Raw genomic sequence first — 72089 nt, 5'->3', positions numbered from 1 at the left:
CACACCTGACCTATCTGAGTGACAGCGGAGACCAGTGTGGCTGGAGCAGAGTAGGCCAGAGGGAAAGTGGTGGGGGTGAGCTCAGAGAGGTGGCAGGGGCCCGATCACACAGAGTGGGGCTTCTCAGCCTCAGCACTGAGACAGCCGAGTCATTCTTTGCTGTGGGGACTGTCCTGTGCATTGTAGGGTGTTTGGCAGCATCCCTGGCCTCTACCCACTAGATACCAGCAGCACCCCATCCTCCAGTCATGACAACCAAAAATGCCTCCAGACATTGGCAAATGTCCCGAGAGGCAAAATGACCCCTCCCTGCTGAGAACTGAGGCACAAAGAGGTGAAGTCGCTTGCACAAGGTCACTATGCCTCCTACCACTCCATACCATGTTCATCCTTACTGCGGAGTCCTGAAGGTCTGTGTGCAGGGCCTGCTGGACTGGACCACTGCCTTCCACCAAAGCCTGCTCAGACACCAGGTACCCTCACGCTGTCCCTGCTTCTACTGGGCCTGCTCCCCTGAGAATATCCTGACCTCTTGTCCCCCCCACCCTCAGCAAAACTTACTCATCCAGTCTCACTGTGCAAGGCACCTGTTCCCAGGAAACTGCCAGTGGGTAGAACACTGAGGTAGGTCAGCTCCTAGGATCACAGCGATGGATGGGCTTGACCTGCACTTGAACTTGGTTCTGCCCCTTGCTAGCTGTGTGCTCCTGCAAAACGAATATGTTAATACAAGCCCTACTCACATTTGAGAAGCATCTAGCAAGACACCCAGCACATAGTAGGCTCATTATGCTCCCTTTTCTATCTAACACCTCATGGAGGAGGAACCCAGGCCAGGAGGACTCTTTGCCCTGTGCCTCAGTTCTCCTCCCCCAACATGGGAGGCCATCAGATCTTCATTCACACAGTTCTTTGCCACTATTTCTTGCCCTGCAAAGCACATCTTCGTGGTCCCTGAGCCCAAGGAGCAAGAAATATCCTGGAGCTGACCTAGGGCAGGAGAAAGTAGTTTCTTCCCCGGCATTCTCTATTCTGGATTAGCCCAGAGGATCTCTGGGGAGTGCCAGGGTTAGGTGGGACCCCAGGTGGAAGTAGGCCAGGGGGATAGGAGGTAGGGTATAAGGGGGAGGGGCTGCACTTCGCAATCCTCTCCTTGCCAGGACTCAGCGCTAGTTTAAGCCCAGGCCGCGGGTCCAGGTTAAACCTGAGGCCACAGCGCCCCCTGGCGGTCGGCGCGAGCACACACCGGGCTCCCCTGTACTCAGGCAGCCCTGCACGGAGGAGGTGGCTGTAAATGAATTTAGCATCAGCACGGTTATTTAAATTGTTTTAATTAATCACAGATTGAGCAGTAAATGAGCCACTAAGTAGAGAGAGAGAGTGGGAGCGAGCCAGAGAGAGGTGACGGGAGAAAGGCACAAATAGCTTCTGAGGGGGCAGAGGGGAGGGGACTGGAGACGCAGATCACTGAGCTGCCTGCCCCTGCCCCTGACACCCCGGGCGCGACACCTGGAAGTGGCAGGCGTCCCAGCCCAAGTGGGGCCGAAAGGGCGCAGAGCCTCGAGAAAACGACAGAAGGTTGGCTGAGGCGGACATCTAGCTACAGAGAGCAAAAGGGGGAGTAACGTTAAGAACCTAATACTAGCCTTGGCTGCGCTCGCACTTTTACAACCAGTATTGTAACAAAGGAGTCCCTGGCTGGTGCAAATGGTTAATGTGCTAGGCGACTGAAAGTTTAGAGGTTCGAGTCCACCCAGAGGTGCCTCGAAAGAAAGGCCTGGCTATCTACCTACAAAAAGTCAGCCACCGAAAATCCTGTGGAGCACAGTTCTACTTTGACACACATGGAGTCTCCAGGAGTCTGAATCAACTGGAGAGCAACTAGTTTTTTATTGTAACTAAAACGTGCAGTTTAGAAAATCAAGCGTCCAATGCCAACAGCTCACTGTTCAAACTAAGTATGCACAATGCCCCTTGCCAGGTGCCTCCATCTGCAGAATGGAAAGGGGCCAGAAAGAGTTGACGAAACAAATGTGTAAGAGAGCTCCCAGATCTTAGGACTTTTTCTCTTGAATGGAGTCCCTGGGTGGTGCAAACAGTTAATGCACTCAGCTGCTAACCAAAAGGCTAGGGATTTGAGTTCACTGAGAGGTGCCTTGGAAGAAAGGCCTGGCAATCTGCTTTCAAAAAATCAGCCATTGGAAACTCTGTGGAGCACAGCTCTACTCTGACACACATGCGGGCGTTATGAATGAGAGTCAACTCAATGGCAAGAACAACAATTCTAAGTGTTGTTCTAGGCATTGAGGATACACCAGTTAAGGAAATAAACCAAAAAAAAAAAAAAAACCTTTTGTTGGGGATAGACATAGCAAGTAACAGACACAGAATATTAGAAGGTGGTAGGACCTCTGGTGGTGCAGTGGTTAAGAGCTCTGCTGCTAACCAAAAGGTAGGCAGTTCGGATCCACCGGACACTCCTTAGGAACCTTATGGGGCCATTCTACTCCGTCCGATAGGGTCGCTATGAATCAGAATCAACTTGATGGCAACAAATTTGGTTTTTGTTTTGTTTTGTTCTGATGTGTTACGGATTTTTTTTAAAGGCAAGATAAAAGGGATTAGAAGGGCCGTGGAAGAGGGGCAAAGAAGTAATTTTAAATAAGGAATTTGGAATAGGACATTTCAGTGATTCTCTGGGCCTGGCTACTTCATCTGTAAAACAGGTTTTCCACCTTTCATTGAATTTAATAGAGCAGCCTGTGAGCCGGATGTGGCCTGCAGCCTGTTTCGGTACCTCCCACCATCTAAGAATGATTTTTGCATTTTTAAATGGTTGGGAAAATTGAAAGAAGAACATTTCATGATGCACGAATATTATATGAAATTCAAATTCCATAAATAAAGTTTTATTGGAACACAACTACATCAGTTCATTAAGTATTATCTATGGCCACTTGCACTATACAACAGCAGAGTTAAGTAGTGGCAACAAAGACCATATGGCTTGTGAAAACCAACAGATTTACTCTCCAGCCCTTTACAAAAAAAATCTGCCGACCCCTGATTTGCTCATCATTTGTAAGATGCACAGTTTTTACGGACCACTAAGACAGAAAAATGCTTCCAAATTAAACTACAATGTTTTCAAATTACTAAGATTTTTAACTTACATTTATTGAAAGTTATTTTCGACCATTTAAACATAGATTCATATCACAGATCACATTTGTGAATACATAAAAAGGAAAACATATGCAGAATAAATTGATTAAGATATTCCTCAAATGTCTTCATACCCAGAGAGACCCACTCTTCTGAGCCACTTTTAGACTCAGAGTCACTTTTGTCTCTGTTTTACACACAACATCGTCCTGGGTGCCTCCGCATAACGCAGCACTAAAGGATGCCCCACATCACCTTGAAATCTCAGGCTGCTGGCACCTGTTCTGGAAGTTTTAATTCCAACATACAGGAATGACAGTGACATCATGACTGCTGCCTGGCCGGGGGGGATTGTAAGAAACATCCAGTTTCACAGATGTTGAAATATGAAAGGAAAAAAAAAATGACATGAATAGTATTTTTTAATTGTAATAATTGCCATCTGGCTTGGATACAACAGGGAGCAAAACAGATAAAATCCCTCTCCTCAAGGAGCCTGCAGTTAGAAAGACAATAGGCAAATAAGCATGGATTGGGCCAGTTGGTGATGAGGGCTTTGAAACAAAATAAGCTGGCTGGGGGTGGAATGAGAAGGAGAAGCAGCAGGAGGTAGAGGAGGAGTACATGATGGGAAGGTGCTGTCTGTCCACCCGTCTGTCAGTCGGCCATACCGTGGTGGCTTGCATGTCAGTCGGCCATACCGTGGTGGCTTGCATGTTGCCGTGATGCTAGAAGCTATGTCACCAGTATTTCAAATACCAACAGGGTCGCCCATGATGGACAGGTTTCAGCAGAGCTTCCAGACTAAGGCAGAGTAGGAAGAAAGACCTGGCAATCCACTGCCAAAAACTGGCCAATGAAAACCCTATGGATCACAACAAAATATTGTCCGATATAGTGCTGGAAGATGAGCCCCTTGGGTTGGAAGACACCCATAACACACAGTGGCTGCAGCAATGGACTCAAGCATACCAAAGATCATGAAGGTGGCACAGGACCAGGCCGTTTTGTTCTGTTGTACGTGGGGTGCCATGAGTGAGAGTAGACTCGACAGCAGCTAACAACAAGAGCAACAATCATCAGGGAAGGTCTCTCTGAGGAGGTGTTATTTGAGCAGAGACCTGAGCGAGTGAGGGAGTGAGCCACGGAGGCGTGTGGGGAAAAGTATCCCTGGCAAAGGAAGAGCAGGTACGACGCTGGCTGGAGGGCAGCCAGGTGGAGGAAGAGAGGTGGAAGAGGAAGTCAGAGAAGAGATCTCGAGCCAGATCAAGCATGGAAGATTCTAGATTTTATTTCAAAGCCGATAGAAAGCCACTGGGGGGTTCTGAGCAGAGGAAAGACCTGATCTGACTCGTGTTTTTAGAGGATTGCTCTGGCTTTGCTGGTGTGTACAGAAGTTGAGGAAGAGTAAAACTAGGGAGACCAGGCCTAACATGAGACAAGAAGGCGACTTTTCCGCCACCCCAAAGAGAAGTTCAGTGCCTGTTAAGCAATAACTCCCCATTTCTCCCTCTTCCTAGCCCCTGGTAATCATTAGTCAATATTGACCTTGAGGCATTTGCCTATTCTTGATATTTCTTTTAAATGAGATCATACAATATTTGTCCTTTAGTGTCTGGCTTATTCACTTGGTGTAATGTTTTCAAGTTTCATCCCTGCCGTGGCATGTGTCAGAATTTCATTTCTTTGTGGCGAATATCCCATTGAATTACGTACCGTATTTGTTTATCCGCTGATATGTTGATGGACACAGGTTGTTTTCACCTTTTGGCTGTTGTGAATAATGCTGCAATGAACACAGGCGTACCAGTTTCTGTTGGTGTGCCTGCTTCCAAGGCTTTGGGGTGCATACCTAAGAGCGGAATTGCTGGACCATACAGTAATTCTATGTTTACCGTTTTGAGGAACCACCAAACAGCAGCTGCACCACTTTACAATCCCACCAACAGTGGATATGTGTTCCCATTTCTCTACATTCTTGCCAGCACTGGTTATTTTCCGTTTGTTTGGTAATAGCCACCTTAGACAGTGTGAAGTTTTCTATTCTATTTAAATTCCTTTTCTTAATGCTTGTTACATGTTGCCAAAAACCAAACCTGCTGCAGTCAAGTTGATTTTGACTCATAGTTGGAAACCACTGAATGGGTTTCTTGACCCACTAGTGAATCTCGCCCTGCAGCTTGGAGAGCACCGGCCTAGGGAACCCAGTGGGCTTGCAGACGCGGCGAGGCTCACTTAGTAGTCATCCATGTAAAGGAAGACCTGGGTCCAGGGTAGAGTAGAGAGCTGGATTTAACAAGGGTCGGGCTGCCAAGTGGGTACCGCGCAGCAAGAGGGGGGAGATGAGAATGTACACATTGGAGGGATTACGATAATGGGTATGGGGTCTAAGGAGGGAGTTGAGGGGCAGAGAATGATGGAGTATGGCAAGAATGGAGGTCTCGGTTGTCAGAGACTCACTGGAGACGGGGAGCTAAAGGGAGTAATTTGGAAAGACAGGTGATGGTGGTCAGAGCCCAAACTGGGGAAGGGCTGAGAGGGTGGAGTGTCGTCAGATATTGATAAAAACAAGGTCTGGGGTATAATTATGGGAGTAACTGGCTGAGGGAGGGGTGCGGACAAGTTCTTTCACTGGAGGAGAGGAATCCAAGGAACCAAGAGGCTGGGCAATTGGGGGATCCTCTCTGCAGATACTAAAATCTCCCCCCAAGTTAGAACAGCTGGCGGCACGTTGGAGACAGCAGCAGTTAGCCAGGGTCTAAAAGCCTCAGCGCTCAGAAGAGATGACTATGGCGGGAGGAAGGGGGAACAGCAGGAAAAGTTTGCATCTACTAGTCTGTGGCTTGCCCTGAACAGCAGGACCGGCAAGGAGTCCCTGTGGTATGCCAAGTGTGGGAGAGAGAAAAAAATGTATCTACTTCTTGAAAAGCTGCAAAGAACACTGTGTCATCAGGGGAGAGCGAGGTGTCCTACAGAGCTAGAAAGAGAAGGGAGTGCATGGGGAGGGGGCTGGGAATATGGAGAGTCTTGCTGACAGGGCGCTACATCCTAGAGGGCACAGGGGAGGGTTTGGGCAGCGGGGTACCAAAGGGGATGGGGAGGTGGGGCTGTCTGTTCCAGAAACAAGGAGTATTTTATCACTGACGTTTAGAATTGTGGGTGCATGGTGATGGCAAAAAGCAGACTGACGTTTAGTTGGTCTTATTCTTATGTTTAAATTCTCTGCAGATAATGCATTGCTCTCTCTCCTGAGGAGTCCCTGGGTGGTGGAAGCCCTTAAGCTCGCAGCTGCTGACTGAAAGGCTCGGGGTTCAAGTCCACCCAGATGTGACTTGGAAGAAAGGCCTGGCAAAATGATTTCCCAAAAATCAGCCAATGAAAACCCTACTGTGACACACACAGGGTCACCATGAGTCAGAGTTGACTCAATGGCAACTTGTTACTGGTTACTGATTCTTAGCTGAACCCAGGACAGACCACTCCTGTTCCTCCCCTTGGTAAGCCACTGGTTTAGGGAGTTGGGGAGACAGGTGAAATTGTGTTGGGTTAGGGATGCACCAAGAGCAGTGGGGGGTGAGGTCTTGTGGGGTCAGGATAGTGAACCCAATACCATTTGTACCATTATCTTCTAAGGGTACACTTAGCAACTCATGTGATCCTCACAACCAATGTATAAGCTGGACTCTGTAATTAGCCCCATGTTACAGAAGATGAAACTGAGGTACCAAGAGGTAAGTGACATGCCTGAGTGTTCACGGCTTGCAAGTGGCAGAGACAGACTTCCTGCTGTGCTCTGGACCACTGTGTCCCCTGTCTCGAAGTGGACTTCACTGTCATGGCCCAGGGTCATGGCTTCTCATGGTGACTGCTATGCACGGGGCTGTGAGCATGTAGGGTTTCTCCTGGCAGCCTCTCGGGCTGTGAGGGTTGAGGAGAGTGGTGTTTCTTATAGCACCTGGAGCTCGGTGTCCCCCTCCTTAGTCACTTCAATGGCTGTGTCAAGGCACCAGAGGGCTGATCCTTTGGGCCCAAATGTGCAGCCTCAGCAGTATCTCTCTGTTTAATGAGGGTGAAGATGGACAAGTTCCCAGGATGCAGCAAGTGACCGCCAGAGACAGGGTAGACGCAGGACTCCATGCTTGTTACCAGAGATATTGAAGTCCCTTGTTTGAGGCAAGTTCATCTGGGTTTTTTCTTACTTGCAGTCAAAAGTGCCCTAACTGATTCAGGGAGGGTCTGCTGGACACAGGTCCAGTGCAGAACACCCTGGAGTCAAGATGTGGGAGTTGGGCTAAGAATGGCCTGACAGCCAGACTCTACCCACCAGAAAGACTTTCCTAGTCCCTAAATTGGTACAGGGTTGGGAACCCAATAAAAGTAGGGCAGGCTCCTTTGTCATGAGACCAGAAGAACTGGAAGGTGCCTGGCTACCATTACTGAGCATTTTGATCAAAGATTCTCTAGAAGAATCTTTGATCAAAAGGGGGAATATGTACAGCAGAATTTCCAATTCTCACAGACTCCGGACTTTCTGGAGCCACAGAGGCTAGATGAACCCCTGAGACTATTTCCTCGGGAAAATCTTTAAACCTTAAACCAAAAATATCCCCTGAAGTCTTCTTAAAACCAAACAATAGTTTAGCTTAACTAGTAAAGGTTGTCTGTCTTGAGCATTGTGCTCTTTCAAGAGCTATCTATATGGGATCAAACTGACAACAGCAATTGGAAAGATTAGATAGGAAACTTAGGGGGCAGTGAGTTTATGTTCATGGTCGAGGAACAATTCAGAAAAGGAGGGTGAGAACAGCTGCACAACTTGAAGAATGTAATCAATGTCACTGAATTGTATATGTAGAAACTATTGAATTGGTATATGTTTTGTTGTCTATATTCTCAACAGCAACAACAAAATTAATTAATTTAAAAAAAATACACACACAAAGCAATCAGGGCCCCAGGTGGAGAGCTGTACATACAGCAAGGACTGTCAGGCCATTTCCTCACGTGCAACATGGCGGAAGAGTTAAGTGAGTAACAGCCAGAGAGTGGAACAGCCCATAAGTGAGCCTGAGCTCCACCGCTGTGAGGTGTGCTCCCTTAGACAAATCACAAGCCTCTCTGTATGTCAGTACCCTTCTCTGCTTCATGAGGATGGTAAAAGTACCTGCCTCCTAGGGCTGCCAGGCGAACAGATGAGTTCATCCTGCCAGGTGCTTAGCATGATGCCCGGCAATGTTCAGTAAGTGAGAGCTATGAATCTTATTCAGCCTTCTCTGTTCCCCTATACTTGCTGCTTGGAAGCCACTCCCCTCCCACATTCCAGCCTCCCCCATCCCTACTTCCCTGACTTGTGAGCATCCTCTAAGACACAAACTTAGGCATCATCTCCTCCAGGAAGCCTTCCCTGCTTTCCTCCTACTCCAGATCTGGGTAGGTGTTTTCTCTGGACTTCTCTCCATTGTGCTTGTGAAATCTGCCTCTCCAGCACCTACTGCAGCACGTGGCACATTGTAGGTATTCAATGCTTGTTGAATGAATGAGAGTATGAATGAATAAGCTGAGCTAGTGGGGACTGGCTTTCAGGAGCAAGGCAGAGGCTTGGGGACCAAGGGATAAGTGGTGGGAGGGACCAAGAGCTGAATTCCCTGATGCCTTTCCCTCCACACTCACTCCAGGTCCTATTGGTCCCAGAGCCTTTTTCATTCATGCAACAAGCATTACTGAGCTCCTACTATGTTCCACGCCCTGTTCTTGGCACTAAAGATATAGCAGGAAACAAAACCAGACCTGCTGCTATCAAGTCAATTTCAACTCATAGTGACCCTATAGGACAGACCAGAACTACCCCATAGAGTCTCCAAGGCTGTAAATCTTTATGGAAGCAGACTGCCACATCTTTCTTCTGCGGAGCCGCTGGTGAGTTCAAACCAGCAACCTTTTAGTTAGCAGCCCAGCACTTTAACACTGCACCACCAGGGCTCCTTCAGCAGTAAACAAGATATTCATAATTCCTGATCGCTTATGTTCTAGTGGGAGAAACAGAGACACAAAGAAATACAAGATAATTTCAGATCAAAGTAAGTGTTACCAAGAAGATGAGAGAGACGACAGGAGTCTCCTTTGAATAGGGTGATCACGGAAGACTGCTTGGAGGAGGTGATGCTTGAACAGAGACCAGAACGAACGATAAGAAGGAGGACGTCAGGCCAAGACCTGAGAAAGGACTTTCCTCTCAGAGGGAAGAAGCAGCAAGTGCAAGGGTCCTGAGGCAGGGCCAAGCTTGGGGTATTGACAGAACTGAAAAAAACCAGTGCGGTGGCACTTAGAGAGCAAGGTGAGAACATGGTAAGTGGTGAGATCAGAGAAGCAGAGGCCAGATTGTGAAGGGACATGTAGGCCAAGGCATTCCAAGTGCAGCGGGGAGCCTTCAGAAGGTTTTAAGCTGGTGTTAAGCATGGTCTACGTGCCTGGGTGGGGCAAACTCTTTGCATTCGACTACTAACCTCAGTGTCGGCAGTTCGAACCCACTTGATGACACCACAGAAGAAAAGCCTGGAAGTCTGCTTCAGTAAAGATTACAGCCAAGAAAACCCTATGGAGCAGTTCTATTCTCTAACACATGAGGTCGCCATGAGTCGGAAGTGATTCAACAGCAAGTTTGGATTTTTTTAGTTTAAGCATAATCTAATCTCTGTCTTTAAAAGGACCAATGCGGCTGCTGAGATAAGAACTGATTGCCGGGTGGGAGATGTGAGGGGCAAAGGGAGAATCGGGGGGACAGTGAGGGTGCTGTCACAGTTGTCCCAGTGAGTGACAATGGTGGCTTGGACAAGAACCATGGCAGTAAAAGTGGAGAGAAGTGGTGAATCAGGATATATTTTGGAAATAGAACCAACAGGGCTTTGTGAGCATGCAATAACCTAGGTGCTCCAACCATGAGGTCCACAGGCTCTTCCGAGCTTTGCCTGGGTTGGCTCTGCCTGAGCTACCCACTCTCTGAGCCCTGACCGGGTACGTCTGCCACTCATCCAATAGCTGGCCAGCGACTGTAGATGGACGATTCCTGCCGTGGCGGTTTTCCTTCCACCTCCCGTAGCTAATACCTGCTTGTGGGTTATTCATGATCACCATTCCAGTTCCCCCTAAAGATTTCTGTGACTTCTGCCTCCATCTGAAGGCACCTGCCATTAATACAAATAAAGAAAACAAAATACCAAGAGCAAACCACTCTTCTGCTCGGTGTTTTATCATTTGCAACGGGATCTCGTGCACTTTTTCTCCTTTGTGCCTCAGAAGTAATAAAAATGGCTAATCTGTATTTATTGAACACTTTGAGGCGCCTGGGCTGAGTTCAGTCTCTACTCACACAATGCACTTCATTGTCCTGACAACCCTGGGCGATGGGCGCTCTCGTCATCTCCGTTCTACCAGTGGAAGAAACTGAGTCGCAGAGTTGAGTAACCACCTGGGGTTGCACAGGTGGGATTTGAACACACACAATCAAGTTATCTGCACATTATCACAGCGCTGTGCCTCCCCTTCTGCTCACACATTAACGCACTCCCTCCTCAGAACAACCACCAAAAAACCAAACCAGTTGCAGTCAAGTAGCCAGCGTTACACAGCTTGAGAGACCTAAGGATGAGATGCTCTTCCCTCTAAACCATAGCGACTGCCCATGCCAGTCAAGGTTCAGTCAGGAGACCAAACAGGGAAAACTTGCCATGAAGAATTATCAACTGGTAATTTTTTTTTTAACAGGAGGGAGGTTGTGTCAGAATCCACTCGACGGCAATGGGTTTTGGATTTGGTAACAGGGGATTGAGGAGTCCTGGTTGGAAACCCTGGTAGTGTAGTAGTTAAGTGGTACGACTGCTAACCAAAAGGTTGGCAGTTCAAATCCACCAGGAGCTCCTTGGAAACTCTATGGGGTAGTTCTACTCTGTCTTATGGGGTCTCTGTGAGTAGGAATCGACTCCATGGCAACAGGTTTGGTTTTTGTTTTTGGGTGGTGCAGTGGTTAAGGGCTTGGCTGCTAACCTAAAGGTCAGCGGTTGGAACCCACCAGTGGCTATGCAAGAGAAAGATGTGGCAGTCTGCTTCTGTTAAGATTATGGCCTTGGAAACCCTGAGGGGCAGTTCTACTCTCTTTTACAGGGTCGCTATGAGTCAGAGATGACACCAATGGGTTTGGGTTTTTGTTTTGGGGTTGGTTGGTTGGTTGGTTGGTTGGTTGGTTGGTTGGTTGGTTGGTTGGTTGGTTGGTTGGTTGAACAGGGAATTATCTACTAAGAGGAATAAAGAGAATTCTAAAGGATACAGGAATAACAGATATAAGGAGCAAGTGGTCTGCACCTCCAGAGCAGAGGCAGGCCACCTAATGGACATATGTATTAAAAAGAAATCCCTACCCCTCCCTAACAATGAGATTCAGATTTTGTTGGAGAGGGTGTGGCTGAGGCATACTGGGTGCTGGAAAAGTTTGCTAGGATGCCACACTAAAAAAAACCAAACCCGTTGCCATTGAGTTGATTCTGACTCATAGCGACTCTATAGGACACAGTGGAACTGCCCTGTGAGGTTTCCAAGGAGCAGCTGGTGGATTCAAACTGCTGACCTTTTGGTAAGCAGCCAAGCTCTTAAACACTGCACCACCAGAGCCCCCAGGATGCCACATGCCAGAGCTAATGGACAGGAAACCACCCACTGGGGTGTCAACAAATCTTGCTGGAGAACGTGCACAATTGGGTCTCCCACACATCACTGGCAGGAAAGCGACCTGAAACAAAAGCATGGCAGCCTCTTCCTCCTCCAATGAGCCTCCAGAGCCCTCTACTGGCAAGGCTTAACATTGCACTAGCTGATAAAGGAGAAACGTTTACAGGGTCAAGCTCCACTATCACAAAGCAGAGCAAAGATGGATGAATTTGGAGCTGAAAGGCAATAAATTGACAACTGGCACACACCCCCAATAAAAGAGACTAGATAATTCCTCAGTGAGGTATTGAAAACTCTCCACAGCTTAGCCCTTTCTTGCCTCTTCTGTCCCATCTCGCCACACCCTTCCTTACACTGCATGTTCCGTGAACAAATTGCAGTTCCCCCAACAAGACACACTGCTGACTACTTTCCCTACTCCAGCTGCTGCCACTGCCTAGACTGCGTGCCCCCTTCTTCCCAGTGGGCCCCCATCATATATAAAGGCACATTTTGAGTACCTACTATGTGCCAATTGCTATATTAAATTCTCTTCAAATATAATCATTTCATCTTTTATGGTAACTCTGTCAAGGAAGTACAAATAGCTCCATTTCACAGGCAAAGAAACTGAGGTTCAGAGGGGTCAGGTAAGCCGAACAAGGTCACTCAGCAAGTAAAGAGTAGATTCAAACATCCTAAGTGCACTCCCATCCCAGGAACTCTGCCCTCCCACTGCAGGGCTACCTTCCTGTGACATGACAGAATCCCGATCCCCAGCCCTCCCCAGGAGCCTGACCACCTTCTGTTCCTCTGCTCCCTGAGTCCCACCTCCTCTTTTATCCTCCAGGGCCCTGTGCTTGTCTGTGATTGTACAAGTTGTGCCCTGCACAAGACTACCAGCTGAGAGGGACAGCTAAAGCCCAGCTCTCACTCTGCTTACCAGGCTCTGCAAGCCCTCAGAGCTACATCTGCCCCAAGGAAAGCCTTCCCCTGTTTAGCCAAAGGCCCTGTAAGACCAGCAAGCTGTTCTGGAACTGCAAGAGAGCCAATGGTACAGAAAGTCCCACCTTGCATTTCTTTTCCAAAGACACTACACAATGGACCTAGACCAAAAGGATGATGTCGACCCCTAACCACTTAGGGAAGCAGAAGGGAGAGAAAGAGGATCTCCCGGCCTATGCAGGCTGACTGTGAAATGTGTATGGCCCCCTTTCAAATGCTGCCTGAATGTGCTGGAAATACTATCCACTTGTTCAGCCTCCAAGGGGCCTGGTCAGGAGGAGGTAGCCAGCCAGAGCTGAGCAATCCCGAGACCTGTGTAGGCTCAGGTACGGACAGACGCTCCCTGGTTTATTTCCTATTAGCCTTGTAATGTAATACACTGTTCATAATTGGTCCATGAATCAAGAGACACACTTGCTTTATGTTCCATGAGGCTCTGTTGGAAGCCTCCCTGCGTCCCTCTGCCTCCCTCTGGCACTTCTCCATCTGGTCAACCTGACATTTTTGAAGCTGGCAGAAAAGATACATGGTTGTACCCCCTAAATTGGGGAGTAACATATTCTCGGACTTTTTATATGTGGCAGCGATAAAATCACCATAGGGCCATCCTCTCTTCTTGTTCCTGGAAAACGTGTCTGTTTCCAAATATAAGGAATTGGAGAGCCCAGGGAGCAGCCAACGGGAGCAGATGTTGGAAAATCAGCCCAGCTGTGTTTATCCTGGGCTATTCCTGTACGCCCAGCTTCTAACTTCCACTGCCACCACCACCCTGGCTGCCTCCCTAAACTTAGCCTCCCAACACAACGCCGCTAACCTAAAGGTTGCCGGTTCAAACCCACCCAGTGATTCTGTGGAAGAAAGACCTGATGACCTGTTTCCATGAAGATTATAGCCAAGACCTGCTGGGGCTGAGGACTGGGGATCATAGTTTTGGGGGACATGTAGGTCCATTGGCATAACATGTTTCATAAAGAAAATGTTCTACATCCTACTTTGGTAAGTAGCTTATGGGGTCTTAAAAACTTGCGAGCAGCCATCTAAGACACATCTGTTGGCCCCATCTCATCCAGAGCAAAGGAGAATGAAGAAAACCAAAGACACAAGGAAAATATTAGCCCAAAGAGCTAAAGGACCACATGAACCACAGCTACAACCAGCCTGAGCACAGAAGACCTAGGTGGTACCTGGCTACCACCACTGACCACTCTGACAAGGATCACAACAGAGAAATCTGACAGATCAGGAGGAAAATGTAGAACAAAATTCAAACTCAAAAAAGAGACGAGATTTATTGTTCTGACAGAGACTGGAGGGATGCCCGAGACTATGGCCCCTAGACACTCTGCTAACTTGGAACTGAAAGCACTCTCAAAGCCCACCTTTCAGACAAAGATTAGACAGGCCTATAAAACAAATAATAACACAGCTGAGGACATACTTCTGTGTTCAATCAAATAAACAAGATCAAATGGAAAACTACTGCCCAAAAGCAAGATGAGAAGTCAGGAAGGGACAGGAACTTGATGAAGGGACACAAGGAACCCAGGGTGGCAAGTGGGAGAATGCTGTCCCATTGTAGGGATTGCAACCAATGTTACAAAACAATATGTATATAAAGTTCTGAATAGAAAAAAAACTTGAACTGTAAATTTCACCTAAAGCACAAAGTTGTTGTTGCTGTTAGGTGACGTCGAGTTAGTTCCGACATGCAGCAACCCTATGTACAACAGGACGAAACACTGCCTGGTCCTGCATCATCCTCACAATCATTGCTATGCTGGAGCCCATTGTTGCAGCTACTGTGTCAATCTATCTCAATGAGGGTCTTCCTCAATAAAGAATAATAAAATTAATAGAAAGATTAAAGCCAAGAATATTCTATGGAGAACTTCTACTCTCACATACGGAGCCACATGAGCTCGACGGTAAAAAATAACTATGACTGAAAAGTGTCGCTGTCTTTTTTAGGTGCCGTCTAGTCAGTCCCGACTCATAGTGACCCTATGTACAGCAGAACAAAACACTGCCCGGCCCTACATCAGCCTCACAATCATTGTTATGCTTGAGCCCATTGTTGTAGCTACTGCGTCAATCCACCTGGTTGAGGATCTTCTTTTTCACTGACACTCTTCTTTGCCAAGCATGATGTCCTTCTCCAGGGACTGGTCCTTCCTAATAATATGCTCAAAATATGTGAGTCCAAGGCTCACCATTCTTGCTTCTAAGGAGCATCCTGGCTGTACTCGTTCTGAAACAGATTTGTTCATTCTCCTTGCAGTCCGAGGTATACATACAATATTCTTCGCCAACATCACAGTTCAAAGGTGTCAATTCCTCTTTGGTCTTCCTTATTCATTGTCCAGCTTTTGCATGCATATGAGGCAATTGAAAATACCATGGCTTGGTTCAGGCACACCTTAGTCCCCAAAGTGATATCTTTGCTTTTTTAACACTTTAAAAAGTTATTTTGCAGCAGATATGCCCAATGCAATACATCATTTGGTTTCTGGACTGCCACTTCCATGGGCATTGATTGTGGATCCAAGTAAAATGAAATCCTTGATAACTTCAATCTTTTCTCCATTTATCATGATGTTGCTTATTCATCCAGTTTGTGAGGGTTTTTGTTTTCTTTATGTTGAGGCGTAATCCATACTGTAGTCTTTGGTCTTTATGAGTAAGTACTTCAAATCCTTTTCACTTCCAGCAAGATTGTGTCATCTGCACATCACAGGTTGTTAATGAGTCTTCCTCCAATCCTGATGCCCCGTACTTCTTCATATAGTCCAAATTCTCACATTATTTGCTCAGCATACAGATTAAATAAGTATGATGAAAGAATAAAACCCTAACACACACCTTTCTTCACTTTGAACCACACAGTATCCCCTTGTTCTTTTTGAACAACTGTCTCTTGGTCTATATACAGATTCGACATGAGCACAATTAAGTGTTCTGGAATTCCTGTTCTTTGCAAGATTATCTATAATTTATTATGATCCACACAGTTGAATGCCTTTGCATAGTCAATAAAACACAGGTAAACATCTTCCTGGTATTCTCTGCTTTCAGCCAAGATCAGTCTGTCAGCAATGATATCCCTCGTTCCACATCCTCTTCTGAATCTGGCTTGAACTTCTGGTAGTTCCCTGCCGAGGTACTGATGCAACCACTTTTGAATGATCTTCAGCAAAATTTTATTTGCATGTAACATTAATGATATCGTTCGATAATTTCTGCATTCTGTTGGACCACCTTTCTTTGGAATGGGCACAAGTATGGATCTCTTCTAGTCAATTGGCCAGGAAACCGTCTTCCAAAGTTCCTGACGTGGATAAGTGAGCACATCCAGTGTTGCATCTGTTTGTTGAAACATCTCAATTGTTATTCCATCAGTTCCTGGAGCCTTGTTTTTCACAATTCCCTGCAGTGTAGCTTGGACTACCTCCTTCAGCACCATTGGTCTTGATCGTCGTATGCTATCTCCTGAAATGGTTGAATACCGACCAATTCTTTTTGATATAGTGAGTGACTCCATGTATTCTTCACATCTTCTTTTATTGGTTTCTTCATCATTCAATGTTTTGTCTATAAAAAAAAAAAAACCCAGTGCCTATAGAATCCTTCAAATTGCAACTCGAGGCTTGTATTTTTTCTTCAGTTCCTTCAGCTTGAAAAATGCCAAGTACATTCTTCCCTTTTGGTTTTCTATCTCTGGATCTTCGCACCATTTATTTTAATACTTTATTTTATCTTCTCATGATGCCCTTTGAAATCTTCTGTTCAGGTCTTTTACTTCATCAATTCTTCTGTTTGCTTTAGCTACTCAACATTCAAGAGCAATTTTCAGAATCTCTTCTGACATCCATTTTGTTCTTTTCTTTCTCTCCCTTCTTTTCAATGATCTCTTGCTTTCTTCATGTATGATGTCCTAGATGTCATTCCACAACTCGTCCGGTCTTTGGTCATCAGTGTTCAATGCATCAAATCTACTCTTGAGATGGTCTCTAAATTCAGGTGAGATATACTCAAGGTCATATTTTAGCTCTCGTGGACTTGCTCTAATTTTCTTCAGCTTCAATTTGAACTTGCATATGAGCAATTGATGGTCTGTTCCCCTGGCCTTGTTCTGATGGATGATATTGAGCTTTTCCATCATCTCTTTCCACAGATGTAGTCGAATTGATTCCTTCGTATTCCATCCAACATACATAGGTGAGGTCCTATGTATGTTTATGTTTTTGGGAAAAAGTATTTTCAGTGAAGAAGTCTTTGGTCTAGCAAAACTTTATCATGCAATCGCCGTCGTTGTTTTCAATCGCAAAGGCAATTATTTTCCAACTACTTATCCTTTTTCTGTTTCCAACTTTCTAATGTCAACCAGTCTTATCAATGCATCTTGATTACATGTTTGATCAATTTTGGACTGCCGAAGTTGGTAAAAATCTTCAGTTTCCTCATCTTTGGCATTAGTGGTTGGTGTGTAAATTTGCAAAATCATTGAATTAACTCATCTTCGTTGTAGGTGTATGGATATTAGCCTATCACTGACAGCCTTGCACTTCATAAGAGATCTTGAAAAAAAAATTTTTTTTGACAATGAATGCAACACCATTCCTCTTCAATTTGTCATTCCCTGCATAGCAGACCACATGATTGTCTGATTCAAAGTAGTCAATAGCAGTCCATTTCAGCTCACTAATACCTAGGAAATTGATCTTTATGTATGCAGTCCATTTCATTTTTGATGACTTCCGATTTTCCTAGATTCGTACTTCATACATTCCACATTCTGGTTATTAATGGATGTTTGTAGCTGTTTCTTCTCATTTTGAATCATGCCACCTCAGCAAATGAAGTTCCCAAAAGCTTGACTCCATCCATGTCATTAAAGTTGACTCTACTTTGAGGAGGCAGCTCTTCCCGAGTCATATTTTGAGTGCCTTCCAACCTGAGGGGCTCATCTTTTGGCACTATACAAGACAATGCTCCACTGTCATTCTTGAGGTTTTCACTGGCCAATTTTTTCAGAAGTAGACCACCAAGATCTTCTTCTTAGTCTGACTTAGACTGGAAGTTTTGCTAAAACCTATCCACTGTGGGTGAACGTGTTGGTACTCGAAATACCAGTGGCATAGCTTTCAACATCACAGCAGCATGCAAGTTACCACAGTACAACAAACTGAGAGATGCATAGGGAAAAGTGTAGGGCATTGGGAAAAGCCTGGGTCTGAGAGACCCACCAACCCAAATTTCACCACCTCAAACTTCTGTTTCTTCATCTGTAAAATGGGCATGATAATACCTTTCTCCCTGGCTTATGTTAAACTGAAGACCAAACCCATTGCTGTAGAGTTGATTCCAACTCATAGCTACCCTGTAGGACAAAGTAGAACTGTCCCATAACGTTTCCAAGGATATAATCTTTATAGAAGCCGATAGTCACATCTTTCTTCCCCAGAGCAGCTGGTGGGTTCTAACTACTGACTTTTCAGTTAGCTACCAAGGGCTTAACCACTGTACCACCAGGGCTCTTTGGTTTATTGTAAAGATCAATTAAATCTCCCATAAAAAAAAAAAAAAAAAAAAACCAGCTGTGGATTTCCTTACCCCTAAAGCAATGAAAAAGAAAGACGAAAGAATAACTGATGCATTCAAATTGGGGTGTTAACTAAGAACATTGAATATACCATGGGCTGCCAAAGGAACAGTCAAGTCAGTCTTAGAAGAAATATGACCAGAAAGCTCCTTAGAAGCAAAAATGGCAAGACTTCAACTCACTTACTTTGGACACATCATCAGGAAAAACCAGTCACTAGAAGAGAATATCATGTTTTGTAACGTAGAGGGTCAGCAAAAGCAAGGGAAATCCTCAATGAGATAGATTGACACAATACCCACAACAATGGGCCCAACATTTTGTTGTTATACATAAGTTTGCCATGAGTCAGAGCTGACTCGACAGCAACTAAGAACAACAGAACAGGTCTCAAGTAATTCCCTCCATACCCAAAGGTAAAAATGATCAATAAACTGGTTGCTTATTAAATGAGCCCTTTCCATTTAACACCAGTGTCTTTCATGACCCGTCACACCATTAGGTGAGACGTCAGTCAATCTCATAGACAGGACCCTGGGATGCTAACATCCTACAATGCTGTGCATATGAGACAAGAATAATTTCATTGGAAAATACAGATCTTACCCACTGAGGCAGAATTTCATGAGATCAATATAGAGTGATGTTAGCTCACAGCTTGAATCACACACTAATGCTTTGACAAATGAGTGGTTAAGCAAGCCATCTCTGCAGTTCAAGTCCCTACTCCTCCACTTACTAGTTGCACAGTGATAATCAAGTTTCTTAACTTCCCCATGCCTCGATTTCCTTATAACACAAGCATAAAATATGACCTACTGCATAGAGTCACAGTAAAAATAAATCCATTAGTGCACATGAAGGCCCTGGCACATGATATGCACTCCAAAATGTTCATTATTAGTACTATATACAAGGGCTAGACCTGTTAATAATTAACAAAGAGAAAATCAATGAGGATAATGAATAAGTACCTCTAAAGAGAATAATTTAAATATCAAAGTACTAAGAGAGGCCCTTAGGAAAACTTACGAGGCCCTCGAGCGTTTTTGCAAAAATGACCCTCTTTTCTAGTTGTGCCGAGAAAATCTAATAAGAAGTGAAGGTTGTCCTAACATACCATTACACCATCTTGTCAGAAAAATTCCACCAAAGAAAAGAAAATGTGATTCATTCTTTGTTCACTCTAAGAGTTAGTGCACAACCTTAATTATAATAAAGTAGCGTTAAACATAAGCTGAAATTAAGGTGCTTTCATTACATCTAGTTCTGAGTTTCAGTGACAGCTTGGTCTCATCCACCAGGGTAAGAGGCACATGAGGCTGACATTTCAGAGACGGAGATGATGTTCAAATGGGTGTTTGAAAGCTGGCCTTTGTACAACATGCTTTTGTGACTGGAGAGGTGGCCCAGGCCAGGAGAAACTTGAAGCCGGGGTCTTTTCTTTCTATCACTAAATATCTATTGAGTACCTACTATGCTCCTGATTTGTCCTAGTTGCTTGGGACACAGCAGTGAAGGAAGGAGACAAAAAGTCCCAACCCTCATGGGGCTAACCATCCAATTGATGGAAGGTGGGGAAGGGTGGTTAAGTTCTAAGTCATAAGCATAACAAATAAGTAAGTTATACAGTATGTAAGAAGGAGATTAAAAAACCAGTTGCCATGGAGTTGACTCCAACTCATGGCCACCCCACGTGTGTCAGAGTAGAACTACGCTCCATAAGGGTTTCAATGGCTGATTTTTGGAAGTAGATCACCAGGCCCTTCTTTTGAGGCATATCTGGCTGGACTCTAACTTCCAACCTTTCTGTTAGCAGCCTAATATGTAAACCATTTGCACCACCCGGGGACTCCAGAAGGGGATTAGTACTATAGAAAAAGAAGATCGAGTATGCCAGAGCAGGGGTGATCAGGGTGAGTCTTGATGGAGAAGGTGGCATCTGAGCAGACTGGAGGAAATGAAAGCATGAACCATGAGACTGTGCAGGGAAAAGCATTCCAGGCAAAGGGAACAGCAAATGCAAAGATGCATGTGGGGCTGGTGTGTTCCAAGGAACAGCCAGGAGGACCATGTGGCTGGAGCAGAAGGAGCCGAGGTTAGAAAGGTGAAGGTGGGGGTTGGGTTTCATAGGGCCTTATCCACCATTGGTTCTCTTCTGGATTCATAGGAAGTCATGGCAGACTTTTGAACATGAGCAGCCAGATATGACAGCTGTATGGAACATAGATTCAAGGGGAAAGGAGAGAAGCAGGGAGACCAGGTAGGAGCCTAGTCAGTTGTCCAGGAGGGACACAACTGGCTCACCTCAGGGGGGCAGCCAGGTGGTGCTGGGAAGTAGCGGGATTCTGGACTTATCTTACAGGTTGAGTCAATAGGACTTGATGATGACGGATTGGATGTGGAATGTGAGGTTAATCTGGGCCCAGACCTGGCCCAGATTAGCCTCATTTTCTGAAACACCTCTGCCCAATAGAGCAAGAGTGCAATGAGTGATGGGAGTCAGTCACAGCATCCACCAAAATCCTACCACCAACCATGTGCAACCTTGGAAATAATAACAGCACACATTTAATGGGGACCTGCTGTGTGCAGGCACTGTGCTAGGCTCCTATGATCTCATTTGACATTCATAAAAGCCTGTGACATAGGCATTATTTGTCTCACTTAAGAGATGAGGGAAACTGAGCCCAGGGAAGTCATTAGACAAAGCTCACACAGCTGGTAAATGGCAGAACTAAGACGTCAGCCTGGTATCATCAGGCCCACAGCCTGTGCCCTTAGGCACTGTGAGACACAGCCTTCATCATGCTCTGCCAGACTGGTCGTTTCCCTTCTCCAACCACCTGTCACATGGGAAAGGTGGCGCCTAGGGCCTCCCAGCTCTGGCATTTTCTAGTGTTGTGAAATCAGGAGTCAAGAGACCCAAGTGCTGATCTTGGCTTTTCCATTAACTGACCAAGTGACCTAGGGAAGGTTGCTTTCCCTCAGTGGGCCACAGTTCCCCAGCTGGGCTTGATGGTCCCTACAGACCTTTTCTGCTCAAAAACCCTCTGTCTGAATGAACACTGCCATTTCCAGAAAGTTCTGACAGGTGCCAATGGACCCTTTCAGAGTGAGTGAAGGATTGTGCTGCACTCTGCACAGAAAGCCTCTCAGGGAAGCCTGTCAAGTGGCCTACCACCCTAGCCTGCTCCTCTGCCAGTGCTGCCACACTGCCTGCCCAGCCCTGCCCAGGTGTGATGGATGAACCCAGCAGCTTGACTGGCTCAGGTCCACGTCCACTCGGAATTGCAGTCACACCCTGCCTCCCTCCTGTGCCCACTTGAGCTCTCTTTCTTCCATTTTCCTTCACTCAAGAGAAGAACTGCTCCAAAGTCAGGGCTTGGTTCTTCAACTACAATGAGGTCGATAAATATAAGTTACTGTTTACTGAGCACCTGTCATCTCATGCCCTTGTCTCATCTAATCCCCTCAACCACTGGGAAGGAGGACTTTATTTCACCCCATTTTCTACCTCTGTTGGATTACAGAAAGTTAGACGTGGGTGCCAGTTTGTCATACTGCAGTGGTTTGTGTGTTGCTAAGATGTTGGAGAGGGGCCCTAGTGGCACAGTGGTTAAGCGCTTGGCTGCTAACCAAAAGCTTAGGGGTTAGAACCCACCCAACCACACGGTGGGGGAAAAGAACTGATGATCTGCTCCTGTAAAGATCACAGCCTAGGAGACCCCTGGGGCAATTGTACTCTGTTACATGGGGTCACTACAAGTCGATTTGTCGGCACCTAACAACAACAAGATGATGCTGGAAGCTATGCCACCACCAGTGAGATTTCAAATACCAACAGGGTCATCCGTGGTGAACAGGTGTCAGCAGAGCTTCTAGACTAAGACAGTCTAGGAAAAATTGCCTGGCGATCTATTTTTGAAAATTACTGCCTACATACCATTGCCGTCAACTCAATTCCTGCTCATAATAACCCTATAGAACAGAGTAGAACTGCCCCATAGGGTTTCCAAGGAGCAGCTGGTAGATTCAAACTGCCTACCTTTTGACTAGCAGCTGAGCTCTTAACCACTATACCACCAAGGCTCTTTTTGAAAATTAGCCAATGAAAACCCTGTGGATCACAACAGATCTGATGGAAGGTAAGCCCCTTAGGCTGGAAGGCACTATACAATAGCCACAACAATGGACTCAAACATTCCAATGATCATGAAGATAGTGCAGGACCCGGCAATGTTTTGGTCACCAACTTACGGCCACCACAAGTCAGAGGCAACTTGTTGGTAATAACAATAGACATAGGTGAGCTCAGAGCACAGCACAGGGGAGCAGGCCAACCCCTACCAGGTTTGGCCCTTACTGTGGCCAGGCCCAGAACCCAGGGTCTTTGGTACAAGCATCCTGATTCCCTTCATTCTGGGCAAACTGACCCCAGCTCTATCTTTTATATATATATCATGGACACTAAAAAAAAAAAGAGGTAAAAAGGAATGAGAATGAACAAATGGATACATCATCCACCCAGGGAAAGCTCTGGAATACAGAAGGGTAGGTAAGGGATGTGAAGTATCTTTAAGCCATAGACCTGTGAACAGATGGAGCCTTCAGGTAGAGAAAAAATTAGGACCGCATCACCGTGGCCACGTAATCCTCCGCCCCTTGACTGCTGCCTCCCTTCAACCTCCAAAGCATGATCCTGAGAGCCATTTGTCCCCTGATGGATGGTGAAGCAGACAGAAATGTCAATTGATCATAATTGGGCCATAAACGGAACCCATAACACAAGTTACCAGTTTAAGTCCCCAGGGATGCATTATTAATATTTCTAATTTATGGGCTCATTTGAGACGTCATCGGGGACAACAAACCTAATAAAAGGACTCCAGACAGCAGCACGTGGGGACCTTCCACACGACGACAATCATAGCAACTGTCACCAGGGAGACGGACTGCAAAAGAGAGTCTGGAGCAGGTGATAGTCACAGTGTGAAGCTGACTGTCTAGGAAGAATGGCATTTCCTGGCCCAGTAGTGGTTTGGAGGAAAAGAAACGTCTACCAATTGTGCATCTACTATGTGCAGGCACTTCCCTTGCACTTCCTTCATTTCAGCCACCTTGCAACAGACCTGTGCAGGGGCAGCTCTCACCCCTATTTTACAGATGAAGCAAGCAAGTCTTAGATTAACTCATTTGCTCAGTTGTAGTTAACAATTGAGCTGGGATTCAAACACACGAAGGACTGGTGATGCAACGGTCCACACCCTTAATTACTGCACCCTTCTGGCCACCTGGTCCAGCACCTTCGTTTCACAGAGGTAGAAACTGAGATCCAATGACCCATCTAGAGACACACCACATTAAAAGCCAGTGCACTGCATAACAACAAAATCTCTTGACTGGCAGAATTGGAAACAGTGGTACCCTGCTCAAAGATGGTGGCCAACCCTGCTACTTTGAATGTGTGTCACTCTCCACAGTCCTGGCAAAATCCAGTCTCCCACAGCAGGCTCCTGAAAAGTCTCACTACACCTCTTCCAAGTCTCCCATTCCAGGGTTTCGGCTCATAATTTTTCCCGTTGCAGTTATTGTTCTGTTTCACCCAAATTTTAAAAATTCAGATGTTTTCCAATTTCACTTCATCAGCCACTAGTGAACTGGTTCGAACTAGTTCAAAGCCCTGTTTAACAAGAACCAGCCTGTGGCACAGACTTTTTTGGTTGCCAGCTAAGGGCAGATCCATGCTCATTAACAATCATTAAAGCAATTGATTGTGCAGACCTCTGCACAGATAGATTAAATGATACCTTTGGGAATGCCTGTGGGGAACTTGTGGAAATAAACTGTGGAGACACCTATGGGGATATCTGTGGGAACACCTGTGAGAATATCTATGGACATACCTATGTAAATGCCTGCAGCAATACCTCAGGGAATGCCTATGGGAAGATGCTTTCTCTGAGAAAACAACCCCAGATCAGCTCTCACTCCAAGAAGCAGTGTCTTAGTCCACCAACCTAAACAATAATAATTTTAGCCTAAAAATTTTCAAAAACACATTTTACGAATCTCCCAAGAAGACCTTAGGAAAATCCTAATTCTATACCCACAAGACACCTAATGTTATGCCATTATAACCTCCCCAAATGGCTTAGTAGGAAAATGTAGCCCCAAGTATCCAAGGCAGTGAATGAAATTCACAGGTTAATGAATAGAAGTCTACACGATGTGGAAGAACACCTGACAAAAATGGTTGGATTGGTTGGAGTAGTTCATCCTGAGTCATTTTTTTTTCTGACAGTAATTCGAGAGCAGGACCATTTATTGAGGACTGGTTCTTGGTTCATTACAATAAAACCATGTCATCTGTGTAGAAAAGACTCTTAACATTCTGTTCCCTGTAGTAAAGGGTAATGTATCCAGCTCATCCAAAAATCTTTCAAGTCATAAAATACCTGCTAAAGAGAGTAGGGGCCAAAGCACATGGTGGCTTGTGCTCTGGTTGAAATTCTTACCTGGTTCCTCAGAACACCATTTCTACCAATCCTGACTCACCCTGGGCTAAGGTGTAAGCTCTATGTAAGTACATGCAGCAGAGGTGGGGATTAATATTAACACCTGTGGTTTAGACCATAATTGGTTTCTCTCTACATAATTAGTTTCTCTCCACCAAGTCAAAGGCCATAATCAGTCGTTGCTATTGTAATTTTTATATTATTCCTGACAAATTTTTCCACAAGTAGTATAAAAAGGTCAAGAGTGTGGAATAAATGTGCCTAAAACCCATGGGCTCCTCATAGAAAATATTAGCTTGAGAAACTTAGATTTGCAATTTATAGGAGAAGAAATTGGCGGAAGGTTTAGTTGAAATGTCAAGTAAAGCAATTGGGTCTATATATCTGGGGAAAATGGAGAATGGCCCTGTTACAAAGTAGCATAATTTACCCTCTGGTCCATCCAGACCAGACCATATGGGTTGCCTTAAGGAGGGTAAACAACTTGACTATTGAACACTGGAAATGTGGCAAGTCCAAACTGAAACGTTGTTGTGTAACAACCTAGCGGCACCTGAACCCAAGGTCAGCGGCAAGTCCAGGAAACCAAAGAAAGACTCCAGAACCAGCGATCATGACGTGTGGCTTATTGGGAAGCTTACTCACCGTTCCTTAGCGTTGGCTACCGGCCCAGTCACACCACTCCAGAATTCATCCCCAGCATACTTCTGGGGAGAGCAAAACTGATTTCATCAGGATGGGATGCATATAGTTCAATGGCATTACCCTACAGAGGTGCTGCAAATGTAAAATACACATCAAATTTCAAACTTAGTGCTAAAAAATGAAAAATATCTCATTAATAATTTTATATTGATTATATGTTGCAATGATAATATTTCAATATATTGAGTTGAAGGAAATATATTATTAAAATTAATGTCATTTTTTAAAACCTGTTTTTAATGTGACTAATAGAAAATGTTAAATTGTAGCATGGCAGTCTGTGGTAGCCACCTCCAAGATGACTCACAATGATCCCCACCTCTTGATACTTACACCTATGTGTAGTCCCCTCCCATATTATATTAGTGTTGGTTTGTGTGGCCAATAGAATATAGAAGTGATGGGATGTTACTTCTGATATTAGGTTATAAAAGGCACTGTAGCTTCTGCCTTGGACTCTTTCTCTCATTTTTGGTCTCACACCGCTCTCTCTCATCATTTATTCTGGGGGAAGATGGTTGCTGTATTGTGAGCAGCCCTATGGAGAGATCCAAATATCTAGGAACTGAGGCCTCCCACCAACAACCATGTAAGTAAGCCACCATTGAAGCAGATCCTCCAGCCCCAGTCCAACCTTCAGATAACTGCAACCCCAGCCAACATCTTCACTACAACCTCACAAGACCCTGAGCCAGAACCACCTGTCTAGGCTGCTTCTATATTCCTGATCCTCAGAAATTTTGTGAAATAATAAATAAACTCGCTTGCTGAAAGTGAAGAGGACTTGAAGCACTTACTGATGAAGATCAAAGACCACAGCCTTCAGTATGGATTACACCTCGATATAAAAAAAAAAAAAAATCCTCACAGCTGGACCAATAAGCAACATCATGATAAAAGGGGAAAAGATTGAAGTTGTGAAGGCTTTCATTTTACTGGGATCCACAATCAACACCCACGGACGCAGCAGTCAAGAAATCGAAAGACCCATTGCATTACGCAAATCTGCTGCAAAAGACCTCTTTAAAGTGTTGAAAAGCAAAGATGTCACCTTGAAGACTAAGGTGTGCCTGACCCAAGCCATGGTGTTTTCAATCACCTCATATGCATGCAAAAGCTGGACAATGAATAAGGGAGACCGAAGAATTGATGCCTTTAAATTGTGACCTTGGTAAAGAATATTGAATACACCATAGACTGCCAAAAGAACAAAAAAAATCTGTCTTGGAAGAAGTACACCCAGAATCTTCGTTAGAAGCAAGGATGGCGAGGCTTCATCTCACATCTTTTGGACATATTATCAGGAGGGATCAGTTCCTGGAGAAGGACATCATGCTTGGCAAAGTAGAGGGTCAGTGAAAAAGGGGAAGAACCTCAGTGAGGTGGATTGACACAGTGGCTACAATGGGCTCAAGCATAGCAACAATTGTGAGGTTGGTGCAGGACTGGGCAGTGTTTTGTTCTGTTGTAGGGTCACTATGAGTCAGAACTGACTCAACGGCACCCAACAACAACAATAAATATTTAGTTTAGGGTAATTTATTACATGGCAATATGTAAGTAATACACATGCATTATATTTCTATTGTATAGCACTGCTCTAAGCTGTAAAATAACGAAAGTCTGTACAGCAGAAGTTCTTAACTCTGGCTGCATGTTAGAATCACCTGAAGAATTTTATAAATTACTGATGCCCTGGCCCCACCTCAAACCAATTAAATCAGAGGCTATCAGGATAGCCCCCCAGTGCTTTTTTTTAAGTTACCCAGTTTTGTTTTTCCAGTGATATTAACATGAAGCCAGGTTTGAGACCACTGCTCTAAGGAAATGCTTCTCAAATATCATGGTGCTTAATTCTATATGTCATCTGGGACTTTGCTACTCAAAGTAATGCCCTAAGACCAACACCATCAGAATCACCTAGGAACTTGTTAGAAATGCTGGGTCTTGGTCTCCAACCCAGCTGTACTGACTCAGAATCTATATTTTAATAACAGCCCAGGAAATTTAGAGGCATATTTAAATTCAAGAAGTACTGGGTTAGGGTATTAATTCAGAACTGGACCTCAGAAATCTCATACACCAGATTCCTGCTTAGGGTACCCATGTCCCAAAATCTGTTTTACCATAAAGATTGACTGCGCTTAAAGTTGTATGTGAGCTCCCTCCCCAAGGGATTCCAACATAATTTGTGTGGGTGGGGCCCAGCCTTCGAGAATTTTGTAGATATTCCCCCCAGGTGATGCTAAACTGCAGCCGAGACTGGAGATGCCACCAGCTGCCTCTCAGTCTACCAATTACTAATTACTGTTGAGTCAGTTCTGACTCATGGCAGCCCCACGAGTGTCAGAGTAGAACTGCACTCCATAGGGCTTTCAATGGCTGTGGTCTTTTGGAAATGGGTCATCAGGCCTTTCTTCCAAGGAGCCTCTGGGTGGATTTGAACCGCCTACCGTTCAGTTAGTAGCCAAGAGCTTAACCATTTGACCATGCAGGGACTCAGTCTCCTTTTATTTTATTACTTATTATTTACTTCATTTTATTTATTTATTATGTATTTATTATTTACTGTCAAGGCTTTCATTTGTCCACTCTCGAGTGGGATTCTAGAGTTTAAAGATACATTCTTTTCCATACATCATGGTCCTTGCAAGCCACCTGCCCCATCTAGGGCTTACCTGAAGAAATGGCAATTTCTTTCAACTCTAGAGGGAAAGCTTGCCGCTTAGGACTCACCCAGAGCCAGTGCTCTTGTCTCAGCAGGTGCTTTCCTAAGGGATTTCCAAGAGAAATTCTGATGACCAGTAATAACCACCAGACTCATGGCCTTGAGAGCTAACTCCCAGCAAGATGCAATGCCGCGGAAGAGCAAGATTTAAATTTTATAGTAACTACTGTGGCCACCTCCAAACTGCTCTTCATACCTCGTCTCACAGCTCTGGCCCCAATTTAAGGATTTTTTTGTTGTTGTTCGTTTGTTTAGCTTTTCTTCCTGACATTCTTTATCAAACCAAGAACTACAATGACAAAATCCACATTTACCCAAATCAAAAAGGGAGAACAAAGCCAGCTTTAATTTGTCGACAAACCCATTGATAATGGGTGAGAAGGTGAGCCTGAAGGCAACTCTTGGCATTTCAAGAGATTCTCAAAAAAGGAATTTCCACCGAATTGCAAATTTCATGGTCCATTTCTGCTTTCTTCACAACCTCATATTTTGAGGGGCAACCGTGAGTTCTAATGGCAATACCAAGGAGTAAGGTGGGAAGAATATTAGCACTTTGTCCCTGGCTGAAAAATCACCATCCTAAATATAATAACAAATATAAGAAAGACTAACAAAATATAATTTACAACACTGTTTCCTTCAAAGTATTTGCCACAATTTGCTGTTATAGTATCACTCATCTGCTTGTTATCATCTATCTTCTCTTTGGTTTATAACCCACATGGGCAGGAACCATATTGGTATTGTTCAGTATCTTCCTCCTGTGTGCCCTGGTATCTGACACATAGTAGGCACCAAGTGAATGTTTGCTGAATGAATGATTGAATGGAAAATTTTTCCAGATTCATACCATGTACCAACACCCAGAAACGCCAGGTTCTTAACAAATCCACTCTCAGCTCAATGCATCTGTCTGTAAGAGAAGATCTACAGAAAAATGATTCTTTAACTCTATGGGTCAAGAAGGACCCTGCAAACCCTACACCAATCCTGACATTCTGTCTCCAGAGATCATTATGACTGACCCTGAATGTGTTGTTAACTATTACACACAACCCAAGGTTGAACCAGACTGCACATGCCCGCCAGAAGCAAGGCAAAACAATGTTGAGCTAGGTGCAGACTCCCTAGGCACAAAATCCCAAAAGGAAACAACTTCATGTTCTGGCATGTTTACTGGGTATTGCCACTCTCCATTTTAGGCACCTCTAGGATTTTCCTGCTCGACTTGGGGTAACAAGTTCTCCTTCCCAACCAAGGGGGCTTTAGGGCCTGGCAGACTATAGGAAGACATTGAATGTTCTCAACAGACATCAGGGTGAAAAAGATTCAGTCAAACAAGAGCTCTGAATCTGTCAAAGCATCTTGGTTCACCCAGGATGCCACGTTAAATGCAGGGTAAATGGTGCAAGGACTGGGGGCCCACTTAAAACTCCTGATCTTCTCACCAAGTCATCCCCATGATAGGCCATCTTCATGGCATTGACCTTTCATGTCATCTTCATCACCTCAGTTCATATGATCTAGCCCTCTTCTGGGCAGAAAGCAGTACCACAGAATCCCGAAGGCAACATGAGATCTTGACCCTGAAAAGTTGCCCTGGTGGGAGATAGTAAAAATTGTAAGCCCCAAAGCACTCAACTCTCTCAATCTTGAACCCACTTGGGCCTCCATACAGACACATCTTTGTAAGCTCCTTCTTTAAACTTAGAATTTAAAAATAATTCAAAGGAGGCCATGTGTTTGGGATTGGCAGTAGATAGATCAGGTTCAAGTTGTGACTCTGCCTCACAGAGTGACTTTGAGTGAGTCATTTCCTCAAGGAGCTTCAGCTCCTTTAACTATGCAACAGGGATATTAACTCCCACTTCCCATGGAGACTGTGAGCATCAAACACAATAATGTTGTAGAGACCTTTGGAAATTGTCAATCTATGAACAAATGTGCAGAGTATTATAGCATTTCCCAAGAAGGGAGATGCTCAAGGAGTGGTTGTTCCCTTCCTTCTTGCCTTCTTGTCTTCTCGCTTTCCACACGCCAAAGGAGGGTAATTAGTCAATGTCCCCTGCTCACTCAGGAAGCACTACTAACCACTATACATAGTTACACACCTCTGCTGACAATATCTTCCCCAACAAACCCCACTTTATCCATCACACACATCTTGAGGCTGTCAAAGAAAAGCCCTGGACAGTAGTCAAAATGGCGGGACAGACTTTATTTGGCTCCTATGGCAGGAAAGAGAAACCAACAAGAGCTGGTCTCAACTCTGATCAGCACAAAGATAGCTAGGACTTTTAAGAGGGAAGGTGAACGTGGGACTAGAAAATTACTGGGGGGAGGAGAGAAGGGGAATGGAAAATTACTTGGGTGGAGGTGTTCTGGTAATGGGTTCACAGATGTTTGTTGGATAGCTGTGCAGCCTTTGCCTAGAACAGTACTTTCTGTGGTTTAGCATTATTGCACTATCTTGGGCAAGAGCTCAACATGGGATCAGGGGTCCACCCAAGGGCATGGCCTACATTAGTGGAAGTCTGCACTAAAGTTTAAACAAGCCTCTGGTGCAAAGTTTAGACAAGTGTGTGGAGCCAAGCAGACATCTCTTATAAGGACTGACAAGGCAGACACTGTTGGTTGTCTCCCCAAGAGAAATTGCCTGCCTTCTTCCTGGCTGATAGACCCCTGATTTTGTCTAGGAACTGAGCAGTAAAGTCATCAGGAAAAATGGCCCACTCTGCAGTCCCAGGGAATAATTAAATCTATCATGGTAATTTCACTCTTTCTGCCATCAGTTGGGTATATGACACAGCTCTGGCTGGCAGGAAATAAAGGGAATCTGCTAGGAGACTTCTGGAAAAGGTTTTCCTCTATAATAAGGAATGGGAAAAGGCAAGCTAGTTCCCTCCAGCCTTTGGGCAGGTTTGCATGAGGCTGTGAGGCCTGGAACGGCAGCAACTACCTGCCACATGTGGACAAGCCTGAAGATGAAGTCAATGCACTGAGGATGGCAAAGAAGAAAGACAGAAAGCACCTGGCCCCTGGGTGGCACATACACTTTGCTCTTGACTACTAACCTAAAGTTGACAGTTCAATCCCACCCAGGAAGAAAGACCCAGCAAGCCGCTTCCATAAAATTTACAGTCAAGAAAATCTTATAGAGCAGTTCTACTCTGTTATACCAGTTCTACTCTGGGGTTGCCATGAGTCAAGAAATCAAAAGACTCATTGCATTGGGCAAATATGCTGCAAAAGACATTTTTAAAGTGTTGAAAAGCAAAGATGTCACCTTGAGGATTAAGGTGCACCTGACCCAAGCCATAGTGTTTTCAATCACCTCAAATGTATGCAAAAGCTGGGCAATGAATAAGCAAGATGAAAGAAGAAGCGATGCCTTTGTATTATGGTGGTGGCAAAGAATATTGAATATACCATGGACCACCAGAAGAACGAACAAATCTGTCTTGGAATAAGTACAGCCAGAATGCTCCTTAGAAGCAAGGATGGCGAGACTTCATCACACTTACTTTGGACACATTATCAGAAGGCATCAGTCCCTGAAGAAGGACATCATGGTTGGCAAAGCAGAGGGTCAGCAAAAAAAAAAGGAAGATCCTCAACAAAATGGATTGACACAGTGGCTGCAACCATGGGCTCAAGCACAGCAATAATTGTGAGGATGGTGCAGGACCGGGCAGCGTTTTGTCCTGTTTTACATAGAACAGGGTCACTATGAGTCAGAACCAATTCCACAGCACCTAACAGCAGGATGACCTTGCCGTTTCCAGGACTCCAGCCCCCAGACCATAAAGGATAGTGGAGCAGGATTCTGTTATGTTCACCAAACTGGTTCACTTTCCTCTGGGCACAGAGGAAAACTCCATTTCCCAGCCCCCTGGCACCGAGCAGGGCCATGTGATGTGTTCTAGACAACAGAAATACAAACAGAAGTGATACACACCACTTCTGCTTCTGACTCATGAAAATTCCCTCCGTCTTGCCCTTCCCTTTCCTGGAAAACTTCAAGCCTGTGATTTGAATATGGTGGTGCCACAGCTTGAAAAGAGCCTGGATCCCTGGATGACTGTGAAGAGCAGGGCCCTCCTGCCCGACTATGGCATGAGAGAACGATGAAGCTCCGGAGATTCTAGGGCTTACTTGGTATCGCGGAAGAGCCCAGCCAGATGCCATTGAGGCAGCTCCGACTCATGGCAACTGCATGTGTGTCAGAGTAGAACTGTGCACCACAGGGTCTTCAATGGCTGATTTTTGGGAGTAGATTGCCAGGCCTTCTTTCTGAGGCACGTCTGGTTAGACTCGAACCTCCAACCTTTCGGTTAGCACCCGAGGACATTAACCATTTACACCATCCAAACTTATTCCCATCGAGTCAATTTCGACTCATAGCGACCCTGTTGGACAGAGTAGAACTGCCCCATAGGGTTTCCAAGGAGCAGCTGGTAGATTTGAACTGCCGACCTTTAGCTTAGCAGCCCAGCTCTTAACCACTCTGCCACCGGGGCTCCTTGTACCTCCCAGGGACTCCAAAACCTAGTTGCAGTTGAGTCAACTCCAACTCATGTCAACCCCATGTTTGTCAGAGTAGAACTGTATTCCACAGGGTTTTCAATGTCTGATTTTTTGGAAGTAGGTCACTGGGACGTTCTTCCAAGGCACCTCTGAGTAGACTCAAACAACAGCAACTGAGGGTGACCCATAAACTCTTGGAGCTGAGTAAACGTATTTTATTGGCCTAGACACACTTCCTGGCCGTTCTGCTCCCACCTGGCCTTCTCCTGCTCCAGCCATTCCCACAGGTAGCAACCGAACATGTTAACCGTTGTACCACCCAGGGCTCCTTCACCAGAGCCTAGCCTCTTCTAATTAAATCAGATAGCCTGACACGCCCGAGGGGACTAGCTCCTGAAACAGGACACATGGTCTTTACCTGTTCCCTGTCTGTGGGTGAGTTTCTCACTCTCTTCACTCACCCACCTCAGGAGGTGGGGCTCCCCCAGTCCCCTCCACCTCCTGCCCTCCACAAGAAAGTCTAGATTCTAGTGCCCAAATTCTCACTCACATCCCTCCTAGGATATCTGTCACTCTCAGGTAAATTGGATCCTCATGGCCAGAGTGGCACCCTGGAGTTCCCAGGCACGTGCTTAGATCAGGCCCTACCATGACATTCACCACACCCCTGGGTCTGGGGCTTAGTTTCCCCACATGGAGTCCTCACCTGCTCTGCTATTTACAAGCTCATGTAAGCACAACGGAGGCGGCCCCCTCATCCAGCCTCCAGCTCTGTGTGACCCATAAACTCTTGGAGCTGAGTAAACATATTTTGTTGGCCTAGACACACTTCCTGGCCATTCTGCTCCCACCTGGCCTCCTCCCGCTCCAGCCTGGCCATTCCCCCAGCAGGCCCCTCCCAGGCCTCTCATGTGGGTCCTTCCCATCCCCTCCACCTCCTGCCCTTTCCTCCCGGACACCTGCCTCTGGGCTTTCCGGGGGGTGGAGAGTTACCCCTCTTATCAGTCCATTTTACTGCCCCCTCCTCCTTGGTTACACAGTCATTTGGAGCAGGACTCCTGGTGAGGACAAATTAACCGCTGTCTGCTCCCAGCGACTATTTATTGAACAGAGAGAGGGGGTCCCTTCAGTGCTGTCACGGGACACAGGTGAGGGGCTACAAGCAGGAAAGAAGCAGAAAGGACCAAAAAGGAAGAGACAGGCACCCGGGGCCAGGAGCCTATAGGCGGACTTGTGAAGCAAGGCCAGGGACAGGAGAAGGAAAGAAAGCCAGGGCCAGACAAGCAAAGCCTGGGATTCTGACACCATAGCTCAGTCCAGACGGGTCACCAAGAGGGAATGGGCTGACACCAACCCAACGGCCCCCTTCCTGCACCTGGAGCACAGCAGAAGCACAGGCTGTCCAGAAGGTCTAGCCTTGCATCTGGAGGCAGCAGAATTGAAAGAAGGCCAGCAACATTTCTGGGAACACACACCAAGCTCCTGTGTAGCCCAGGACTGAGCTGGCTACCTGGGGCCCCGAGGCGGCGCTCCAGCCTTCCAGAGGCCTGGCCAGAGCCAGCAGGAAATCACCTCAACCAAGAACAAGGGCAAAGGTAGGCACACAGCCTCCTGGTCTCCAGCTGGGGGCAGACACCCTCTTCCTTCCAGCCCTTGTGGTCTTGTCCACCGCCCTACCCCCACCCCATGCTCTCCACAGGGCACTGACCTGGGGATCCCAGCCTGGGCTGGAGATTGGGAAAGCAGCTGCCTGCAAGAAGACCCTTTGCTGGAAGATGAACCCCAATGTAGCACTGGAGACTCCCTTGGCATCTAGCCAGTGAGGTCTTTGAGCCTGTGGGCACAGGATAGAGAACATTCTGGCTTCAGGTACCTGACTGGGCTCTTCTGCTGCGATCTGCTGCCTTGATCCAAGGATGTTGTGAAGTAAGCCATGGAAGTCCTTGAGGAGACAGAATCGAGTTTGGACACCCCGACATGAGGCTCCACATTCTCCAATTCTGCTCACGCTCTTGATCCCAGGAGGTTCTGGGGAGCATCCTCCTGGGCACACACAAAGCCCTGCTCCCTCCCTCGTCACCCTTCCTCCCAGCACCCACAGACAGTGCCAAGGTGGGCCCTGCTCTCTGCAGGGGCATGGAGAGGAAGAGCTCGGAGTGCTGTGAGGCCCCCAAGAAGCTGGGCCTGTCCTTCTCCATTGAGGAGATCCTAAAGAAAACCACCAAAAGGGGTGATGTGGTCAGGACTGAAGGGGTAAGGGGAGAGGAAAACAGGCCAGCAGCAGCCACAGCCTCCAGGCTGGAGAGGGCCCGGCAGGACCAGCCCCAGGGTAAGTGCCTTCTGGTCATTTCTTTGTCTGTTTCCTACGCTCAGTGACCCAGCTCTGCTCAGGTAGGGAGACCCTCAGTCAGCGCTTGCCAAGACAGCCATCAAAACCAAACTTGGGCAGCGCCCTGTGGCTCTCACAGCATTTTCACGGCTATTTTTCCCTGTATTCGTCACAATTGTGAGGCAGGGAATATTTAACAAGGACCGGCTGCCATTGAGTAGTTTCCAACTCATGGCAACCCCATGTGTGTCAGAGTAGAATTGTGCTTCATAGGATTTTCAGGGCTGTGATCTTTCAGAATCAGATTGCCAGCCCTTTCTTCTAAGGCACCTCTGGGTATGTTTGAACTGCCAACCTTTCAGTTAGCAGTCAAGTGCTTAACCTTTTGTGCCACCCAGGCTGCCTCAGAGAATATTAACCCCACCTTAGAGAAGACGAAAACTAAAGAGAGAAGCTACATCACTCGCAAAAACTACCTGAGTAGTTAGCACTAGAGTTGAACCTGGGTGGCCAGAGACCACCCACTCTAGATTATTCCTAAACATAGTTTAAATCCATACATTTCCCACTATGCTGAAATCTAGCATTTCTAAAGACTTTGTGAAGGTTGTACTGGTGGTTTTCAATGTGGCTTTGGGGGGCTACTCAAAGATTATTCATGTCAATAATTTTGTAATTACTTCTACGCTAACCTGGTGGCACAGTGGTTAAGTGCTATAGCTGCTAACCAAAAGGTCAGCAGTACGAATCCACCAAGCACTTCTTGGAAACTCAATGGGGCAGTTCTACTCTGTCTTATAGGGTCTCTATGAGTCAGAATTGACTCAACGGAAATGGGTTTAACCTTCTATTGATAAGTGATATGACTTATTCATTTATAGTCATGACATGAAGTTTCCTTTTAAAATAAATTTATTTGAGTAAAACAAATAAGTCTACTTGGGAAAATGCTAAGCAAATAATAAATCAGTTGGGATGGCAACAACGACACACATAAACAGTCTAGAGTGTGAAACACTGCTGGGTGAGGAGGGCAGCAAGCTGGAGTTAGGGACACAGAACCAGAGCTGTCACCAACCCCCAGAGGCCCTCAGAGAAGCTACTTCCCCTCTCTGAGCCTCAGTTTCCCCATCTGTAACAGGAAAAGGCAGAACTAGAGCTTCTTCACAATCTCTTTCAGTTCTGACCAGCCACGACCAATTTAACGACAAGCTAGTCACTAGAGTCCCTGGGTGGTGCAAACCATTAATGTGCTCGATTGCTAATCAACAAGTTGGACGTTCACTGGATGAACCCCTGAAACTATTACCACAAGATAGTCTTTAAAACTGAAACCAAAAATATCCCCTGGAGTTTTCTTAAAACCAAACAATAGTTTAGCTTAACTAGTAAAAAAATGTCTGCTTTGAGCATTATGGTATTTTAAGAACTGTCCATATGGGATCAAATGGACAACAGCAACTGGAAAGATTAGGTAGGAACCTTGGGCAGGCAGTGAATTTATGTTAATGGAGGAGAAACAATTCAGAAAAGGAGGGTGAGAATGATTGCACAACTCAAAGAATGTAATCAATGTCACTGAAACGTACACGTAGAAACTGTTGAATTGGTGCAAGGTTTGCTGTGTATATGCTCAACGGCAGCAACAAACTAAAATTTAAAAAAAGAAAACCCTATGGAGCACAGTCCTACTCGGACACACACGGGGTGGTCATGAGTCAGAGTCGACTTGACACCATCTGGTTTAGTCACTAAAAGACCTTTAAGGGTTCAAGGGCATTCCAGTGGTACAGTGGTTAAGACCTTGGCTGTTAACCAAAAGGCCAGCAGTTCAAATCCACCAGCCAGTCCTTGGAAAACCTATGGGGCAGTTCTACTCTATCCTATAGGGTCACTATGAGTTGGAATCAACTCAATGGCAACAGGTTTGTGATCATTTTGCCTTGCAGGAGGTGGTCACCATGCCAGGCAGGGCAAGAGCAGGGTGGCGAGGAGCCACTCCTCTCAGCAACCTTCACCCCTGCCTGCCCTCACAGGAGCTCATACGCCGGGCCCTTGCTCGTTGCTGACCGCTAACACCAGTGTACAACATAGGACAGGAAATAGAAGACAAGAGGACAGAAATGGTGTGCACAGTCCCCTCCTCTGACCCAACAATAATAACGAATATATAAATTCCTGTTGCCCACCTGCTAACGCTCACCACATTTAAGGGGCTTCATGGAGTGGCTCACAAATATTGGCTCACAAACATTAACTTCCCATTTGAACCCCTTGGGGAGCTTATTAAAATGCAGGTTTCCAGGCTCAGCACTCAAGACTCTGCCTCAGTAGGTCTAGAGTGGTGCCCGTGGTGCCCAGGACTATGCATTCTCACAAGCCCTCCCAAATGATTCTGGTGTAGGTGGTCTAAGGACCACTCTGAGGAGACTGAGGCTCAGAAAGGCAAAGTGGCTTGTTCTAAGTGACAGAGCTAGGAAGTACAAGACCTGGGACCAGGACAGTTATTCAGACTCCCAGGCCAGTGTTACATCTCCTTCCTTGTTTCTCGTGGCAGGTACCAAGTTTTTCCCCACACCTTCCCACTCTCGCAGAGACCTTCGTGGTCTCTAGTTTGGACCCTCCCAGGTCTCTAGCCAATAGCAAAACCTGAGAGGCTCTCCCCACCTGAAAGCATGCTGACCCCAACCACCTACTCACTCCTCATGGGAGAGGAAAGTCCACTGTGGCGTGGACCCTCCAAGGTCAAGGGAGACCCAGTCTAGAGGAAGCCTCTTTATACTGGAGGCTCAGACCTTGTGAGGATAAAGATTGCCCATGCACTTTTCCCAGTTACCTTCTGCAGGGAAAACATGGTCTCTAGGGAGAAAGGGGAGAGGAAGATAGGCAAGAAAGAGACCACCACTGCTGGGTAAGCCAGTATCAGTGAATAAAACCAGGCATAGGGTCTGCCCATCTGGAGTGGGGTAAGGTTGGCAGCAAGGAGAACACATCTCATAGTAGTGCTGACCTCTGTCCACCTTGCCTGGTGGAGCTGGCCAGAGGCATGGTGCAGCTGTTGGAATTTGAGGAACATTCTACAGCAGGGGTTGTCAAAGTTTTTCTGTAAAAAGCCAGATGGTAAATATTTTTGGTTTGCGGGCCATATGGTCTCTGTCACAACTACTCAACTTTACAGTCCTAGCTTGAAAATAGCTATAGACTTGAAAACAATTGTGTGTGGCTGTGTTCCAATAAAACTGAATTTACAAAAATAGGCTGTGGGCCAAATTTGGCCCACTGGCCTTAATTTACAAATTCCTGCCCTATGACATGCACTCATTAGCATGGCATTCCAAGTCTTTCAAACACCAGCCATGTTCATGGACCTAGGGCTTCTCTCCCATCACACCCTCTCTGTCCTTCATGCTCTACGCTCGAAGAGCATGGAGCTATCCTCTGAGTTTCAAGCGTTCCTTGCCCTTTAAGTGCCTCTGTACCTTTGCTCTCTAGAAGCCTCTGCCTCCTCCCCCCTCTCTGTTTCTCCTCTTTCTCTTGCTTTGTCTCCTATTCCTCCTATCTTTTCCTTGTTCCCTTCTTCTTCCTCCTCTCCTCCTCCCACTGCTCTCCCTTCTTGCCCTCACCCTTCTCCTCCTCCCAAGCACTGCCAGAAACCAAAGACAGCTGCTCTGTCTGCTCTGCTCTACGAGGTGGGAAAGGGAGTCCTGGCTCAGGGTGTAGCCAAGAACCATCCTGTATCTCATTACCTTCTGATTAGCACCTCTGGACACAGGAGCTCACATCAGAGCAGGCAGGAGCAGGACAGAAGGACATGGAGCTAGAAGCTTATACTTCTTCCAGGATATGTGTGATTTAATCTCCCTCCACTGAACTCCCCCTCTCTCAGTCAGCCACCAGAACTACCACCCAACTTGGGCATGGCATAGTCCTACAGGGGCCAAGGCACCTGGAGACTGGTTCTAAAATTGAGAACCCAGCTCATTGTTAAGCCCAGTGGAGAGTATAAGCAAGTACCAGGCATGGCCCCTGCTTGCAAGAAAGCATTGTATTAGTGTGTATCCCCCCAAAAGCAAACCCTAAGGAGAGGATTTGAGCACATATAGTTTATTTGGGCAGTCCCTGGGTGGTACAAATGGTTAACATGCTCAGCGGCTAATGGAAAGTTTTGAGGTTCGAGTTCACCCAGAGGCACTGTCATGGATAGAATTGTGTCCCCCAAAACTATCTGATTGTATCATTGTCTACCATTGTATCATCTGCTGTGACTTCCCTGCGTTGTAAATCCCATCACTATGACGTAATAAGATGGATTAGTGGCAGTTATATTGATGAGGTCTATAAGATTAGATAGTGTCTTAAGCCAATCTTTTTTGAGATATAAAAGACAGAAGGAAGCAGAGAAACCTGAGACTTCATACCACCATGAAAGCAGTGCCGGGAGCAGAGCACATCCTTTGGACCTGAGGTTCCTGCACTGAGATGCTCCCAGACCAAGCAAAGATTGTTGGCAAGGAACTTCCTCCAGAGCCAACAAAGAGAGAAGGCCTCCCCTTGGAGCTGATGTCCTAAATTTGGACTTGTAGCCTACCGGACAGTGAGAGAGTAACTACCACTTTGCTAAAGTCATCCACTTGTGTTGTTATAGCAGCACTAGGTGACTAAGACGGAGTTTGGAACCAGTAGTGGAGTGCTGCTTCAACAAATACCTAAAATGTGGAAGCGGTTTTGAAACTGTGAATGGATAGAGAAGCAGAAGCAACAGAGGACCAGCTGCAGCCAGAGAAGTGTCAGCAGCAGAGAACCCAAATCAGCAGAACAAAGAGACCAGTGCAAGACAGTGCTGGAGCCAACCTGCAGAACAAGAGAGCTGAGTGCCTGTGTGCAGGATGCTTCCCGGTGGAGTGGGGTGCCTTCAGGGACTTATCAGTGGAGCTAGGCTTGCCAAACCACAGAGCAAGAGAGCTGAATGCCTTTTGGCTAAGGTTTCCTGGTGAAGCGGGGTGCCTCCAGACACTTATTGATGAAGCTACAGAGCTTTGGAACACTTGCCCTGTCAGGGAAGATGCGGGTATGAGGCCCGAGGAGCTGAGAGACCAAGTAACCAGGAAGCAGAATCTGAAGAGACAGGGAACACAAGAAGGCGAGCTGCCTCAGAGTCAAAAGGTATAGCCAGGACCTCTGGGGTTTCAAAGGGTGGAGCCCTGGCCGTTGGGGCTTCTAAGGGTGGAGTTGCCACTCAGACGGACTAGGAGAATGGTGCATCTAAAACTGAGGGAGCAGAGTTGCTGTGCCAGTGGGCCTGGAAGGCGGAACTGAAGCCCAGAGCTGAGGGGCCTCCACTCAGAATCTAGAGAGTATGGCCAATATCTAGAGTCTGGAGGGCAGGGCCATTGTGTAAATGCTCTCAGAGCACAGGGGATTATTTTCAAGCCTTGAGGGCTAATGTAATGTGTTCTTCTAACTTGCTTGGTGCCTGTTATGCATTCTTTCTCTCCAATTTCTCCAATTTGTAATGGAAATGTCTAGCTTGTGTTTGTTCGACCATTGTACTTTGGAAGCAGATAACTTGTATTCTGGATTTCACAGAGAAAGAGGAATTTCTGGACTTTGAACTTGGAGTTAATTTAAGACTTTCGCTATGATATGAAGGGTCAAATGTATTTTATATGTAGCAAGGACATTCCCATTCTTCGCAATGTTATCCATAATTTGTTATGATCCACATAGTTGAATACATTTGCATAGTCAATGAAACACAGGTAAACATTCTTCTGGTATTCTCTGATTTCAGCCAGGCTCCATCTGACATCAGTAATGATATCCCTGGTTCCACATCCTCTTCTGAACACTTAATTGTGCTCATGAGGAACCTTTGCATAGATCAAGAGGCAGTTCAGACAGAATAAGGGCTTACTAATTGGTTTAAAGTCAGGAAAGGTGTGTGTCAGGGTTGTATTCTTTCACCATACCTATTTAATCTGTATGCTGAACAAATAATACAAGAAGCTGGACTATATGAAGAAGAACAGGACATCAGGATTGGAGGAAGACTCATTAACAACCTGCATTATGCAGATGACACAACCGTGCTTGCTGAAAGTGAAAAGGACTTGAAGCACTTACTAATGAAGATCAAAGACCACAGTCTTCAGTATGGATTGCACCTCAACATAAGAAAACACAAATCCTCACAACTGGACCAATCAGCAACATCATGATAAACAGAGAAAAGATTGAAGTTGTCAAGGATTTCATTTTACTTGGATCCACAATCAACGGCCATGGAAACAGCAGTCAAGAAATCAAAAGACGCATTGCATTGGGTAAATCTGCTGCAAAGGACCTCTTGAAAGTGTTGAAGAGCAAAGGTGCCACCTTGAAGACTAAGGTGCGCCTGACCCCAGCCATGGTATTTTCAATCGCATCATATGCATGTGAAAGCTGGACAATGAATAAGGAAGATCAAAGAAGAATTGACGCCTTTGAATTGCGGCGTTGGCAAAGAATATTGAACATACCATGGACTGCCAAAAGAAGGAACAAATCTGTCTTAGAAGAGGTACAACCAGAATGCTCCTTAGAAGCAAGGATTGTGAGACTGCGTCTTACATACTTTGGACATATGGTCAGGAGGGATCAGTCCCTGGAGAAGGACATCATGCTTGGCAAAGTACAGGGTCAGCAGAAAAGAGGAAGACCCTCAACGAGGTAGGTTGACACAGTGGCTGCAACAATGAGCTCAAGCATAACAACGATTATAAGAATGGCTCAGGACCAGGCAGTGTTTCGCTCTATTGTGCACAGGATCACTATGAGTAGGAACCGACTCGACGGCACCTAACAACAAGGACATGAATTTTTGGGGGCCAAAGGGTGGAATGTCATGGATTGAATTGTGTCCCCAAAACAATCTGTCAGCTTGGTTGGTCATGATTCCCTTGTATGATTGTATGATTGTCTACCATTTTATCATCTGATGTGATTTCCATGTGTTGTAAATCCCATCACTATGATGTAATAAGATGGATTAGTGGCAGTTATATTGATGAGGTCTACAAGATTAGATATTGTCTTAAGCCAATCTCTTTGAGATATAAAAGAGAGAAGCAAGCAGAGAGAGCTGGGACCTCATACCACCATGAAAGCTGTGCTGGGAGCAGAGCATGCCCTTTGGACCTGGAGGTTCTTGTGCTGAGTATGCTCCCAGACCAAGGAAAGATTGTTTGCAAGGACCTTCCTCCAGAGCTCACAGAGAGAGAAAGCCTTCCCTAGGAGCTGACATCCTGAATTCGGACTTTTAAGCTACTAGACAGTGAGAGAATAAATTTGTCTTTGTTAAAGCCATCCATTTGTGGTATTTCTGTTGTAGCAGCACTAGATGACTATAACAGGCCCCTCGGAAGAAAGGCCTGGCGAGCTACTTTTAAAAAATTGGCCATTGAAAATCCTTTGGAGAACAGTTCTACTCTGACACACATGGGGTCTCCATGAGTCAGAATCAATTGGACAGCAACTGATTTTTTAGTTTATCTGGGAAGTGCAAGGAATACCAGCAGGAAAGGAGCGAAATTATATAATAAAGGAAGGCAACCAATAAAGAGTATGTTATTAAGCCACTAACCACTATGGGCAACTGAAGCTTAGATCCACTAAGAAACGGAGTAATTGCACTCCTTAGAGTTATTCCACTCGAGAGGCAAGGGAGTTGGGGTATTTATACACCTTTCCCATCAGTCACTGGTTGAGGGCTGCTAAGAGAGAGGAGAAGTGATACTGCTTCCCTGGCACTTCCCGGCTTTTGGCTCAGAAATGCAGATTGTGGCAGTAGAAAGTTGGTCCAGGGCACAGTAAGGTCTGAGGGATATAAGCAGAGCATTGCCAGTATTTGTTATAATCAAAGGACCCCAGACTGTCAGAGCTAGGAGAAACCTGAGTGGACAGAGGAGCAGGGTTTAAAGCAACCCTGGTGGTATAGTGGTTAAGAGCTATAGCTGCTAACCAAAAGCTTGGCAGTTCGAATCCACCAGGCACTCCTTGGAAACTCCACGGGGCAGTTCTACTCTGTCCTATAGGATCGCTATGAGTCAGAATCAACTTGATGGCAACGGGTTTGTTTTCGTTTTTTTGATAATTTAAATTAGATTTAGCCTTTATATTATTCATCCAGCCATGCAACAAATGAAGCCTTGGTGGTGCAACAGTTAAGCACTCAGCTGCTAACTGAAAGATTGGCGGTACGAACAGACAGGTGTCTCCGCAGGGGAAAGACCTGGCGATCTGCTTCTGCAAAGACTACAGCCTAGGAAACCCTATGGGGCAATTCTACTCTGCCACGTGGGGTCACTACAAGTCAGAATCAATTCAGTGGCACACAACAAAAACAACAACATGCAGTAAATAACTACTGAAAATCTAGTGTCTGTCAGTTATATCTATTACTGCACAACAAACTATTCCAAAACTCAATGGCTTAAAATAGCAATAAACATTTATTATTTCATTCCATTTTCAATGGATCAGAAATTTGGGAGTGACTTAACTGGATGGTTCTGGCTCAGGGTACCTCAGAAAGTTATAGTAGAGATGTTGGCGGCTGCAGTCACCTAAAGGCTGCACTGTGGCTAAAGGGTCTGCTTCCAAGGTGGTTCACTCACATGGCTGGCTAGTCATAGTACTGGCTGCTGGTGGGAGGCCTCAGTCCAGCCCTGTGTAGCTTCTCCAAATGCTGCTTGAGTGTCCTCACAAAATGGTGAGTGGCTTCTCCCAGAGCCAGTAATACAAGAGGGAGAGAGCAAGGTGGAAACTGTATACTTTTACAACCTAGCCTCAGAAATCACATAGCAACACATCTCCTACATTTTTTTGTTTGAAGCAAATCACTAAACCAGGTCCATATTTAAGGAAAAAGGAATTTAAAGGGTTGGGAGTTGGGCTTGGTATAGACAGGCAAACACAAGCACAGTGCCTGCCTTCATCTTGCTTGCAGTCCAGCAGGGAACCAAATAATCATCAAATAATCACGACTGAAAGTGCGATTACAACCATGATAAGTGCCGGAAAGGTGGGTAATGAGATACTATGAGGACCTATTTCCAGGCCAATTTCAGGCAGTTCAGGGAAGAATTCCCAGAGGAGGTGGTGGCTGAGCTGCAACTGGGTGAAGGGAAGGACATTTCATGCAGAGGGAGCCCCAAGGGCAAGGACATAGCGGAAGAAGAGATGTTCAGGGTGCAAGAATAAGCCTGAGAGCTAGAGAGGGGCCACCCTATGCTGAGTCTTGTAAGCCATGGTAAGGATTTTTATTTTTGGTTTGTATAGCAAGGGGACAGAAAAACTGTTTTAGGGTTTTAGGCAGGAAAGTGTGCAGTGATCAATATTAACAAGAACTCTTTACTTCCATTTGGCAAATATTTCCTTAGGTTAGCTGAAACAGAGAGGGAAATGTGTTTCCTTAAAGAAAACTTAATAGTTTCCCAAACTAAGCCATGGGAAGGATGAGGTCGTAATCAAGCTTCAACCACAGTAGGAGCAAACCCAGGAATACCAGCAAGTCTCTCCAGCTGCTTCTGACTACACGTTGACTCAGCTCTTTCTCATAGCCAATGGGCATTCTCCAATGGCTTCCGATAGTGGGCAAGCACTACCTCAGTCTCCAGTGAATGCCCTCCAGCTCTTTTCAGTCCCAAATCCAAAAGTCCCAGAGGGAGGGACTCATTGGCCTAACTTGAGGAAAACATCCACCTCCAAACTAATCAATTGGGGCCAGAGGGTGTGACTGAAAGAATAATGTGTGTGTTCAGGTGTGGTCTGGAGATTTATCTTTGTGGATCCTCTTCTCCCACACTGTTCCATGCTGGGATGAGGGTTTCTTGTTTCAGGGCCGATATAATTTTTCGTAGTTCATTTCAGACTCCATATACGGCACTCTCAAAGTGTCCTCTTTATCAGTGGTATTTCCTGAGAGTCTGGCACACACACACCCCGTGCAACCAATACTCCTTGTGCCATGGCAGTTCATACAATTTTTTTGTTGCCCAGGAAGAGCTCTTCCTCCTGTTTGCAAGGCCCTGGGCTTTGGATATCTCTCATGTGGGCACTACGAATTCTTGCTACTTGGGTCAGCCTTCTGTATGCATTTTAGCAGAACAGTTCAATTCTTTTCAGTTCTTGGCAGGAAGGGTAACTAAATATGGATTCCCCCATTGAACAGAAACAAGTTCCATGACACTTCCTGTGTCACACCCTAAAACATCCTACAGCTATGCAGTTTGTGTTGTCTGACCGTTCCTGTTCCCTGCATTGTCACAAGTATAGATGGAGAGGGGATTGGGGAAAGGATCACACACACACACACACACACACATACACATACACAACTTCCCAGCAAGGAAAATAGTTATAACTGTTGAAATATGATAGCACTATCAAAGCACATGAAGTCAAATTATTGCTACCCTGTCACAGTAATCTGTGCCCGCCCCCATGTTTCAGTCTTGCCAGGACTGAGCACATTATCATATGAGTCACATTGTAGTGATACAAATACAACATACAGACACAACAACGTACTTTGATAATTCAGAAGAAGGAATAATTGATTCCACTTATAGCCATCAAGGAAGGCTTCAGGGAGGAGGTGACATTCGACATGAGAGTCAGGCAGAGAAAAAGGAAGGGTGTGCCAGACTGAGAAAAAGTGTGCAGAGCAGCTCAGAAAAATAAAAAAGAATATTCTGTTTGAGAAACTAATAAATTCAGTGTGACTAAAGGATAAAAATCATGGAGCAAAGTCTCAGGAGATGAGCCAAGTAAGATAAACTGATGGCCAAATTGGCCAAAGCAAGGACTTCGGGCTTTATTTATGTACATCAGAGTTTTTTTCAAACCCTTCTTTGGGGAACTTCAGGTTTCCCCTGAGATGCATGCATCTGAGCTCTCTTGGAAGAGGGGGAGGATGAGTGGGTCCCCCCACCAGGGGTGAATGACCCAGTAAGTAAAGTAAGCACAGTCCAATTTTACATGGGTTAGTAAGTAAGCACAAGTAAACCCGTGCTTACCTTGCTTACTGGGTCAATGGTCTGTGTCAGGAATTACAAATTTGGTGAAAAGAGACTTTGATTCTATAAGAAGGTGCTGTGGGGTTGGGAGAGAGACAGATGCCATGTATGCCTAGAAGCAGAATCTTTGACATGGTGAAAAATGTACAATTGTTCACTGCAGATGACCTGGTAAGCAAGGTAAGAACCGTGCTTGCCCTGCCTATTGGATAATCCGCCCCGGCTCCCATATACTGCAATAAAGTATCTGTACTGCTTTTTGTTTGATAAAGGTTCCCTGTATGATTTCCTTTCAACAAAGAGTACAATTGCTTTCTTAAAAAGACATATACAAATGAAATATGGGGAGAGAGAGACTCTGTGTGTGTGTGTGTGTGTGTGTGTGTGTGTGTGTGTGTGTGTGTGTGTACATGAACACGTAGACTGAAATCCAAGCATTAAAAATATTAAGAAGGTAGTCTGTACACTTGGAACACAACAGTCCTCAGTGTGCCTACAGTGGGCACCAAACCAGTCATCAGATCACAAAATTCTTTGCTCGTGAGCTTCTCAGTGGTCCTCTCTCAAACGTTTCTCTGAGTGATTTGTTTTTTCTTGTCTCTTGCCATCCTTGCTGTTTTCTTTTCATGATTGCTTATTTATGCAAGTAATCCATGCTGGTTATAGAAAAATAGAAAATACATATAAACAAAATGGAGAGGGTAAAAGAAAATGTAACTCTAATGCTACCTTCTCATCATTCAGTGATAACTGTAATTAGGATAGAAAGATAGACAGAAAAAGAGAGAGAGAGATGATAGGTGGGTAGGTAGATAGACAGACAGGTAGATATAGACAGATAAAGAGACTGAGAGAAGAATTTTTACAAACATGGTCTTGTTCCTTAAAAGCTGAAATTTAGCACTCTTCACTAATTAAAAAATTTTTTTTAAACTGTTGGATTTCAACACAGATTCACACCTGGCCTTAGAAAGAAGAAAGCATGTCATTGGTTTGAGCTTCGATGGAGGAGTAGGTGTTCACCACACAAAGAAGGAGGACAGGGAGTAGAGAGAGAAACACCTGGAGCATAGAAGAGTGTGGTCAGTTTGAGGAATCTAGAAGTGGTCATCTGGGGGCAGTGGCAGAATTCTCGCCTTCCACGCAGGAGACCCACGTTCAATATCTAGCCAATACATCTCATGCGTAGCCGCCAGCCACCTGTCAGTGGAGGCTTGTGTGTTGCTATGATGTTTGAACAGGTTTCAGCAAAGCTTCCAGATTAATAGGAAGACAGGCCTGGAGACCTACTTCCAGATATCATCCAATGAAAACCTTAGAAATTACAACAGTGTGATCGGCAACCAGTCATAGGGATTGGGCAGCATTTCACTCCATGTGTATGGGGTCACTGAGAGTCAGGGGCTGGCTCGACAGCAGCCAACAACAACAGGTGGCCAGGTGGGATTGAAATCTCAGAAGTGAGGATTCAGGAGAACCACAGATAATGCTAGAAAGGTAGGAGAGCCTTGAATGCCAAGCAAAGGAGCTTGCCTTGTACCCTTCGGGCATCGGAGAGCCAGAGGAAGTTTGAGACCTGACTACAGAGAGAAGAAGCCAACGACAGGTCTTCCCAGTGGAGACTTCTGCCCATACCCCACCTCTCATGTGTCAGGAGGTGCCCCCAGCCTGAAAAGGGGCTCTAGAGGGAGCCCCTGATCTCCTCCAGGACAAACTCACTTCCTTAGAAGGACAAGGACAAGGTCCATTTCCCAGAGATGTCGCCCTGTGGCCAAGTCCCCCGGACCTTTAGTTGAGCACCCAGTGCCAATTAGCAGACCACGGAGAAGGAGCAATCAGGGGAGGGAGCTGAGCAGGGAGAAACATCAGTTTATAATTAGGTGGCCTAATCACCTGTGTAAATTGTGTATTTCTTATGATCGATGTGCTAAACGGCTTAGGTTTAATTAAGTTCTGCTGACTCGTTCTCTTTGAAGACCCACTGAAGCGTGATTCACAGCTCATACAATTAATAACCAGGAGAAGAGAAGCTTGAAAAGGGGTGGCAGTTCCCTGCTGCCTTCCTCCACCCTCTCCCAGCAGCCCGCAAAGCCTGCTCCCCGGGTGCCCTTGGCCAGCCACAGTGGAAGGGCTGGGCTGTGGCCACCCACTTCTCAACTTCTGTGCCAAGAACCCTCTAGGGAGATTGTGGGCATGGATGGAAACTCAAGGATTTTCTTACTTCCAATGCAATGCTCCTTCCGGGATGAATCACTCTGCATCAGAAAATGGGTCCAGACACCCTCACTGTCCTCTCTGAGCAGGGCCCAGGACATCCTGTCCTTTCCTGGTGATTAAGAATCATCTTATCCCTTGCATAGGGCAGCTCCATCAACATGAAACTCATATTTCCAGTCTCTTCTGGTTCCACAATTCTGTGCTGAGCTGTGTTCTACATTCTTCTCTGATCCACATTCCATTTATGCTGTTCTGCCTTCTCTCACCTGCTTCCTCTCCCATATAACCACTGTGGTCTGTAACCCAAACACCAGCCTTCCTCAGCTCCCTCCTATCCGTTTCCTAGAGAAGCCTCATCCTTCCTGAGCCATCCCCTCAAACTCTGCTCTTCCCCATCTCCACCCTGCCCGAGATCATGGGCAGGTTCACTTTGCTGTAGTCCACTGCCCACAGATCCTGGGCACCATCCCCTCCACTGAACTTGTTCCTTCTCCCTGGGCACCAGCAGAGAGATGGATGTGGGGCAGCCCACGTTTGCTGTTACTCTCCCTATGCTTATGGCTTCCCAACCCCATCAAAGTTGGCACAAAGAGTGTCAGATCTTTGTAGCAATTAGAAGAAATTGCAACACAGGGGAAGAAACTTAAAAAGTTAGACTCAAGAATCCAAGGGAAAAACCTCTAAGGTATCACTGTCCAACAGGACTGTCTTCAATGAAGGAGATACTCTATATCTGCTGTCCAATATGGCAACCAGTAGCAACATGTGGCTACGGAGCTATGGCTAGTTGGACTGCGGAATTAAATTTTAATTTAATTTTAATCGATTGAAATTTAAATAGTCACATGTAGCTAGTGACCACCATATTGGACAGTTTAGCTCTAAGGAATTAAAGTTTTCCTGAGGTCCAGCCTCAGATCTTAACCTCATTCACCTAACTATAGGTTTAAATCTATCTGCCTCTTCCAAAACTGCTCTTGACTTTCTGGTCAGGTCTCTCCAGTTGTATTTCAGGGAACCCCACTCACGGGGAGTGATCGCAGCTGCAGGGTCCCTCTCTCACTCTTATCCCCACCCCTTTTTATGTTTCTGCAATTTATGGTCATTCAGTCTGGAACATTCCAAAATGAGCAGTATAGGGACAATCAGTGCTGACTGTCAACATCGCAAGAACCCGAGGTCAATCTAGGGGAGAGACTTCGGTGCTCTAAACCCTGCAGGATGGTCTATTTGGGGTTCAGACTCCATCTCCCCACCACTGTGAGTTGTAGGCACCCCTCTTTGTTCTCTCAAGATCACTGGAGCTGTTGGACACACAAACACATATCATCATCATCACCATCATCATCATTATCTCTCAAGGACAAGCATTTATTCTGAGGATGTATAGGTCAAACCTAGTGAGAAATAAAATATTTTTTCTAACCAGCCCATAACTTGTCAGGCAGCCCTCTCTCCATGAAGTCAGCAGTCACATCATGCAGAGTAGGGGTTAGTTCCTTTCCTTCTTCTCCCTACCTCCGAATTATGCCCCTTCAGACCTGCTGGGAATAGAGAAGAGCCATATATATATCTTAATATATATATGCTCCTTTAGTTACACCATTGGAGGCTTTGGGACACTTAGTAAGAAGTCTGTTAAGTTCTTGTTCATCATGAACACTTGTCTACCTAAGTTTCCTTCTGGGGGAAAAGGAAGAGGTGGCTTATTCTTTAGTTCTACTTTCTGTTCCTAATCCTTTGTTCTCCATGTTGTTTAATTTCCTGTATTCTGGTTCTACATCCTACATTCTTGGTTCTGCAAGTCCTATTCCACAGTTTTATACTCTCAGAAAAATCTTAGTCCCATACTGCCCTTGATACCTCACTTTGCCCAGACAACCTGAAGTCTTCCCTTCTGTTATTTTTTTCTTTTTTTTTTTTTGCAACTTCTTACAGAACTGCACTATATCATTTATCATCATCTAAAATTCTGACATCATGAAGGAATGAATGGGATACTGTCAGCATGTTGTCTCCATTTTTGTACCCTGTAGACTGGCCTAAGCACCTGTCAGTTCGTGGGTACAAAGAAGACATTGAGTAAGAACTGGGCAGTGGATTAACACCTGCCATCTCTCTCTACAACAATTCTGATTCATTTCAACTCTATCCCTTAAGCACACCACCAGCTCTAGATGTAGAATAAATATCTCTAAAAATAGAAGGGGACAGCAGCGTTGGGGAGGGGAAAGGGATAGAGAGAGAGAGAGACAGCTCAGACTCTCCTGCCAAAGCTGATTCACAAGCTTGCTCTAGTGGACGAGAATGTTGAAAACCTCACTGTCCACAATCCCCAGGAAGCTTTTAAGAGTCAGCAAAAGTGGGTGGAAGTGCTGTGAGTAGATTTAAAAAAAAAAATGAATTAACAACAAAGGGAAGGAAGTGAGGCCAAAAGCAGACCATGAAAGACCATTTCTACAACAGAGACAGTTGGGCCTAGTTGATTTCCTTGCTCTCATTAAGGTCCCCCATGAGGTCAGCTTCCATGACAACTTTTCTGTCCTCATCATAGTTGATCTGTTCACAGCATGGACAGAGCTGACTGTATCTTCTTTCTCGGAATATTTCTTCTCTACACATCCATGTCACCCCTCCCTTGCCTTCCTCTGACCTGAGATCTCCCTTTTTGATCTCCTTTGTTGCCTGCTCTGCTACTGAAGCTGTGAATGATGGAAGGCCCCAGGACTTACTCCTTGGCCCTCTGCTCTTCTCCTCCTATGCTTTCTGCCTAAGAGAATTCAGCCATTCCAACGACTTCAAATGCCAAATATATGCCGGGAATTCCCAAATTTGAACGTCAGTTCTGACCTTGCCTTTGAGCTCCCAACTTACATATACATCTGCCTATCTAAGAGTATACTGGTTTTCCACAGCTGCCGTAACAAAATACCTCAAACTCAGTGGCTTATAAGAGAAGAAATTTATTGCCTCACAGTTCTGGAGGCCGGGAGTTTGAGACCAGGGTGTCAACCATGTTTATTCCTTCTGAGGCTTTGAAGGAGAATCTGTGCCATGCCTCTCTCCCAGCTTCTGGTAGCTCCAAGTATCCCTTGGCTTACAGCTGCAGCATCGCATGGCATCCTTCTTTTGTTTTTCTGTCTCTGCTTATCTTCTTCTCTTTTATAAGAACACCAGTAATACAGAAATAGGATCTACCCTACTCCAGTATGACCTCATGTCAGCTTAACTGATAACATCTTCAAAGACTCTATTTCCAAACAGGGTGACATTCACAGGTACGGGGGTTAAGACTTCAACGTATCTTTTAGGGGGACACAATTCAATCCCTAAGAAATAGCCTCATTTGAATAGCCAATTTGTTTTTGTTAGTTGCATTGAAGTCGATTCTGACTCCTGCCATCTCAAATTAACATGTCCAAAATTGAACTCTGCCTACAGGCAGGGAATTCTAGAAAAGAGAATATTGTAAAACAACAAGCAGGAGGAGCGAGGGGCCGAGACTCAGTCGCTGCAGCAGGGATTGAAAGAGAGGAACAAGGCAACACAGAAGCCTAATTGAGGTGCTAACTCCAAGACGACTGACCCATCTCTCTCCCATGCAGGGGACAGGAAGAGCAAGCGGAGGAGGGTTCGTACCACCTTCACCACGGAGCAGCTGCATGAGCTGGAGAAGATTTTCCATTTCACCCACTACCCAGATGTCCATGTCCGCAACCAGCTGGCAGCCAGGATCAACCTCCCAGAAGCTCGAGTTCAGGTACAGCCGCCTCCACCCTCAGCCCCCACTTATAGCTGCGGATGAGATACCATGTATCCTAAATTTTCCAGGGCTGCCCCCATTTGAAGTTTTCTATTGGCTTTATCTCATAAGTATAGTCATATTTGCCAAATATTATTTTCCAGGAAATGAAGACACCATAGTTATAAGATGGTTGCTCTCCTTTGGCAGTAGAAATGAAGTGAGCTGGCACCAGACAATCGCCATCAAGCTCTGCTTCCATGACCTTCCTCTCCACTTGGTTAAATGTCCCCCATCCCCCTGCACCCCCCACCCCAAAAAAAGTTGCCATCAAGTCATTTCAACTCATGGCAACCCCACGTGTTTCAGAGTAGAACGGCGCTCCTTAACGGTTTTCAAGGCTGTGACTTTCGGAAGCGGACCACCAGGCCATAAATCCCATGAATTCGAACCTCCCACCTTTTTTGGTCAGTAGTTGAGCACTTCGGCGTTTGCACCACCCAGGGACTCTACTTGGCTACACAGCTCCAGAAAATCATTCATCACCCAGCCTCATTCACAAAATAGGTCTTGACAATCTAGAGCACACAAAAAGTCAACAGGCTTTTTCTATAAAGGGCCAGATGGCAATTCGTTTAGGCTTTGCGGAGCATGCAATCACTGTCATAACTCTTCAACTCTGTCGTTGTGGCACAAAAGTAGCCATAGATATGTAAACAAATGAGCATGGCAGTGTTCCAATAAAACTTTATTTATGGACACTGCAATTTGAGTTTCAGGTAGTTTTCATGTGTAGCAAAATATTAGCCTTCTTTTGATTTTTTCTTAACCATTTAAAAATGTGAAAACCATTCTTAGTTCACGGGCTCTTCAAAAAGAGTTGGTGGGCCCAGTTTGGCCCGTAGGCCACAGTTTGCCAACTCCTGATCCAGACCATGTGGGCAGCACTTTGGAGGATGGATGCACAGGGAAATGAGGAAGGCCCAGAGCTACGGTCAGAAACCTGTTTAAGCATTGACGGCCTACGTAATCTCCTCACCCCACAGTCTCTCTCTTTGTCTCCATGGCTGGAAGTTCATCAGTCCCTGTGACTCACCAGAGACACATCCTGTCTTCTTTGTACATCACCGATTTTCCAAGTACGTTTTAGGCGTAGGAAGTTCCACCACCACATTCAACTTACACACTGTTGGAACTTTCTCTAAAGCAGTTTTCTAAGGCACGCTTCTTTAATTTTTTTTTTTTTTTTTAACAAATAGATCAAGTAATGGACTCAACGAAGTTCAGAATCTGAACCAAGGCCCAGGTCGACATTCCACTCTTTATTTTGTCCCACCCTGCATTTCTTCTGGCTAAGGACCACCCTTGCCGTAGACTTCTCCCCCTCCCCGCCTTTTTTATTCCCACTAGGAGTCAGTCACCAGCTAAGTGGGCAGCACCTGCGTCCGCAGTAAAGCCCAGAATTCCACTCCTACCTAAGCGGAATCACCAAGTGCAGTTGGCCATATGCTAGAGCCATCAGGGCATTGATGGACATGGGGAGCTGCAGATGTTAAAGCTACAGGTGCCAGTGGCCCCTCACAGGGACTGCAAATGAGTGGCCTGCCGGCTGGACTGCCCCACAAATGAGTTTTATTTGACTTGCACTTTGTTTTAAAACTCAGGTGCTCCCACACAAAAAACAAGATTCCCAGCTTGGAAACTGGATGAACCTAGAACACCAACCAATGCACCTCACGTGCAGCCAGTAACCCTCTGTCAGTGGAGGCGTGGGTGTTGCTATGATGCTGAGCAGGTTTCAGTGGAGCTTCCAGACTAAGATGCACTAGAAAGAAAGGCCTGGCAATCTACTTCCAAAAACCAGCCAAGGATCCTGGAGGTCACCTTTCAGCCAAATAACAGATTGGCCTATAAAATGAACAATAATACCCAAGAAAAATGCGCTCTTGGAACAATCAACTACATGAGACCAAACGGGCAACGTATGGCCAAAAGCAAAGATGAGAAGGCAAGGAGGGACAGGAAAGTGGAGGGATGGAAAGAGTAAAGAGAGGATGGAAATGGAGAGAGTACGGACACATTGCAAGGACAGCAACCAATGTCACAGAACAGTATGTGTATGAATTATTGAAGGAGAAACTAATTTGCTGTGTAAACTTTCACCTAAAACACGATAAAGTGTTCCAAAAAAAGAAATCAGCCAATGAAAACCCTATGGATCAAAACAGTCCCATCTGCAACTGATCATGGGGATGGCACGGGAGCAGGCAATGCTTTGTTCTGTTGTACATGGGGTCACCAGGAATCGGGGCCAGTTTGACAGCCACACAACAAAATACTGGGCCCACATACTCCAGTACACCACAGACCTCGCGACTCCCAGTTACCTGACACCATCTGTTTCACTCATTGGCCCTGGAAGCATTGAAAGTTGTGACTCCCAGTCACCCCTCAGGAGACTGACATTCAGATCTAAGGAAATCCTGGATATCTCAGTGCTTTATAAACCATGAAGCGCTGGCCCCTTGCAAGATGTCGTTATTATGCGTTTGGGGGTAGGCACTAAATGGAGTCCCTGGGTGGTACAAACAGTCAAGTGCTCTGCTGCTAACCAAAAAGTTGGAGGTTTGCCTTCACCCAGAGAGCCCTCAGAAGAAAGGCCTAATGGTCAACTTCAAAAAAATTAAATGTTGAAAACCCCATGGAGCACGGTTCTCTGACACACACAGGGACCCCATGAGTTAAAGTCAACTTGACGGCAACTGGTTAACTGGTTACTAGATGGATAAAGGAGCCCCGGTGGTGTAGTGGTTAAGAGCTCAACTGCTAACCAAAAGGTTAGCAGTTCAAATCCACCAGCCACTCGTTGGAAACCCTATGGGGCAGTTCTACTCTGTCCTATAGCGTTCCTATGGGTCGGAACCGACTCAACGGCACCTAACAACAACAACAGCTGGATAAAAACTCTTATTCTTATCTCCACCTCCTCTCTACTCCACCCCAGATCTGGTTCCAGAATCAGCGAGCCAAGTGGCGGAAGCAGGAGAAGATGGGCAGCCTGGGTGGTCTGCAGCAGCTGAGTGAGGCCAGCTTCACCCCAGGGACAATTTTGGATGTGGCTGTGAGTGGCTGAGACATCAAAGGAGGGCAGAGGGTGGGAACCATTGTCTGGGAACGTCCCGTCCAGACCCATATGGAAGGAAACACTTCAGGGACCTTGTCTATAGTAAAAGTGAAAGGGGACTTATTTTAGAAAGGATAGGGGACACAGACAGGTCTGGAAACCTGTGGGGCCTGTGACAGGCCATTGGCCTCTCTCTGACGCTGTGTTCTCAGCCACTGGGTAACAATCATAGTGCCTCTCCCTCCTCCAGGGAGTGGTTTGTATTAAGTGTGCACAGCTTCACAGTTTATAAAACAAGGTCACCGAGTAAAGCACGGTACATGGAGGTTGAGCACACCAGCTCTGGGGTCAGACAGCCCGGGGTTCGAATCTCAGCTCTGCACGTTCCAGTGGGGTGGCTGTGGAATGGTCACTTTGCCTTTCAGGGAATAGTTAACAGAACTTTGATGAAGAGGAAATGAATGAGATACGAAGAATGCTTGGCACCTCAGAAGCGCCCCCTCGTATTAGCTGTCCATTGAGTTAACGCGTGTTTATGAGCGTGTCCCAGGTGCTAAGGGGCGTTGGTGGCTCAGTGGCAGAACTCTCACCTTCCATGAAGGAGACCTGGATTCCATTCCCGGCCAATACACGTCATGTGGGGCCACTGCCCATCTGTCAGTGGAGGCCCACATGTTACTATGATGCTGAACAGGTTTCAGTGGGGCTCCTACACTAAGACAGACTAGGAAGAAAGGCCTGGTAATCTGCTTCTGAAAATTAGCCGGTGAAAATCCTATGGATCACAATGGCCTGATGCTAAACTGATCATAGGGATGGCACAGGACTGGGCAGCATTTTGTTCCGTTGTGCATAGGGTCACCGTAAGTCGACTTTGGAGCAGCAAACAGCAAACACAGCAACCCAGTGCTAACCACTGTGGATTCAGCAGTAAACAAGACACACAACCCTACCCTCAGGAACTGACACTTTGTTCCTGTTTACTGTATTCCTAGAATTAAAATTTTCTACATACCCACAGAAAACAAAACCAAACCCCACTCATGACAACCCCATGTGTTACACAGCAGAACTGCACTATAGGGTTTTATTGGCTGTAATCTTTACAGAGGAGTCCCTGGGTGGCACAATAATTAAGTGCTCAACTACTAACCTAAAGGTTGGCAGTTCGAACCCACCCAGATGTGCCTCAGAAGACAGCTTGAAAATCCTATGGCACAGTTCTACTCTGTACACATGGAGTTGCCATGATTCAGAATCGACTTGACAATAACACCCTTTAGGGAAGCAGATTGCCAGGCCTTTCTTCCATGGTTCTGCTGGGTAGGTTTGAACCACTAACCTCTAATAGTCAAGCACAAACCATTTGTGCCACCCAAAGGCCTCTCTACATACCCACAGTGACCCTGTAAGGTAGAATTCCTAAATTATCCATTTTTACTAAGGCAGAAACTGGACTCCAAGAAACAAAGTGACTTTTCCATGGAAACAGTTGCTGTAAGTGCCAGGATTAGAACCAGGTTTCCTGGCCCCCGGTCATGGACAGTAGTGACCAACTGTCCAGGTTTGAATAGGTTTGCACAAGCTTTCAGTGCTAAATCTGGGAAAATCCAGGCAAACCAACCGCCAAACTGCCCAAGCAGGAGAGAAGCGGGGAAGCTGCAGGCACAGCCAAGGGCAAAGCTGAGGACTCACTTCCCTCTCCTGTCCTCTCCTTGTAACAGGGCCCCCTGCAGATGCCTGCAGCTCTGCCTAGGCTGGCTCCACCCACAGGTTGCTGTCCACTTGGTCAAAGCCAGCTGGCCACTGCCTGGTTCCCTGCTGGAGTCACCCTCCTCCCATCCACCCCATGGGAGATGCAGCCGCTCCCAGGCCCTCTCCTGCAGCAGGCCTGTGTCCCTGCACTCCGCCTCCTTCTACCTTCACACCCCAGGTGGACCAGCACCTGTGCCACTTCAACATAAGAACCAGATAATCTCTCCCAAAGAGCCACTCTTCTCTCCAGATGAAGCTGGGTGACGGTTGGTGCCCGGCCTGCTGGGGGACTCAGTCTTACACTCCAGGGACTGTCCACATCCCAGGATGCTATCTTGAAGGGTTGTCCCAAACTCAGCAGCAAGGGGCAAACAATAAAGAAGAGCTCTCATCTTTCCTGGCCAGAGTCACCCTCCTGGCTCAGAAGACAGAGGTTGCGTGAGGTCTCAGAATGAGCTTTGGAACAGGGAGACCACCCTCTTGTTTCTGAGCCTCCCCCTCTCTGGACCTCACCTGTAACAGGAGAGAGCTCGACAAGAGGACTTCTGAGGACTCTTCTGATCCTAACTTTTGTGAGCTGAGCCATAGAAAGAACAGAGACATAGAGGCCAGGAGAGGTGTTCATTCATTCATTCATTCATTCATCCACGACACATTTATTGAGCACCTACTGAGCACTCCATAAATGGAACTGGAGATAGAGATGAACAACTCAGGTCTCAACCCCGGGGGCTCAGTCTAGGTTGGTCGAAGGGATGATGCCGACCTTTCCCTACCAGCAGAACATTTGCTCAATGACCTTGCAGTGGACCTGTTTCTAACATATTCTTTACGGCTTTGATGAGAACATCCCAGAATGAGAAAGAAACATAGAAAATAAATTTTAAAAAATATAAACAAACTTTGGTGCCTTTAGTTATTCTGCTGTGTTGGGAAGAGATGTTTTCAGATTGAATATGAACGAACGGTAAGCTCTTTCCACAGTTTATCTGCCCAGGACATGTGCAAGGGCCTTGCTGAAAGGGCAGCCTCACTCTACCCTGGAAGGCCCAGGGCTTAGCTCAAAACTGCTGTCTCCTTGCAGTGAGGCCTTCAGCAAATCACATTTCCTGTCTGAGCCTCAGTTTTCCCATCTGTAAAAGGGAGCCATCAGTTTTCCCACTTGCCCACCCTGCCTCCCAGAGCAACCTGGAGACTCTGAAAGGAGGGGAAAATAATTTGCCAAGTACAGGTGCTGGGCCTATTGGGGGGTGATATTGTTATTCCCAGATTTCACCAGGAAAGTGGCTGCTTGGGTTTGAGCCCAGGAATGAGCCAATCCCTCTTCCTAGGGAGGTGTCATCTGCGCTCGCCTTCTGTGAGGGTCTCTGAGATCTCACTTTCTTGGGGAGCACAGGGCCTGCCATCTGGACTGACCTCTATGAACAAGTTAAGACATTCTAGGAGCCTGCCCCAAACCCCAGAGCCTCTACAGTCTACCTTGGCATGATCCACCCAAGAATTAGACCAGGAGCCAGGAATCCTGGGTCTCAGTACTGCATTCCCACGAGGGTGCTATGTAACCTCACCTTTTGATCTCTCTGGGCCTCAGCTTCCTCCTGTGTAAATGGGAGACCGGGGTGTGAGAAATGGGTGGGAAACGGATGAGAAAGTCTCCAGGCACTCGGTATGTAAGGACCATGGGCTACAACCCCCAAGCTCCCTCCTTTGTCCCAGCTGTCTGCTTGGCTTGGGCAGCTCAGCTTCACTGGGCACAGCCTTGCAGACTCAGGGCCAAGGCCACAGGTGGTACACGTGGGCTCTGCCACCAGCCTCTTGGGTCCTTGATTTTCTTCCGTAGTGAATGGGGTGAGTCATCCTCGCCCACCTAAATCACAGGGCAATTGTGAGTCCCCAGCAAGCTGGTGAATGTGAACGTGCTTTGCAAACACAGTGGTGCAAAGCACTCAGAACCCATGAGGGCCAAATGGACACCTGATCTCTTGGTGACTCAGGGTGAAAGGAAGGGATGGGGGCTGAGGGAGCAAGAACCGTTAACAAGCAAAGGTGGGGAGCTCACAACTTACCAACCTGCAGAGCAGGTACCCGTTTTACGGCCCTAAACTCCGAAGTGCAAAATGTAATTTATATCCTTTTGCTAGAGCTGGATTTCCTTTCTATATTGTTGCAGGAAATGTATTCTATTAACCTCTAGGTTACTGATTCCTCAGACACTTCAGGTTTAAACTCAGTTGAACTTAAGATTGTCCCCCTCTCTTTCCGTTCTTCCCACCGGGGTCTTTGCCAGGGTGAGGGTGTGGGGTTTGGGGATACATTTATGCAAATGTCCTGGCAGTATCTGCAGGGAGCGGATAGGCACTTCCCACCTCTGTCTTTCTCTGTTCCCTGCTGGCATCCATTAAAGGGCCTCTCATCCAGTCTGGCCTTGGCATGGCACCCTCTTCTCTGGCAATGAACCATTCAATCCACTCTTGGGGGTTCCCTGCACATGCTCCGCTGCAGCCTCCATCCCCACCTCCCACTGTGAAGCCTCTCTAGCTTCCTCTCTTTCTAGCATCCAGATCATCTCTCAGGGGCAGGAGGAAAGGTGGACAGCTCTCCCAAACTGCTCTGAGCCTTGGAAGCACTGGGCCAGACAGGAGGCTCTTGCTTATTCTGAGCCTCTTGCAGTCATTGCTTGTGCCCTGGTGATGGAAGCTCGTAGACGAGACCACAGGTCACCAGACTTCCAAGTGGAATGGGGACGGCACAAGTCTGCTCTGGGGACCCAGCCCCTTCCCACATCACATACACCCCTTCCCCAGCGTCTTCTGGAAAGAGGGTTTGGCCCACTGTAGAGATTCAGGTGACCAGAGAGGCTCAGCTTTAGTATAGAGATAAAAGCTGTTTTCGTAAAGTGACCTCTTCCTCCCTAGGGATTTATTTTTTACCTAAAAACTATTTTCTTCCCTGTACCTTATATCTATGTGGTAAAGGAATCGCTTTTCTTACAGCTGTGTGACCTTGGGCAATGACATATCCCCTCTATATCCCAGATCCCTGAATAACCATGGTTTCTTGCTGAGAGGGCTTCTGTGATAACTAAATGAGTAAGCATTTTGGCACATGGCAAGCTCTCCATAAGTGTTAAGAAGAAAAGTTATTTTCTCAACTACACCTTCTACCTCAGTCCACTTCTGATCTTAAGATCTTAAGCACGTATTCTGATTCTAAGCTCTAGCCCAGAAGCTTTTATATAAGTCTTTGAGAGATCAAGGAACTCCCAAAAGATTGTGCAAAATTGTGTGTATCTGTGTTTTTATTTTTCCAGGGAATGGATCCATTGCTTTCACCAGCTTTTCAAAGAGCTCTGTGGCAAAGAAAAAATACATGTGTGTGTGTGTGTGTGTGTGTGTGTGTGTGTCTAATAAGAATCCCCATAAGACAAATCTGATTCAGATCCTGACACATTCATACTCTAGCTATGTGGACAAGAGACTCAAGAGAAGTTAAAGGATAACTTTCTAAAAAAAGACACAGCCATACAAATATAAAATGAACAAGTGCCAAACAGTTAATGAGGAAAGTAGTAAGATGTCACAATTACTTAAAAGAATCCAAGGAAGATATATATGCACATAAACACACAGACATACACAGGCATTCAGGAAAACTGAAATGAATTTACAAACGGATACAACAGGGGTCAAAAACCACAAGGAAGTCATCAACTGATTTCTTCACCAGACACAATACATTTGCATTTCTTCGTCCAAGAACTGTTTGCATTACTAACAGTTTTCCACAACATACAGTTGTAAAGTAGCTCGAAGAAAAAAACAAGAGATGTAGATATTCTGGAAGGGTAGGCTAGATAGAACATCCAGTAATCTGTTCATGCCCATTGGAAAATCTTTTCCAGTGTCTCCTGACATAAAGATACTTTATCTCTCTGAATCTCATTTTTTTCATCTGTTAAATGGGGGTAACCAGATCAGCTTCAGAAAGACAGCTGTGAAAAAAAAAAAAAAATCCTATAAGATGGCACATGTCAAGGGTTTGTACTTGTAAAACGTTTTACGAACGTAGGAAATTATTATTGATTCCTTTTCAAACTCCTCTAGAGCTCAAGTTAAAAGCCTATATCTAGAAAGTGTTCAGAAATTCAGCAATATTTTTTAATACCCATTGACCTTTTGTAGTTCAGTTTTTAAAGAGACTGAACAAACAGTACTAAAATGGGCAGAGAGCAAGAATAAAAGATTCATAGGAAAGATATAGAAATGGATACTAAACATATGAAAATATTCTCAATTTCATTCATAATTTAAAATGCAAATAAAACAGTAATGAAATACATTTTTTACCTTTCAGCTTGGCAAATATTTAAAAGTGTTGGTGAGGGGTTGATGAGTCAGGAGTTCACATGTAAGGAAGTATGAATTAGTACAATAATTTGAAGGAATTTGACAACAACCATTAATAGTCTAAATGCAGATCTCTTTAACCCAGTAATTCTATTTACAAGAATTTATCTGATAAATGTTGTTGTTGTTGTTGTTAGGTGCCTTTCTGTCAGTTCTGACTCATAGCACCTCTAAGTACAACCGAATAAAACTCTGCCTAGTCCTGAGCCATCCTCCCAATCCTTGCTATGTTTGAGCTCATTGTTGCAGCCGCTGTGTCAACCCATCTCACTGAGGGCCTTCCACATGTTCAGTGACCCTCTGCTTCACCAGACATGATGTCCTTCTCCAAGAACTGGTCCCTTCTGATGACATGTCCAAAGCACAAGGGATGAAGTCTCACCATCCTAGTTTCTAAGGAGTATTCTGGCTGTACTTCTTCCAAGTTGGATAAGACAGATTTGTTCATTCTTTTGGCACTCCATGGTATATTCAATATTCTTCACCGACACCATAATTCAAAGGCATCAATTCTTCTTAGGTCTTCCTTATTCATTGTCCAGCTTTCACATGCATATGAGGCTATTGAAAACACCATGGATTGGGTCAGGTGCACCTTAGTCCTCAAATTGACCTGTTCGCTTTTTAACACTTTAAAGAGGTCTTTTGCAGCAGATTTGCCCAATGGAATACATTGCTAGATTTCTTGACTGGTGCTTGCATGGGCATTGACTGTGGATCCAAGTAAAATGAAATCCTCGACAACTTTAATCTTTTCTGTTTTTGTCATGATGTTCCTTATCGGTCCATTTGTGGGGATTTTTGTTTTCTTTATGTTGAGGTACAATCCATACTGAAGACTGAATCTTCATCAGTAAATGCTTCAAGTCCTTTTCACTTTCACAAGCAAGGCTGAGTCATGTGCATAACGGAGGTTGTTAATGAGTCTTGCTCCAATCCTGATGCCTTGTTCTTTATTCATGTAGTCCAGCTTCTCAGATTATTTGCTCAGCATGCAGATTGAATAAGTATGGTGAAAGAATACAACCCTGATACTGCGTGACTTTAAACCACGCAGTATCCCCTTGCTCTGTTCCAACAACTGCCTCTTGGTCTATGTAGAGGTTCTGCATGAGCACAATTAAGTGTTCTGTAATTCCCATTCTTTGCAACGTTATCCATGATTTGATTTGATCCACACAGTCAAATGCCTTTACGTAGTCAATAAAACATAGGAAAACATTTTTCTGGTAATCTCTGCTTTCAGCCAAGATCCCTCTTACATCAACGATGATAACCCTTGTTCCACATCCTCTTCTGAATCCGCTTGAACTTCTGGAAATTCCCTGTCGATGTACTACTCCAACCATTTTTTAATTTATCTTCAGCAAAATTTAACTTGTGTATGATATAAATTATTTTCTTCAAAACTTTCCACATTCTGTTGGATCACCTTTCTTTGGAAGGGGCAGAAATATAGATCTCTTCCAGTAGGTTGGTCAGGTAGCTGTCTTCCAAGTCTCTTGACATAGAGAAGTGAGTGTTTTCAGCATTGCGTTTGTTGAAACATCTCAATTAGTATCCTGTCGATTCCTCAAACCTTGTTTTTTGCCAGCACCTTCGCTGCAGCTTGAACTTCTTCCTTCCTCATAAATATACATGCATACATGAGTCCTGGTGGTGCAGTGGTTAAGAGCTTGGCTGCTAACCAAAAGGTTGGCAGTTCAAATCCATTAACCACTCCTTGGAAACCCTATGGGGCAGTTCTACTCTGACCTATAGGGTTTCCGTGAGTTGGAACTGAATTGACGGCACCTAACAACAACAACAACAAATATTTGTTGTTGTTGTTGTTAGGTGCCGTCAACTCAGTTCCAACTCACGGAAACCCTATAACAACAACAAATATATATATATACACACACACACACACACACAGATCTCGCCCACCGGTCTATCAGTTTGTCATACTGTGGGGGTCTGAGTGTTGCTGTGATACTGGAAGCTATGCCACCAGTATTCAAATACCACCAGGGTCACCATTGCTGACAGGTTTCAGCTGAGCTTACAGGCTAAGACAGACGAGGAAGAAGGACCTGGCAGTCTACTTCTGAAAAGCATTAGCCAGTGAAAACCCTATGAATAGCAGCGGAACATTGTCTGATATAGTGCTGGAAGATGAGCCCCCCAGGTTGGAAGGCGCTCAAAAGACGGCTGGGGAAGAGCTGCCTCCTCAAAATGAAATTGACCTTAACGATGTAGATGGAGCCAAGCTTTTGGGACCTTCATTTGCTGGTGTGGCATGACTCAAAAGGAGAAGAAAGAGGTGCAAACATCCATGAAAAATTAAACAATGAATTGCATTGAAAATATCTGCTACAAAAGATCTTTTTACAGTGTTAAAAAGCAAAGATGTCACCTTGATGACCAAAGTGCACCTGACCCAAGCCATGGTGTTTTCAATTGCCTCGTATGTGTGTGAAATCTGGACCGTGAGTAAGGAAGATCAAAGAATTGTCACTTTGAATTGTGGTGTTGGTGAAGAATATTGATATACCATGGACTGCCAAAAGAACGAACAAATATGTCTTGGAAGAAGTACCACCAGAATGTTTCTTAGAAGCAGGGATGGAGAGATTACATTTCACATACTTTGGACATGTTATCAGGAGGGATCAGTCCCTAGAGAAGGATATCATGCTTGTTACAGTAGAGGGTCAGCAAAAAAGACCCTCAATAAGACAAATTGACACAGAGGCTGCAACAATGGGCTTAAGCGTAACAACAATTGTGGGGATGGTGCAAGACTAGGCGGTGTCTTGTTCTGTTGCACACAGAGTTGCTATGAGTCAAAACTGACTCAATGGTACTTAACAACAACATATATATCTAGTATATTTATCAGATATATACTGCATGTGAGCACGTTCTCTGAGGTTTCTTAATAGCATAAACTGAAAACCACCTAGATAGGACACTGTTGAAACAAATTATAATATATACATTCAGTTGTTAAAAATAATGAGACAGGCTGAAATGTACCTCATTGGAAATCGTCATTAGACACGTCCTTAAGTGGAAAAAGCAAGGTGCGGAACAATATTATGATCCCATTCAAGTAAGAAAAGGTAAAGATGAGGTAAAGGTATCTTTATATATAAAAACACTTTCTGTATGCTGATGGTTTCTACACGAATATTTAGTTTTTGCTCCATAACAAATCACCCCAAACTTTAGTGGCTTGAAGTAACAACCACTTCTTTAGCTCAGGACTCTGTGGGTTGGCTGAGTTCTTCATCTGGTCTGGGCTGGCTCAACTAATCTCAACTGGGCTGACTCATGACACGGCGGTCAGCTGGAGGGTCAATAGTTGCTGGATGATCTAGGGTGATCTCACTTTGTGGTCTGGTTTGGCACACTGTTAACTGGGGTGACAGGGTGTCTGGAATCTCACTAGGCTTCTTCACATAGCTGTATGCCTTATTTGCCTGGTAATTTATAACAAAAAATACCATGAGTGGACTTCAGACATCTAAAGAACTCTAAAAGAATACCAGTGACAGAAAGACTGTGAAATTTCTATCAACTAATATTTATTAAGCACCCCACACATGGCCAGGCACGGTGCTAGGGGATGAAGATAGAAAAGTAAGCTAAAACGTGTTCCCTTCTTCCATGGAGTATATGTTTCTGATGCGTTGAGCTGCATATAAGAGAAAGCACGACTCAAACTGGCTTAAATAACAAAAGAGTTTATTATTTCACCTGAAAATCCAGAGGGAGAGTAGGCTGCAGGGTTGATTGATTCAGAGATTCAACAGCATCATCAGCAACCCAGTTCTCAGGGTTAGGTTGCACAGCCATTTGCAGGGGGACCTCGTCCTCTGAATGATAGCAAGATGGCGGCAGCAGTTTTAGGCATCATGTCCAGACATGCCCAGGCAATGTCCAGAGGAAGAGCAAGGACTGACTCTGGGAACAAGAACCCCTATCCAAAAAGCCCCTCAACAGACTTCCCCTCACATCCCAGTGGTCAAAATAGTGTCACAAGCCCATTTCCGCCAACCACTAGCAAGAGGATTGAATTAGATCCGTCACTGTTGTCTTAGTCATCTAGTGCTGCTATAACAGAAATACCACAAGCGGATGGCTTTAACAAAGAGAAATTTACTGTCACACAGTCTAGTAGGTTAAAGTTCAAATCAGGGTGTCAGTACCAGGTGAAGGCTTTCTTTCTCTGTCAGCCTTCTCATCAATCTTTCCCCAGGCTAGGAGCTTCTTTCTGCAGGAACTCCAGGTCCAAATGATGCGCTCTGCTCCTGGCACTGCTTTCGTGGTGGTAGGAGGTTCCCCTGTCTCTCTGCTTGCTTTCATCTTTTATATCTCAAGAGATTGCCTCAGGACACAGTCTAATTCTGTAGGTCCAGTCATGCCTCACTAACATAATTGCTGCCCACCCTCCCTCATTAGCATCATAGAGGTAGGATTTACAACATATAGGAAAATCACACAATACCGGGAATCATGGCCCAGAACGATTGATACACACATTTTTGGGGGGGACATAATCCAATCTATGACAACTGTGAAGGGAATGTATGCTGGGAAACCAACAACAATGTTCACTACACTAACAGTAATGATAATAACAACAAGGCATATCATTGCTGATGTCAGATGGATCCCGGCTGAAAGCAGAGAATACCAGAAAGATGTGATTATCTGTGTTTTATTGACTATGCAAAGGCAATTGACTGTGGATCATAACAAACTATGGATAACGTTACGAAGAATAGGAATTCCAGAACGCTTAATTGTGCTTATGAGGAACCTGTACCTAGATCAAAAGGCAGTCGTTTGAATAAAACAAGGAAATACTTGGTGGTTTAAAGCCAGGAAAGGTGTACCTCCGGGCTGTATCCTTTCACCATACTTATTCAATCCATATACTGAGCAAATAATCCAAGAAGCTGGACTATATGAAGAAGAACGGGGCATCAGGACTGGAGGAAGACTCATTAACAACCCGCAATATGCAGATGACACAACCTTGCTTGCTGAAAGTGAAGAGGACTTAAAACACTTACTGATGAAGATCGAAGACTACAGCCTTCAGTATGGATTACTCTTCAACATAAAGAAAACAAAAATCCTCACAATTGAACCAATAAACAACATTATGATAAACATAGAAAAGATTGAAGTTGTCAAGGGTTTTGTTTTACTTAGGTCACAATCAACACCCACAGAAGCAGCAGCCAAGAAATCAAATGATGCATTGCATTGGGCAAATCTACTGCAAAAGCCCCCTTTCAGTTAGCAGCTGAGCACTTAACCACTGCACCACCCTGGCTCCTTAAAGGGTCTCTATTCTAGTTGCCCTTTACTCAGACCTCCATCGTATAAAAATAAACTCCCAACTGGAAATTCTGAGAGTCTGAGTTCTGGTCCTGTCCCCACTCTGGGTGGCCGTGGCCAATTGTCAGCCTCTCTCTGTAACTAAGTTTCCTCATCTGTTAAATGACACTGGACAAGATGCTCTCGAGGTCTCTTCCAGGTCTGATATTCTGGGACTCTCTTCTTTCTGCAGAAAGCCAGCGTCAGAGTCTAAATTCCCAGGAGGCATTGAGCCACTTCCTCTCAGGCCCCAGGGTCCTGATCAGAAATTTGGAGACAAGGATTAATGAGTGCAGTTTGCCATGAGCCTCAGGCTCTGTAAAGGAAGGTTTCAAATCTTCTAGGGTCAGGTTAGCAAATCAATCTCCTTGGGGAGAAACCAAGCCAATTGCTGGGTTTCTTGATCTGGAGCTAAACACAGAGAGGGCAATGGAAGAGCAAAGGAAAAACAATAGGGTTTTTCCACTTATTGCAACAGAGCCCTACCCATTGGCATCAGCTGGGGAAGCTGTGTGTCTATGGATGTTCATGCATGTGTGTGTGTGTGTGTGTGTGTGTCTGTAAGTACTGGAGAGAAGGCCTCCAACCTCACCAGATGGTCAGTTTGCCCTCCATGCCAGGCATGCCCCAGCCTCAGGGAAATGGCTAGTTGAACTTCAGACTGACAAAGGAATGGGTTATCTATATCAACCAGCAAGGATTTGTCCATTCCAAAAACACTCACAGAGCCCTCTTCTAAAGGTGCCAGCGAAATAACTACACTAAGATCACAGTCCCTGGCCTCAGAAATGAACAGTCTATGCTCGGACAAGGATTACAATAGAAGGTTCCAGACAGAGCTGGAGAAAAATGTAGAACAAAATTCTAACTCACACACACACAAAAAAAGACCAGCCTTACTGGCCTGAAAGAAAGTGGAAAAATTCTGAGAGTATGGCCCCCTTACACCCTTTCAGTTTAGTAATGAAGTCCCTCAGCCAAAGATTAGACAGATCTGTAAAACAAAATGAGACTAAAGGGGCACATAAGCCCAGGGGCAAGGACTAGAAGGCAGGAGAAGACAGGAAAGCCGGTAATAGGGAACCCAAGGTCGAGAAGGGAGAGTGTTGACACGTGGTGGAGTTGTTAACCAATGTCATAAAACAATATGTGTACTAACTGTTTAATGAGAAGCTAGTTTGTTCTGTAAACCTTCATCTAAAGTACAATAAAAGAAAAAAAGAATGACAGCCTAGCCGATGCGCAGTCTGATGCACACTCTACACACACACCTTTACACTCCCGAGCCATGAAATTTCCAAGTCATAACAACAACATCCCCCAGTAGTCAATTCTGTTTCATCACTTTATGCTGAATGATCAAAGAGCTGCACAAAGTTACTGTTTGCCGTCGAGTCAATTTTGACTCATAGGGACCCTACGGCACAGAGTAGAACTGTCCCGTAGAGTTTCCAAGGAGCGCCTGGTAAATAGATTCGAACCACCAAACTTTTGGTTAGCAGCCGTAACACTTAACCACTATGCCACCAGGGTTTCCTGCACAAAGTTATGCAGGCGTTAAAAAACTGATACTGCAAATCAAGTCAGACATACCTCATGCTCTTTAACAGGCTTATGGAGCTGATAAAAAAAAAAAAAGTGCTGTAGCTTGTGACAGGATCCTAATATTCAAACAAAATGGGAAAAAACAAAACAAAACTTTAAAATATGCTCCCTTCCTCTTTTGTAGAATTCTCATCAAAGTGAAATGCTGTAAATAGGCCTGCATTTGCATGTTGGCTTTCTGATTATTCCTTTTGTTCATTTTGTTGACTCAATTAATTGCTTTAGAATGGACTAACTTCTTCCCACACTGTATCTAGATCCCAGGCCCACTGATATGTAAATTATGGGTAAGTGGTGGCAGAGGTAAAACTAAGGTATGGCAGGTAGGGCACACGTTCTGGACACCATATAAGGAGGGGTGCTAATGAGCAGTATCTATTGGCCATTGCAGTTTCCATCACCAGCTGTGGGAGATCATTCGGCAATTTAAAACTAATTGCCAGAGGCCTATTTTCTATAGATAGGCCCCTGGGTGGAGGGTCTTTGAAGCACAATGTTAAACTTTTTAGTGGTGTTTTAAATCTTAAATTATCAAAAGGCTGGATGAAGGCCAAAATGTTGTTGTCAATTGCTGTCCAGTCAGTGCCAGCTCAGGACAGTCTCATGTATCAAAAAACAAAACGTTGCTGCCTGGTCCTGGGCCATCTTCTTGATTGTTGGTATGTTTGATCCCATTATTGTGGCTATCGGGTCAATCCATTTCATGGAGGATTTCCCTCATTTTCACTGATCCTCAACTTTACCAACCATGATGTTCTTTTCTACCAACTGGTCTTTCCTGATGACTTGTCCTAAGTAAGCGAGACGAACTCTTGACATCCTCGCTTCTAAGGAGCGTTCTGGTTGTAATGTTGTTGTTAGGTGCCATCAAGTTGGTTCCAACTCATAGTGACCCTACGTTTAGCAGAATAAAATGTTGCCCAGTCCTGCACCACCCTCACAGTCATTGCTATGTTTGAGCCCATCATTGCAACTACTGTCAGTCCCTCTCGTTGAAAGTCGTAATAGCATCCATAAGTTCCCATCTGGCCTCTTTGATTGCATGAGTTGCCGGGGTCATAGGGAGGGTGATAGAATTGGGAGGAATTTCGAGAAGACTATAGCATTAGGGCTGGTACAAGTTTTATAAAAATATTCACAATTCAACCCATAACAGATGCAATCAAGGAACTCCGAATACGGACTGGGACAGAGAAAGGATATTAAAATTTTTCTGTTAATTGTGTTAATTATCATAATAACACAATGGGGTCTTTTAATGTCCCTTGTTGTCAGAGATGCATACTAAGATCTTAAAAGCAAAAAGACATGATGTCTGGAATTTGCTTAAAATACTCCAATAAGCAAACACACAAACAAGGGGGGAGGCGGAAAGAGAGAAACATGACTGGACAAATGTTAATAGTCACTGAAGTTTATTGATGGGCATATGGCTGCTCATTAAGCTATCCTCTTCACTTTTCCATATATTCGAAAATAATTTTTAAAAATTTAATCCAGAAACCAAACCCATTGCTGTTGAGTCAATTCTGACTCATAACAACCCTGTAAAACAGAGCAGGACTACCCCGCAGGGTTTCCAAGGAGTGGCTGTTGGATTTGAACTGCTGACCTTTTTGTTAGCAGCCAAGCTCTTAACAACTGTACCAGCAGGGCTCCCTCCAGAAGCCATGAAGAAGGAAAAAAAAGGAAGAACAGAAAAATATGGTCCAGAAGGCACAGATTCTCAAAACTAGGTCTCCTGAGGGTCACATGAAGGAACCAGGGATGCTTCAGACGCAGATGGGATGACTCCAGGCAATCTAACTCTGCATTAAGAAGCCTGGAGGACTAGTCTACCCTGAGAGATGGAAGATGTTCTGTGCAGCAACAGAAGGCAAAGCTGGGACCAATATGGAGAGTACAAGACAATGTTAAGCTCAACACAAAGAAGTACTAACAGGCAGTTTCCAAAAGGTCCCCTCTGTCCCGGCTCTCAAACCACCTCTCCTACTACATGCAGCACCCATAAGCTACATGTAACAGCCACACTGAATCGCTGGAGGCTGCAGGGACACACACACACACCAAGAACATTCCCAGCCCATGCCCTTTGCCCTGCTTTTCCCCTGGCCAGGAATGCCCTCTCCTGCTCCTAGGTTTCAAGGCCCAACTCAAACCCTGCCCCCACCTTGCCCTTGATCTCCCCTTGGAAATAACAGCATCATTTATATAATGCAAGTGCTTAGAATATGTGGTGGCTGGTATATGCATATAAACTCATAGCTTAGAAAGAGCATTACATTATTTTTATAGATATACATCATAGATAAGTTACATATTTTATAATTATTCTTCCTTTTCACTCCCACAATACTGCGCTCCTTTATTAGGATAATAGCAGTCCCCACGTATTGAGCACCTACCATGTGCCAACTGCTTTCATTTGCACACCAATCCAATGACACAGGCATCATAAAGTGCCTGAAAGGGAACATGATTTAACCGAAATTACACAACAGAGTTCTAATTGGAACACAGGTTAGTCTGATGCCAAAACTTTTAACTATAGACTATACCAAAAAAAAAAAAATTGCCATTGAGTCGATTCCAACTCGTAGCAAACATATAGGACAGAGTAGAACTGCCCCATGGGATTTCCAAGGAGCACCTGGTGCTTTCGAACTGCCTTTTGGTTAGCAGCCATAGCTCCTAACCACTATGCCACCAGAGTTTCCACAGACTGTGTATACAACACATACGTATTGACTATATATATATATAACATATATAAAAAAAATTATACACATCATATATGTGTGCATGTGTGTGTATATATATATATATATATATATATATATATAGTGTATGGCCCTTAAGCCCCACTTCCATTGAGTCAATTCTGACTCATAGCGACCCTATTAGACAGAGTAGAACTGCCCCGTAGGGTTTCTAAAGTTATAAATCTTTATGGAAACAGACTGCCACGTCTTTCTCCTGTGAAGTGACTAGTGGGTTCCAACTGCCAACCTTTCAGTTAGCAGCTGAGCGCTTTAACCACTGTGCCACCAGCACTCATATATGTATGTGTGTGCGTGTATATATATATACTATATAAAAATAAGGGGATATACTATACATAAGGTCTCCCCTTAGTCACTGTGTCTGTTATTGTTTCCACCACGTCTTGTCAGTGTGTTGTACTGTGGTGGCTTGCGTATTGCCATGATGCTAGAAGCTATTGCACCAGTATTTCAAATACCAACAGGGTCACCTATGTTGGACAGATTTTAGCAGAGCTTCCAGATGAAGGCAGACTAGTGAAAAAGACATGGTGATCTACTTCCAAAACTCAGCCAATGAAAACCCTGTTGATCACAGAGTATTGCCCCAGACTGACTCATTTACTCTGGACACGTCATCAGGAGGGACCAATTGCTGGAGAAGAACATCAAGTTTGGTAAAGTGGAGGGGCAGGAAAGGCAAAGGAAATCATCGATGAGACAGATTGATGCAGTACTTGCAACAACGGACTCAAACATACCAGCGATCATG

General features: G+C 45.3%; 1 protein-coding gene across 1 annotated transcript; it reads left to right on the top strand.

Moving 5' to 3' along the window:
* Positions 1-25597: 25597 nt before the first annotated feature.
* Positions 25598-57377, top strand: ISX (intestine specific homeobox). Its single transcript, XM_064285116.1, has 6 exons — positions 25598-25602; positions 34644-34731; positions 34967-35273; positions 52153-52307; positions 55294-55410; positions 57138-57377. Exons 1-6 carry the CDS (start codon positions 25598-25600, stop codon positions 57375-57377), a joined length of 912 nt encoding a protein of 303 aa, XP_064141186.1.
* Positions 57378-72089: the final 14712 nt, after the last annotated feature.

The sequence above is a fragment of the Loxodonta africana genome, chromosome 4 (genome assembly GCF_030014295.1).
Source record: "Loxodonta africana isolate mLoxAfr1 chromosome 4, mLoxAfr1.hap2, whole genome shotgun sequence".
In the NCBI taxonomy this organism is placed as follows: Eukaryota; Metazoa; Chordata; class Mammalia; order Proboscidea; family Elephantidae; genus Loxodonta; species Loxodonta africana.
Note: the sequence above shows the minus strand (reverse complement) of the source record. Positions and strands in the feature narration are given on the sequence as shown.

What these genes read in the sequence shown, in the direction of transcription:
- ISX (XM_064285116.1), top strand. An exon ending in GCTGGAAGATGAACCCCAAT is followed by an intron (nt 34,732 to 34,966) that starts GTAGCACTGGAG and finishes TCTTGATCCCAG; the next exon opens with GAGGTTCTGGGGAGCATCCT. An exon ending in CCGGCAGGACCAGCCCCAGG is followed by an intron (nt 35,274 to 52,152) that starts GTAAGTGCCTTC and finishes TCTCCCATGCAG; the next exon opens with GGGACAGGAAGAGCAAGCGG.